The 71,633-nt window shown below is 49.3% G+C and overlaps 1 protein-coding gene across 1 annotated transcript; it reads right to left on the bottom strand.

Moving 5' to 3' along the window:
- Nucleotides 1-34,467: 34,467 nt before the first annotated feature.
- Nucleotides 34,468-71,367, bottom strand: LRRC38 (leucine rich repeat containing 38). Its single transcript, XM_036094268.2, has 2 exons — nt 70,719-71,367; nt 34,468-40,540 (listed from the first exon to the last, which is right to left on the bottom strand). Exons 1-2 carry the CDS (start codon nt 71,365-71,367, stop codon nt 40,287-40,289), a joined length of 903 nt encoding a protein of 300 aa, XP_035950161.2. The 3' UTR covers nt 34,468-40,286.
- Nucleotides 71,368-71,633: the final 266 nt, after the last annotated feature.

The raw sequence follows: 71,633 nt of genomic DNA, 5'->3' as shown, positions 1-71,633 counted from the left end.
CGTGGAGGGCTTGGCATACAGTAAGAGCTCAATAAATGAGTCTTTCCCTTCACTCCTCAATCTTCCTTTCTATTCCTGACAGCAGGAAGAGAGCAGGACACAGGGCATGCCATAGGACTCAGCTTTCATATGTGGTCACCAATGAATCATGATTCACTCAGGCAGCTTCCGCGGCCGGCACAGGGAGAGGGAAGGCGTATGAAAGACTGGATTTCTCGCTAGAGACTTTCCAAGCCTCGGGACTTGTATGCCACCTGCTGGTAGATCCAGGTGATAACAAGCTGGACTATATTGTTCACTACTTTAAGAAATCTGTCATGAAATGCTATTTGAGTATAGATATTTGTGTTGTGATATATATAAATATCAAAGATATAAATTGCTTTTAAAGATTGTAAAAAGAAATTTGGTGTTTTTAAAGAATGCATGCAGATATATCAAAAAAGTATTTAACTTCTTTTGGTGCCTGTAAACAAATGAGACTTTATTTTTTTTAAATTTAATTTAATTTTATTATGTTATGTTAGTCACCATACAATATACATCATTAGTGTTTGATGTAGTGTTCCATGATTCATTGTTTTTGTATAACACCCAGTGCTCCGTGCAGTACATGCCCTACAAATGAGACTTTAAAACTGAGTTTAAAAAAATCAATGAACAGGGCGCCTGGGTGGCTCAGTTGGTTGAGTGACTGCCTTCAGCTCAGGTCTTGATCCTGGAGTCCGGGGATCGAGTCCCACATCGGGCTCCCTGCTGAGCGGGGAGCCTGCTTCTCTCTCTGACCCTCTCCCCTCTCATGCTCTCTCTCTCTCTCAAATAAATAAATAAAATCTTAAAAAAAAATAAAAATCAATGAACAAGAATTGTTTCCACTGTAAAAATTAATTAATTAATTAATTTAGAGTCATAAAATTTTAGAGCTGGAAGGTTACAGTTAAATTTTTAAAAGGAGGGGCACCTGGGTGACTTAGTCGTTAAACGTCTGCCTTTGGCTCAGGTCATCCCAGGGTCCTGGGATTGAGCCCCGCATCGGGCTCCCTGCTCAGCGGGAAGCCTGCTTCTCCCTCTCCCACTCCCCCTGCTTGTGTTCCCTCTCTCGCTGTCTTGCTTTCTCTGTCAAATAAATAAAATCTTTAAAAAAAAATTTTTTTTTAAAGGAGACTTTATCTTTTTAGAGCAGTGTTAGGTTCACAGTAAAATTGAGTAGAGAGTAGTTTCCATCTAACTCCTTCCCTCCCCCACCCCCCACAAGGTGCGGCCTCCCCACCAGAGTGGTACACATATCTTGGTTGCTTACAGATTTTGGCAATTATGACTAAAGCTGCTCTAAGCATCTGAGTGTGGGTTTGGGTGTGGACATAAGTTTTCACCTCATTTGGATAGATGGCAAGGAGCAAGATTGCTGGATCATATGATAAGGATATGTATTAAATTATTTTTTTCCCTTGACAACCTTACCTGTTAGAGATTGCCCTATAAAAGTCAGGGGCTGTGTCTCTGTCACCCTGTGGTCCCAAGCAGAGCACAGAGCCTGGCACGTGGTTGTAAATGCTTATAACGGCATGGTGCCTGGAAATCTTTATCATCAGTTTATAGCTAAATGTTATTTTCCACTAAAACGCAAATTTAGGGAAAGCCAACATTAGCAGACGACCAATAATATAACTAAGTTGGATACGGAAGGAATAGCAGGAGGGATTCTGTGGTCACTATATTTGTACAGGTAAATGGTACATGAGGGCAAACTTCCTTTGTTTCCCATACTTTTTATGGTTTTGCCCAAGTAATACAGACAACATTCTCAATGTCAACCATTCTGTGAATGCAGATAGAACAGACATCTCCCTGAACTCTCCCTTCATCCCAGGCCCCTTTCCAGAGGGTTCAGTTTTGCGTACCTTCTTCCAGACTTTTCTGTCTTTCTATATATTTATATGTGCATATAGAAATGTCTGGTCTCACCTTTCCTTATAGAAATAGTGTCTTGGTGTGATTTTGATCATCTTCCTTTTTCTCACTTAAGTATATAGGTCTTAAAGGTTTGCTCTTCTTGTTATCTGGCATATGGGATTCCATAAAATGATTGGTCCATAGTTTAACCCTTTGCCTGTTTATGTAAATTTAGGTTGTCCATCCCCCCCCCTTTTTTTGCTATTACCAACCACATAGCAATAAAAATCCTTGCACACAGCACAAAGCTCCTCTTTGGCTTCTCAGTGTTTTCTCCCTGCGTTTAGCCCCATCTTTCCTGAATCACTCATTTCAACATCTCGGCTGGATTATTCTCATCAACTGATGAACAGGCTTTCCACTATTTTTCACTTTATTTTTTTATTTTTTTTTTTTAAGATTTTATTTATTTATTTGAGAGAGAGAGAGAGAGAGAGAGCACATGAGAGGGGGAGGGTCAGAGGGAGAAGCAGACTCCCTGCTGAGCAGGGAGCCCGATGCGGGACTCGATCCCAGGACTCTAGGATCATGACCTGAGCCGAAGGCAGTTGCTTAACCAACTGAGCCACCCAGGCGCCCCTATTTTTCACTTTAAAAAAAGAAGAAAAGAAGGGCCTCCCTTGCCTTCCCATCCTCCTCCAGCTTTTGTTTCATTTCTTTTCCTTTGTAACAAAACTTCTCTAAAGAGTCCTTGGCACTCCCTATCTCTGCCTTCATATTTCATAGATGCACACTGTAATTTTTATTATGAAACATTCCAAATACATGGGAAAGTATAATGAGTAATATACAAAAGACATGGGTACCCACACCCAGCTTTACACTTACAATATTCAAATTTTGCCATGTTTGCTGTAGATTTTTGAGCCTATTACAACTCGATATGTCACAGATGACTTTCCCTGGGGAGCTCTCCCCCATCATCCCTAAATCCTCGTCTCTCCTTCCCTCCCAGAGCTAATCACTAGCTTAACTTTGTTGTATATTATTACCATGCATGTTTTATAACATTTTTATACATATGTATCCATGAATAAGGGATATTATTTCAGATGTTGGTAAAATTTACATAATTGTCATAGTTTATCTTTCTTTAACGTGTTTTTGGGGGGCTAAGATTTTGGTTTTGAGATTTATCAATATGTATTCATGTAGATTTTAAAACCAATTATATTGTGCTATGACTTAATGACAGGAAACTATATACATTTAAAGTCTACAGTTTGTTAAGTTTTGAGAAATATGTACATCTGTGGAAGCAGCACCACAATAAAAGTATATTTCCCTCACCCCCAAAATTCCGGCCGCTCTTTGCTGTCACTGACCCCCACCCTCGACCCGCTAACAACTGATCTGTGAGATTTTTCATGTAGTTGTTGTGGTTTTTTTTTTTGTGTCACTATTGGGATGCATTTTCCAGAATGTATTATAAGTTGAATCATAATGCTGCCTTGTCTTCTGTGTCTAGCTTCTTTGAGCATCATCCTTTGAGGACCATTATCCTGTGTGTATTAGTGATTGTTTCCTCTTTATTACTGTGTAGTGTCCATTGTATGGACATACCACACGTTTATCTACTCACATCTTGGTGGACATCTGTGCTGTTTCCAGTTTGTGGCTGTTATGGAAAAAGCTGCTGCATAAATAATATACAATTCTTTGTGTGAACATATTTCATTTCTCTTGGGTAAATACCTAGGAGAAGGGAGGGCAGGTTTGAACAATGAGCTTATGCTTATCTTTATAAGAAATTACATTTCCCTGGTAACTAAAGATGTTGAGCACCTTTTCGTGTGCTTACTTGGCATTCGTGTGTCTTCTTTTGTGAAGTGTCTGTTCAAATGTTTTGCCCAATTCTTTTGGTTTTATTATTATTGAGTTATAAGAATTTTTTAATATATTCCCAACACAAGTCCTTGTTAGATATATGTATTGTGAATATTTCTTCCAGTCTGTACCTTGTCTTTATTTTTTCAGTGGTATCTTCAGAAGATCAAGAATTTTTAATTTTAATAAAGTCAGATTTATTGATTTTCTCTTTTATCATTTGTGCTTTTGTGCCCTATTTGTTTTTTTTTTTTTTTTTTTTTTTTTTAAAGATTTTATTTATTTGACAGAGAGAGAGATAGCGAGAGCAGGAACACAAGCAGGGGGAGTGGGAGAGGGAGAAGCAGGCTTCCCGCCGAGCAGGGAGCCCGATGTGGGACTCGATCCCGGGACCCCGGGATCATGACCTGAGCCGAAGGCAGACGCTTAACGACTGAGCCACCCAGGCGCCCTTTTGTGCCCTATTTGAAAAATCTTTGTTCACTCCAAGGTTGCAAAGATTTTATGCTAAGTTTTCTTCTAGAAGTTTTATAATTTTAGCTTTTACATGTAGATCTATGATCTATTTCAGGTTAATTTTTATGTAGGGTGTGGGATAAACTTTGATATTTTTTTGTCCCCATGTGGATATCCAGTTGTTCTCAGACCACTTGTTTTTTTTTTTTTTTTAAGATTTTTTTAATTTATTTGTCAGAGAGAGAGAGCGAGAGCACAAGCAGGGGGAAGGGCAGGCAGAGGGAGAAGCAGACTCCCCACTGAGCAGGGAGCCCGATGCGGGACTCGATCCCAGGACCCTGGGATCATGACCTGGGCCGAAGGCAGACGCTTAATTGACTGAGCCACCCAGGCGCCCTCAGACCACTTGTTAAAAAGACTTTTCTGTTCCCATTGAGTCACCTTGGCTTATCAAACTGACCATATATATGTGGTCTACTTACGGATTCTCTGTGGTGTTCCATTAATCTGCGGGCTGGCATGATTACTGTATCTTTATAGTAAGTCTTGAAATCAGGTAGACTGAGTCTTCCAAAATGCTCTTTTATAAAATTGCTTTGGCTATACAACGTCGTTTGCATGTCTATATACATTTTAGAATAAGCCTCTCAACTTCTACCAAAAAGCCTAATGGAATTTTTATTAGGATCCCATTGAATTTATAGATTTGGGGAGAATTGATATCTTAACAGTATTGAGTCTTTTAATGCATGATTATTGTGTGTCTCTCCATTTATTTAGGTATTCTTTCATTTTTTTTAAAGATTTTATTTATTTGACAGAGAGACAGAGAGAGAGAGAGCACAAGTAGGCAGAGCGGCAGGCAGAGGGAGAGGGAGAAGCAGGCTCCCCCTGAGCAGAGAGCCCGATGCGGGGCTCGATCCCAGGACCCTGGGATCATGACCTGAGCCGAAGGCAGACGCTTAACTGACAGAGCCACCCAGGCGCCCCAAGTATTCTTTCATTTCTTTCAGCACTGTATTATAGTTTTCAGTGCACAGGTCTCCAATATATTTTATTAAATTTACCTTTAAGTATTTCTTGCTTTTGGATGCTTTTGCAAATGGAATTTCTATTTCAATTTCCAATTGTTTGTTGCTAGTAGGTGGCATAGAGATACAATCAATTTTTATATGTTGACCTTGTACCCTATGACTTTGCTAAATTTGCTTAGTTCCAGAAGTTTTGCTGTGGATTCCGTACGCTTTTCTATATAAATGTTCATGTTGTTTGCAAATAAAGACCATTACTTCTTCCTTTTTACTTTGTATGGCTTTTCTTTCATTTCATTTCATTGCCTTGTTGCAGGGGCTAGGACCACCAGAACAATGTTGAATAAAAAATGTGAGTGTACGCATCCTTGCTTTGTGCCTGATCTAAGGAGAAAGCATTCAGTCCTTCATGATTAAGAATGAATTTGGCTTAAAAAAAAAAAAAGAATGAATTTGGCTATACATTTTTTCTGAGCATGGCCTTTATCCTACTGAAGAATTATCTTTTATTGCTATTTTAATAAGAGTTTTAAAAAATCATGAATGGATAATTGAATTTTGCAAATGATTTTCTTGCACTTAATGAGATGATCATATGGGATTTTTTTTGCTTTTGTTCCACTGATATGGTTAATTATACTGAATGATTATCAGATGCGAAGCCAGTCTTGTGTTCCTGGGATACAACTCTCTTGGTCATTAAGTCATTGGAAGAGATTTAGGGGGATGGAATTGGCAGATGCAGGGGATGGGTAGGTGGGCATGTGTCTTCACTTTACCATTATTTTTTAATAATTTTTATTATTACTGTATACATACTATACGTGTGTATATATATGTATTACATATAGTCTTGTTTGTATGTATATTTCATAATAAAAATGTATTATAATAAAAATACCAATACCTATATGCTAATAAATTTGGAAACCAAAACCAAAAGGGTAAATTTCTGGAAAACTATGAAATGGTAAAACTGGTGAAAAAAGAAACAGAAACTAGAATAGACAAAGAATTTGAAATGGTAACCAGAGAGACCTCCAGCCCTCCCCCAAAGCTCTGGGCTCAGACACTCTCCACGTGATTTTCTCCACACTTTCAGGTAGTTCTGTCTTAAACAAGATGTTCCAGAAAATAGACTAACAGAGAAAGCTGAGAAATTCATTTTATGAGGAAAGCTGTAACCCATATTTCAAAACCGAATAAAGACATTAAAAGGAAAGTAAATTATAGGTCCATTTGGCAAAAATTCTTAATTCAGCTAACTGATCCAACAGAGTATTAAAAAGTAATACATCATGATCAAGTGAGGTTTACTCCAGGATTGTGAAACAACCTCTGAAAAATCTACCAGTGTAATTCACCACATTGAGAGACGAAGGAAGGAAAATTACGGTTCCCTCAAAAATTCAGAAAAGAATTTTATAGAAATCAACTCTTATTTATGATTTTTAAATTATTGGAAAATAAGGGTGTCTGGCTGGCTCAGTCAGAAGAGCATGTGACTCTTGATCTCATGAGTTCAAGTCCCACGTTGGGAGTAGAGCTTATTTTAAAAAAATAAAATAAAAAATAAATTAAACAATAAAATAAAATTCTTAGAAAATAAAATGGCATATTAAACATCCGATGCCATGCAGAAACTTTAACTACCTTCCCACTAAGATATGAAATAAGATAGAACCCTCAAAGCCTTCGGAAGGCAGCTGTGCTCACCACTCTACCACCAACACCATGGAAGACCCTCAGAACCTTTGGATTCAGAGGCAGTTATGGTGTTCTGGGTAGTAACACAGACCCCAGAGCCAGACTGACTAATTCAGGTTCAAAACTGGCTCAGTCCTCATGGGCTGTGTGACCTTGTACGATGTGCTTAATTTCTCTGTGTCTCAGTTCATTCACCCACAAAATGGGAATAGTAACGAGATCCCCCTTACAGAGTTGCAACAGTGTTTGCCATATAGCAAGTAATGTTATTGCTATTGTTATTATTATATCTTAAAAAGATGTTGCCAAGTGAAAAAATTAAATAAGAGAACAGGGTCTGTAGTTAGGGTGATTATAATTCCAACAGGGTATCCCAGTTCTGGAAGTATTAATAACGGCACTTCCATTCACCCTCCAAGTGTCCTGGATTGGGCAATTAGTTGTAGGATCACTCTATAACACTATACCCTATACCATTTACATGAGTTAAAAAAAATATACACACAAAATGACACTACATGTTTATAAGGACACATGCAAATTCAAGGTTAGGTCAAATAGTAGAGTGCTTATCTACGGTGGGGAAGAGAGTGGAAATGGGCAATGGGAATAAAAGGGAATAGATGTAGATGTATAATTATACCCTTTCCAGAGAGGGGGCTCTCATGGACCAGTTACAACAATGAGCTATGAACGAAGAATCCAGAATTTAGTTCAGTTCTGTTCTTGAGTTAGGAAGAAAGATGGAGGAGGGAAAATGCGAATAAAAGAGAAAGAAGACAGAAGAAAAGAAGTAAAATACAAAGTTAGTGCCGCTATCCTGTCAAACAATAGAGAAATTTTAATGCCAACTAGCCCTCTCCCATTTTGCATTATATTACATTACTGAGTTGGATTTTAATTACCCCTTGTTTTGTACCCCAAATTTGTCATTATTTCTGTTTCACATAGATGAAGCTGTTTAGATTAACAGCGTGTTTTCTGATGTCTTTATTTACCATCTCTTTTTGAATCTCAGAACTTTTTATAGACGTGATTTACTTTTTCATTCAACAGAGCTGGGAAACTCTCTCAATCCTTATCTTAAAAGGCTTTTGTTGCATCTCCTTGAAAAGTTTTCCTGAATTTAGAATTCTAAGATGACAATTATATTCTTAGTGATTTTAAGATCCTATTCCTATTTGAGGGACTTTTGGTTTCCATTGGTGGGGCTGAGAAGCCAGCTGTAAAGGCAATTATCATTCCCACGTAGTCATTTGTTTTTTCTCTTGGGCACTCTTGAGATAAGCTTTTTGTCTTTGGTGTTCTGGATTTCATATAGTTTATCTAGGTATGGATTTCTTTTCCTTTATTTTGCTTGGAATTTACTGGGGGCACCTGGGTAGCTCAGTCGGTTAAGCATCTGACTCTTGATTTTGGCTCAGGTCATGATCTCAGGGTCTTGAGATCAAGCCCTACATCAGGCTCCACACTGAGCATGGAGCCTGCTTGGGATTCTCTCTCTCCTTCCCTCTCTGCTCCTCTCTGCTCATGCTCTCTCTCTCTTTCAAAAAAAAAAAAAAACTAAAACAAAAATAAATATTCTGTTTGTGATTTATTTACCTTCCTGAATCTGAGGATTGGTCTCTTTCACCAATTCTGGGAAAACTGTAGTCTTTATCTCTTGGATAAAAAGTTTCAAAGAGTTCTGTTTGCTTCTATTTTTTTAACATTTATCTTTTTCTTTTTTTACTAGCATCTTTTCTTAAGTGTTTGATTCCTTTATGTTTTTGTTCATTTCTAACATCTTATTGTAGAGTCATTTCTGGACTGTTCTATTACTGGAAGTTTCCAGGATTCTAATCCTCCTGATTATTATGGTTTGCTGACCCTAGCTCTGGGTGAGATATTTTATTTTTTTTAATTTTTTATTTTTTTTAAAGATTTTATTTATTTATTGGAGAGAGAGAGAATGAGAGAGAGCACATGAGGGGGGGGAGGGTCAGAGGGAGAAGCAGACTCCCTGCTGAGCAGGGAGCCCGATGCGGGACTCGATCCAGGGACTCCAGGATCATGACCTGAGCCGAAGGCAGTCGCTTAACCAACTGAGCCACCCAGGCACCCTGGGTGAGATATTTTAGAATGAGTGTTATAATTTTGGTTTGTGGACTCATCTTCACCAGGGCTTCATTTGTGGGAATGTCTTCTAGCTTGTGTTATTGGATCATCCCCCAAGGTCAGTTTGCAGCTTTGCTTTTTCCAAGTGTCCCAGTGACATCAGCAGCATGGGACAGATTGTAATTTTGTTATTTCTCATCTTGGAGCTTCCTAGACCACACAGTGAACATAAAATAGGCCCCAAACCTACCCCAGGAACTGGCTGTAGGATTGAATTTATGAAGGGAGGACCTTTTTTTTTTCCTACCCAGAACCATCCCTGCACTGGCAGGTGAACTTTTAGAATCCATCCTTTCACTGAAGGTAAATCTTAATGGCCCAGCTTTATGTAGTGATATTAATTCTAGTTGCCTGTGCTTTGCAGGCTAGTTTCCTACTCATCCCCCATGTGGATCTTAAAACCCAGGCTGCTGGGTTACCCGGCTGTTAATGACCCCTGCACTACATCTTCCTTTGCCTCTGGAAGCCCTTATGTTGGCTCACATTCTTACCACCCTAGTTTCAAGCTCTGTTTTGTTCTGACATGTAAATGCTTCCTTTCCCACCCCACCCCATGGGCTCAGCTGGGCTTTAAAAGCAGTGTATATTATAGTTTTCCAGGATTCCTAAATTTATTGTTAGGTATCTGTGGAAGAATTGGAAGTCTGAGAGGTCCTGATTTTTGTGCATTAATCTTGGACCTGCTCATTTTGCAGAACTGCATATTAGTTCAAATGAGTTCATTGGTGGATTCTCTTGGGTTTTCTGTATAGACAATCATACCATCTACATTATTAATTTCAAACATTTATGTCTATGATTCCTTTTCCTTTTCTTATAAAATTGGCTTAGAACCCCTACGGCAATATTGAATCATAGCAAAGTTAGCAGACATATTATAGCACACAGCCTATAATGCTGCTGTTGATTCTCTAGTAATTATGATATTTGCTGTAGGTTTCTGGAACATGCCCTTTATTAACAAAACTTTGAAGTTGTTATATTTAACATTTACTAAATACCTCTAGTGATGTTAAATGGTCTCCCTAAAGCTATTGTAAACCAGAATTTTTACTTTAGGTCTAAAGTATGTAACATAGAAATGTAAGTAATGACACTATGGAGATTCCCACAGAGATATCAGGGACTGGGTATATTCTGAGTTAGACCACTGTTGAATCTACTTCCCTAAAGGGTGCAAGCACTGTCAGGGCTGGTCTTTTTCACCTCTCTGGGCTCTTGGTTGCCCTTACCACTGTCCTCCAGAGATGTCCAATCCTGACCCACTCAGTTTCATATTAACATATGGCCTTTGCTGGTAGAAGAGCTTCCTTGTGAGAAAGTTCGTTCATTCTCCATGTGAACAGCATTGGAACTCAGTTTTTGCAACCCTCTCACCCCATGTGATGAGAAAATGCCCTAAATGTTCATTGTCAGGTCCTGTGCTTTCAAACGAAAAAGGATTTCTGCAAAGATAATGGAGATGAATTTTATCTGTGTTGGTCAGGGTGACTTTTTCTTGGGTACCTGTAAATCTGTAGGGGTTCAGAACAGATGTGCCACTTGGGCAAATAGATTATTTTGAGCTGAAATCAATCAAACTTCTAGGGAAGCTCAAAAGATTTAGGAAGAAACTTTGATCTTCCCCCTAACAGCTTAAAAGAATTTAGATAGAGGACCTGCTCCAGGAAGAGAGGATAGTAAACACGGAGGCATTTAGCAATCAAAGTCTGATTGCTAAAATTCCTCTGTGTCCCATTGTTTCTGTGCAGACTAGCAAATATTTGCTTACCAAGCATATATTTTTTTATCTTCCTGTGAATCATTTCCTTCCCTTCAAAGTACCAGACTCTTACTCCCTTCTCCTTAATTTAAGATGGCATATATTCTCCATTTTACCTTTCTTTCTTTGAACCTCTTGTGTATGTTCATTCCATATATACAAAATTAAATTTGATTTTCTCCAGTTAACTTCTCTCATGTCAACTTAATTCTTAAGTCAGCCAGAAGAATCTTGAAGGCTAAAGGAAAATTTTTCCACCCCAACACAGCCAAATGTTTTAGGTTGGGTTCCCTAGAAGTAGAGCCTGCTACAGAGGTGCAAGTGCACAGGAGAGCTGACTGAGGGGGGCTCTCAGGAGAAGAGTGTGAAGGACATGGGATGGGACAGAGGAAGGAGCCAAGTAAGGACATGGTCCCAGCTGGAACCAGCTTCCACCTGACCACACGAGGGCTCTGGAATGTAGACTGTGACACAGCATGAGTTCCACCTGGAGGCCAGGGGGGCTGCCTTTTGTTCTCCTTTGTCATTGAGTTATGGCTGTGTGGTGCCCGGGTCAGGACTGAAAAGGGAACTCCACTTCTGGTGGAGGTGGTTCTCTAGAAGAAGCAGGACCTGGGAGCTCTTAGCAGTCAACACTCACAGCAGTGGCAGATGAGTGTGCCCAGTACAAGGGTCTGGCTGGGACACTGACAGTTCACTACACCTAGTCAAACCTAGCTAAGGAGACAGTTGTATGGGCACTGTTGAGTGACCAAGAGGTAGACACCAGGTTTGCTGGACAAAAAGATGATGGCAGTGGTGCCAAAAGTCAACATTGCTCCTGGAATTTAGAACCTGGGCACTCAGCCCATTGGAGAGAGGAGCAAAGTGCAAAAGGGAGACAGAATTTCGAGAAGACTCTTTAAGAAAAATGAACAGTGTGCTGGAGTTAATCGCTGCTCACTCAAATCACTCTTTAAACATATACATATTCATGAGTGGGCATTGGAAGAGGTTGTCTGAAAGTTAACTTGCTGTCAAAATGTAGCATTTTTCTTCCACTTAACACTGTGGCCTGCCTTCGTGACTCCACATCTCTACACAATCCAAAGGCTCCAGGATGAGAAATATTCTATTAACTTTCCATCATGGGCTGGGCTTGGCGCCAGCTTCTTATTTGACAGTGAAATCTGTTAGAGCAGATCCGTGACCCACTTTAATGTGGTTACAGACGGAGCGCTCAACCTCCTTGAAAATTCAAATCCTTCTTTGGTCCCTGGAGGGAGAAAGTTAGCTCAATGACTCCAGCTCACTTTAATGATGGCTCCTACCCGCCGTATTTCTCTGAAAAGTCTTCAGCCTCATAAGACCCCTTATTCCTCGGGAAAAAAGAAATGACAACAAGAGGATAGGATGTTTTGAAGATTCACTACCTTTCTCCCTTTGTTCTTTCCTTAAGTGAGGCAGACGTGCATTATTTTTAATTATTTGGTTAGCACAGAGCATAGCCTACATATTCACCTTGTCTGGTTTGAATCCTTAGGGTGTGTGTGTGTGTGTGTGTGTGTGTGTGTGTGTGTGTGTGTGATTGTCTCTTTTTAGCACTAAGAATCAAGTCTAAGATGCTGCATGAGACAAAGAAGGAATGGAGAAGGTGTTAGGGGGTTTTATCTGCCAGGTACGTGTAGGGAAGTAAAGGGGAAAATTTAGCTTTGAGGAATCAAATGCCACATCCAAGGTCAGAGAGAAAAATCAAAATTGTAAACACATTTTAGTTTGATGCTCTTATAACCAGTCCTTTTTTTTTTTTTTTAACTTCCTTTAGCTTAATTCAGATACTGCTGGAGGTTCATGACTATATTCTCGCATAATCAAGAAATGTTACAGAAGAGTAGTTAATAGTAGTGCTTTTTTTCCCAGAGGAGCTCAAAATTGATTTTCCACGTTGTTATTCACTGCGGCTGTCTTAAACAGGATCTGGTCAGTGTGATAAACAAGGTAATTAAGTCAGCAGCTTGTCTCCTACCCCCAAATCCTCTGTACATGGATTTGGCCAAATCCTTCCAGTTTCTCAACAATTCTTTTTGCTATCAAGTCGTTTCTTCCTTGTCCGGAGCAGTTTCTGCCTCCTGAATAACTACGTATCCAGCAGGCTGGCTTGTCTGAACGCAGCTCGAGTGCACTTAGGTGCTGCCTTCTCACCGACTGGGAGGCATGTCAGCAAGAGATAAATCATAGAGCTGTCACCTTCCATAGCAGCACATTGCAGGGGATGTTAACTCGCCTCCAAACAAGACAGAGGTGACCCTTCCCTCTCAAGGTAAAGCCTCCCACGGCCAGAGGCTGGGATGGGAGTTAGTACAAGGAGCCTTAACTAGCTGCATGATCTTGGCTCTGGGGGGTGGAAGGAGACAGGCAGAGGTCTCTCCTCTCCTACCCCACCACCCCCTTTACTAGAACAGCTCCTTCTCATCCTCCAGGTCTCAGCTGCACTGCCCCCTCCTCAGAGAAGCCTTCCCTGACCACCTCTGCTCTTCCCCATCACTCTTGATGCGGGTTTCCCTCTCCGACAGAAGAAGCATAGCACGATCTGTAATGATGTTCTGCATTCTTGTTCTTTCTAGATGACCAGCTCCAGGAGGGCATAAGACCTCACTGTCTCATTTATCAACGTTGACCCCACAGCGACCCCATGTCCACTCCACTACCATTTGCTCAATACATATTGTTGATACTGAGTCTAAAGGGGTAACGGCCAGTCACCCCACTTCCCCCTGTGTCCGTGCTCACGCCCAAGTGGGAAGACGCAGGAGGTTGGTGTGTGCAGGTCCACATGTCAGTGTGGTGCCAATACCAGAGACAGTGGCTTGCACCATCTTGGTGCTCAGCCCGGCTTGAAATGGCCATGGGGCTGGGCTGCAGGCTTTGAGGATGGGGTGGAGGTGAAGGAGGAAGAAGGGAAGGAGGCAAGAAGGGTGGAGGGGCGGGAGAAAGGGGAGGGCCAGTGTCCTCCAGGAAACCTGAGGAGTGGGCTCTCCGGGGAGGTGGGGGCTGGACACACGATGGTTCATGGTTCAGGTCAGCAATTCTCTGAGATCTCCTTGGGGCTGGAGTTTTTGGTCAGCCTTACTCTCGTCACGCCATGGGTTCCAGGAGTGGCCTAGGCTGATCACATCATTCATTCATTCATTCATTCGTTTCCTCTGGTTTCATGGGGTGCAGGCAGTATGACTTTCAGTTTTTAGCTCCCTGAGGGGGGCCCTACTGGAGAGGGTCAGGGGCCCTCTCAGGTTACCCTCAGGGGCGGAAAAATGAGGCCGCTCTTGAACTCGGCCCCCAAACCCCACCTGCCCCCACCGTAGGGACACACATAGAATCTACACAGGGTATTGCCACATTTGTCCAGCGAATATCTGCTGGCTGTTGGGTCCCTGGTTAAGTGCTGTGGAAGTTCAGAGAGGTATGAGGTCTAAGCCCAGCCCTAGGCGCTCTATTCATTCATTCATTCATTCATTCCACAAACTAAGCATCTACCATTTGCCCAGCACTGGGCTAGAGCCGGGGTACGAGGTGGTCAAGACAAACGTGCCTGTACTCAGCTTATAGTCTAATGAGGGAGACAGCCTGACAGGTAGATAACATTCAAAGCAGTTCAAGCCATCAGAAAGAGCTCAGGGGAGGGGAGATGGGGAAAGAAGGCAGAGGACATTCAGGGCGGGGGATCTGGAGGCCAGGGAAGACCTCTCTGAGGAGGTGCTGTTCAAGCTGATTGATGAGAAGCCAGCCCTCTCAACACCCCGGGAAAGAGCAGTCGAGGCTGGGGAAGATCATGTACAGATCAAGTTCCTGGGGCGGGAAAGACCTGGCACATTCCAGAACCTGATGGAAGGTGTTCCTGGCATGAGGGAGGTAGGTCGGAGAGGCAGCGGGCCCACTAGCCCATGGGCAAGGGATCAGGTTTGTTTTAAGAGTAATGGAAGAGCCTTGATAGGTTTTGAGGTCTCTATGCAGGAAGCCATGAGATCGATTATTTAGACGGCTCTGACACCTGGGTGGAACTGGACTGGAGGGGCATCCAGGTAATCGGTTCATTAGAAGGCCAAGGGGTGATGCTGGTATGGGTTGGGATGTAGGATGCTCTGGCTGTCTGTGGTTCTGGAATAAACTAAAACTCAGTGGTGTAAATCAACAGCCATTTGGGGTGTTCATGGTTCAGGATTCGGTGGGTGCAGCAGCATCCACTGTCTGCTCCCCAGTGATCACATGGGGAGCCTTGACCACCTCGACTGGTGCCATGTGTCTACGGCTTGTTCTCCCCATGAGGTGTCCACGGTGCAGGAATGTCCAGGTGGCTTCTGGTTTCCCCAGTCTGGCTCCGTGGTGCTCCTGGACTCTTCCTCACCCTCTCTCACGTGGCCTGTCACCCACCAGGGCCACCCCTCATGGCTGAGCTTCCCACAACATGGTGGTCTCAGGGGAGTTGACTTTCCAATATAACACTTGTCTGAAGGGGCATGAAGCAGAGCCTGCCAGGCCCCCGGAATTGGCCCAGCGTCACTCCGCCATATTCTATTCCTCAGAGCAGTCTCAGGGTCCCCAGCACTCACCACTGACCTCATCTTTTGATGGGGATATGGCAAAGTCACATTGCTGAGGGGTATATGCAGTGGAAGATACCACTGAAGCCATTTTTGGAAACTCTAATCCACCACACATAATGGAGAAGAGAGAAGTGGACAAATCCAAGGTGCTTTTATGTTTTTTTTAGGAGGTAGAAGAATTGGAGATTTGAACATGTATGTGTGGAAAACTGAATCTAGGTAGTAATGCTTCATAAAATAATTTTTTTTTTTCAAGTTCAGAGGAGAGAGAGATTACTTGTGTCTAGAGGCAGGACAGGCTACCACGTTTGGTTGTGCAGGTTGTGCACTGCATAACTCTGGGGGATGACATGCACTATGGTAAGCAACATACCCTGTGGAGGATAATCCAGAAAGTTCCATTGAGGAAGTGGCATTTGAGATGCAGGATCTCGGCAGGTGGAAGAGGTAGGTAGATGGCATTCCAGGCAGAAGGAATCGTGTGAGGGCATCTACGAGGGGAGAGTATTGGGTGCTTATGGGTGTGGGAGGGCTCTGATTTGGCAGGAGCGTAGTAAGGGGAATGGCAATAATACAGGACACGGCTCACAAAAGGGCTTGTGGGAAGATCACAGGAGGCCTTGAACGCCAGGCTGCAACTGTGTTTTATTCTCTACACCATGGGCCAGATCTAGTCCACGGCCTGTTTGCATACGGCCTGTGGACTAAGGGTGGTTTTCACATTTCTAAAGAGCTGTAAAAACAAAATGAAAAAATGAAAAAGAAAACAATACAGCAGAAACAGTGAGTGGCCAGCTAAGCCGAAAATATTCATTGTCCGACCCTGTACAGAAAGAGTCTTGGGAAATTCTTGCGTGCCCTTGACCAATAGTGACCTGGGACAGGAGATGTGTAGCTTGGACGTGGGAGGAGAGAGAGGCCAGGAGGCCAGGTGAGAGGCTACTCTGGTCAGCCAGGTGCCCAGAGCTCTGGTCAGCCAGCTCATGCAGGGGAGCTGGCTGGGTTCCAAGGCCTCCCTCCCCCAGCACCTGGTGATGTCACCTCCTCCCCGGCTGATACTGTTGACTTCTTCAGTATCAGGGGTTGAAGGATGACGCAACCTCCCTGGAGATGGGGGACATCCCATGCTCCACCTGCATGAGGAGTTCTGCATCAGGTTCTATTTGAAGATTTTTTTAATGATTTTTTTTTCTAAAAATAGATAGAGTTGCAAATCATTGGTAGAGAGGACAGGGTCTTCTTTTCATCCCAGGAAACCCGAGGAACTGTTTCTGACAATGGGCTCACTGGTATGGAGGAATTATGTCTTCCTGCCCAACCCCTCCAGAGCTATTGGCTTCTGGATGGTTCTGGGTGTGGATGGTGGGGTAGGTATAAGGGGAAAGATACGGCCACTGACTGGTGTCTCACTGGGCACGTGGCTTCCCAGTCAACATCTCCAAGGGAAAAACAGGGATAATGGAACCTGTGTGCCATGGCAGTTTGGAAACTTTATAGAAAGTACCTCGCTCAAAAGCTAATTATTTATCCTCGCCATATCACCCCAGGACATATCTCTGTAGGCGTTTGACTTGCAGAATCCCAGGGTTGGAAGGGACCTGAGCGATGTGAATTCCGTCTGTGACACCCTCTGGATCACCCACGGCCAAGCCCCACAAGAAATCCAGTGGGCAAGGCAGCCCATTCCACAGGAGGCAAAATCCCAATGATTAGAGATACTGAGGATCATTTAGAGACACCATTTTCTGCTTGCTGGCTCTGCGCTGTCCATGGCGATTCTAATTTTGCTTCTGTTTCAATATTTCCTCTGAGTCTTCTTTGCCGCACAAAACAGCAGAAGCTCCTTCTCCATTTGCTGTCTGCTCTTTTCCGTTTTTCCAAAGGCAAATGTCTTTCTGTTCTTTTCACTGGGGCCTGCTTGTGAAGGGACCCATGGGCCGGCTCCTGGGGCAGGGAGTGGGGAAGGGCCAGCTGCCTGCTTTGTGTAAAGATGAAGGAGTGCGGTCTTCCACGGGGCAGATGGAGGGAGGCAGATGGCAGCAATCAATCCTCGGATATATATAACTGTCCTCCTGCCAAGGAGCCCGCCCCACCCGGACTGTCCACTCTGCGGCTCACGCCTGGGGGCCCAGGCCTCCCTGCTCACTTCTCCCTGCTCCAGGCCTGTCAGCAGGGGCTGGGCCCAAAGAGGGGAGAGGAGCTCTGGGCTCCTCTGCTCAGCAGAGTTTGACACTTGACCTCTCTGAGCATCACTCTCTACCTTGCAACCTTCATCCTGGTTCTCGAGTTTACCGCAACTCTCTCTTATTCAGCCTGATGGGAGCAAAAGGGAAAACTCAGGTTGGACAGAAGTGAGTTCAAGTCTACCTTCTGGCTGTGCAACTTAGGGGGAACCACTTAACTTCTCTGAGCTGGTTTTCTTGTCTGTCAAATGAGCATAATTGTCCTTGAGGATTAAATAAGATTGTGTGTGTAGTCAATTCTTGTTATTTCTGGTACTGACATTCCATGAAGTCCATGAAATGCTGAACAGGTCAATACTGAATCATTGCCTCTAGCGGAAATGTACGGTTAGGTTCCTTGGGACTTCCGGTCACAACATTTTTGTCAACTTACCAATACATAACCTTGTTTTATGTGTGTTTCTGTCTCCAGACAACTTATTTGATAAATACTGTAGATTGATAACGTCGGCCTCATGGCCTACCACTCTATAACTCAGACCAGAACAAAGTTTATCCAACACACATATCTTCTCTGAGGTTCATCCCAAACCTTTGCATCTAGGAACACCACACCGCACTTCAACACCATGCTTGGGGGCCATTTTAAACAGCAAAATCACACACAAAAAAAACCCGCAAATGCAAAAATGCAAAAAAAAAAAAAAAGTGGCACTAAATAGACCTTGCGAAGGTTGAGATGTGAGAGCATGAGACAGGAGGGCAGAGTGTCACTCTGGCTCATGCCAGCTGGGAGCCCCCACATCGGGTGACTCGAATATTCGGTCACTCTGAGCGCAGGCATGCCTCAGAATGACTACAAAAGTGCTGTAAGTACTGATTTGGGGCTTACAAATAAATTTTAGCAAGCAAAAAACTTGAAAATATGGATCCACTGAGCCTATGTATTCCCTGCTCAGAGCCCCAGTCCCAGGTGACACCTGAGGCAGAAGTCGGGGGGTTGGGGGGCAGGGAACTTCCCACTTGACTCCCATACTATTCTCCCTTTCTTCTCTAGTGAATAAAACATTTTAGCTGGTCACGTGACCCCCTCCCCTTTCATTTCCCAGCCTCCCTTCAAAGTCATGGCCTGCCTGGTGACCAAGTTCCAAGCAATAAGAGATAGGCAGAAATGTTGGTGGAACTTCTGGTAGATCCCCTTAGGAGGCAGTGGCACGTCCTTCCCCTCTGTTCCTCCTTCTTGTTGGCTGGGATGCTGAAGTGATGGCAGGAGCTCAGGCAGACATCTTGGACCATGAGGTGGAAGCCAGGTGCTGCGGATGACAGAGCCACATTGAGGAAAAACTTGGATTCCTGGAACTGTGAAATGGTCAGACAATCTTCAACTGACTGGCTACCTGATCAGAGAGAGACATGAGCCACTCTCTTGTTCAAGCTATGTTATCTGTTTTTGTTGTTGTTGTCATTTGCTTGTTTGTTGTCATGTATAGCCAAATTTCGTCCCAAACCTAATCCTAAGTGACACAGGAAGGTTCCCATCCTGCCTCACCATTGACCAGCTCTGTAACTTCACTGTGATCACTTCACCTCTTTGTGCCTCTGCATATCCACAAAGCAGCAGAGGGAGAAATTAGGAGAAATTAAGTAACTTTCTTGTTCTAAAATTCTCTGATTCTAATCAGTCTGAAATACATGCATTCACAGGGTAATTTTCTTAAGGGAGGTGGAAGCGGAGATGTGGTTGTCACAGAGACACCCCAGCGATGCTGCCCAGTGTGAATCAGCAGTGGAGAAGATGCCTGACTCATGTGTGATGAACAAATGACCAGAGGGACCTGTGCCAGGAGCGAGGACCAGCTTGGGGTTGGAAAGTCCCTGGTGGGCTTTCCACTCAATCCGAAGGGTGGCAGCCACAGCAAAGGAAACAGTCAACAAAACCCAAAGACAACCAACAGAATGGGAGAAGATATTTGCAAATGACATATCAGATAAAGGGCTAGTATCCAAAATCTATAAAGAACTTATCCAACTCAACACCCACAGAACAAATAATCTAATCAAAAATGGGCAGAAGACATGAACAGACATTTCTCCAAAGAAGACATCCAAATGGCCAACAGACACATGAAAAAGTGCTCCACATCACTCGGCATCAGGGAAATACAGATCAAAACCTCAGTGAGATACCACCTCACACCAGTCAGAATGGCTAAAATTAACAAGTCAGGAAACAACAGATGTTGGCGAGGATGCGGAGAAAAGGGAACCCTCCTACACTGTTGGTGGGAATGCAAGCTGGTGCGGCCACTCTGGAAAACAGTATGGAGGTTCCTCAAAAAGTTGAAAATGGAGCTACCGTATGACCCAGCAATTGCACTACTGGGTATTTACCCCAAAGATACAAATATAGTGATCTGAAGGGGCACATGCACCCCAATGTTTATAGCAGCAATGTCCACAATAGCCAAACTATGGAAAGAGCCTAGATGTCCATCAACAGATGAATGGATAAAGAAGATGTATATATATTCAATGGAATATTATGCAGCCATCAAAAAATGAAATCTTGTCATTTGCAACGACGTGGATGGAACTAGAGGGTATTATGCTGAGCGAAATAAGTCAATCAGAGAAAGAAAAGTATCATATGATCTCACGGATATGTGGAATTTGAGAAAGAAGGCAGAGGATCATAGGGGAAGGGAGGGAAAAATGAAACAAGACGAAACCAGAGAGGGAGATAAACCATAAGAGACTCTTAATCTCAGGAAACAAACAGGGTTGCTGGAGTGGAGTGGGGGTGAGAGGGATGGGGTGGCTGGGTGATGGACATTGGGGAGGGTATGTGCTATGGTGAGCGCTGTGAGTTGTGTAAGACTGATGAATCACAGACCTGTACCCCTGAAACAAATAATATATTATATGTTAATTTAAAAAAATCTAAAAAATAAAAAAAAAAGAAGGGTGGCAGCCTTGTCATGGCCCAAGGAAGCCACTGTTCTTGCCCAGCCTCAGGAACCACGGGACCAAACACAGTAGATGGTGGAAGCAGGGGTTTAAGTGAATAAACCAGAGGTGGCCCCAACTGGACCAGGCAAAGATGTCCAGGAGACTGCAGTCTGGGGCACCTGGAGAAATAGACCCTAAGTATAGCCCAGCCAATGCCCTTGCTCCTAGCAGCAAGGGGGTCTTCCCCAGCAGGGGGAGCTATGTGACTCCCCCTAAAGATGGAATTTCAGACCAAGGTAAGGGCGTCTTTGTTCAGGTGGGCCTAGACCCAGGAGCTGCCTTACCCATAGAGACATGTCCTCTCTGTTTTAAAAGTTTCAGCTCTGGGGCACCTGGGTGGCTCAGTCAGTTGAACGTCCGACTCTTGATTTTGGCTCAGGTCATGATCTCAGGGTCATGGGATCGGGCTCTGCGCTCAACTCCCCGCCACCCCCTCCATCCTCCGCCTGCTTGCTCACACACACACACACACACACACACTCTCTTGCTCTCTCTGAAAAAAAAAAAATTCAGCTCTAACTTCTAATTTTGAATTTTTTTTAATTTTTATTTATTTGAGAGAGAGAGAGTGAGCACAAGTCGGGGGGAGCACAGAGGGAGAAGCAGACACCCCGCTGAGCAGGGAGCCCAATGCAGGGCTGGATCCCAGGACCCCAGGATCATGACCTGAGCTGAAAGCAGACGCCTAACCAACTGAGCCACCCAGGTCTCCCTCAGCTCTAACTTTTTAAAGACAATGTTTATCCAAGACTTGGCAAACACTTTCGGAGAGGTAAGCTGCCTGCTATTTCTACAGAGGACCGTGGAACCATCAGAAACAGCATTTGAGGTTAGCTCTGCCAAGGAGATACAAAAGCTTTCCTGTTTTTGTTTGTTTCTCTCTCTCCTTTACTTTCTTTCCTTCTTTTTTTTTTTTTTCAAATATATTTCACTTCTTTTCTAGGGCAGGGGCTGTACCCTGCTGCCTCTCTGATTACCCACTGCACTATTTATATTCCTCACCCAGAATCCCAGCAGAAAGGAAGGCAGGCTGGCAACAAATCGACCCTAAGATTTCAATTGATCCTTTCTGTGTCTGCAAGACTGGAGTGGAATTCTCTTTCCGGAGCTCTTGGGCGCTCAGGGTCATGAGCATGCGGGCCGGTCCACAAGCAGGGTCTGCTGTCTGTGACGTCACTCACTCAGTGTCGCAGAGGGTCCAGTCTCTGAGACTGGAGTCTCAAAGTTCTCTCTTTCTTTAAGTTAAGAACTAAGAGAGACAGATTTAGATTTTTCAGACTTAGAGACAGCTGCCACCCTTGGAAAAACCCCAGGCATCTAGGACACAGGCAGGAAGGTACTAGAAGAGATGTGCTGTGTCCTCAATCCCAGGAGAGAAGACGTGGAGTTCGCCAGGTAGTAGCTCCCAGGGGATCTGGTGTCTGTTTACCCACAGAAGAAACTGAGGCCCAGAGACACTGAGTGTCCTGCTTAAGATCAAAGGGCATTCAGGACAACCCAGCAACCAAAAGGCATGACCTCTGATACATGCAACAACATGGCTCAGTCTCCAAATGGTCGTGCAGAGTGAAGGGGAAGCCCAACCAAAAAGAATTCCTAGTCTCTGGTTCTGCGGGCGAGCTCTCTTGTTCAACTATAGACCCCAAGAGTTAAAACCAGAAATAGACAAGACCACTTTACTCATGCTGCAAGTAAAACCCGTCATTCTTATTTCTTATCACACCTTGTTGAGACACTGACGATGTTTTGCAATGACCGAAATATCCCAATCGCCAGCCCAGAAAAGCCCTGATAGCAAGGGAATGCCTAGAAGACCGCACCTACACGCCCCCTTCCCTGCCCGTGATCATGTGCTGAACACATACCAACCCCCACCTGTGATCACGCGCTCTCCACCCGCTCTCTCGCTCCTAGCCCGCTGAACCTCTCCCTAGAAAATTCTAAATGTCCATCTTGTGGGCAGAGAGGTCGGTTGATAAGGCTCAAGCCTGCCACTGTCCCCAGCAGCCGGCACCAGAAATAAATTTCTCCCTTCCTCTTTTCCAAACCCTCATCTCTTGAGTTATTAGCTTCTCTTGCGATGAGTTTATCTGAGTTTCTTCAGCAACAGGGTTGGCAAAGCCAGCCGGGAGCTTTGCTCTTGATTTGTCCAGCCCCTTTGGGAATCCCCAGGATAGAGCAGTTGGCTGTAGCATTGAGCCAGGACTTACCTCTTCGTTTCCTGAGTCAGCGGCTATGCTAGATGGATTGGTAACAGTACCATTTATTAAAACTTTAGAAAATGCAAATTAATCTATAGTGACAAAGCTGATCATGGTTGCCTGGGGATGGAGAGGGGAGGTGTGAAGGATGAAGGCCATGTTCATGATCTTGATGGTGGTGATGATTGCATGGGGATGGACAGATAGATAAAAACTTATCAAGTTATATTCTTTAAGCATCCCATTTATTACATGTTAATCATATTTCAAAAAAGTTGCTTACAAAAAACTCTTCCATGACCTACACTCACACCCCCCCCAATCACATTCAGATAGCAGATCTAAGAGTTGACTCCAATCTCTTGATCCTGAGGGCTTTCTGGCCAAGATGTCTTTTTCTTTCTCAGTCACTATATATTCATGCGCTATGAAGAAAAGCAAGTCACCACGAAACTTAACGGTTTAAAACAACATAAAACAACACCCACGTATCATCTTCGGGTTTCTGTGGGTCGGGAGTCCTCGTGTGCTTTAGCCAGGTCCTCCCCTCAGGGTCTCATGAGGCTGCAGTTGAGATGTCAGCCAGGACTGGGGTCTCCTCTGAGGTTTAGGGTCCTACTCCGAGCTCCTGGGGCAGAATTTATGTCCCTCCTTTCTCCAGCCGGCAGGAGAGTGTCTCTCTTCAAGATCCTCCTTTAAAAGCCCACCAGGGACAGTCTCCCTTGTGATGAACCCAAAGTCAACAGCTGCAAAATCCCGTCACCTTTAGTCTTCAAATGTAACCTAATCACACCAGCAAAATCCCATCATTTTTTCAGTCTTGGCCAAACTCAAAGAGAGGGGTTGAATGGGGTCTGCACACCAGGGGGGGCGAGAATCTTGGGGGCCGTCTGAGGACCCTGGCTGCCGGCTGTATCTCTGTCCAGCAATGCACAAGTAAACCAGTAAGGAAGACGTACAGACATGCTTCGGAGCGAAGGGCAAAGCAGCTTGGAATCACAATCTGATGACATCCTCAACCCCATCCCCACACCCCACTTGCTTTTTACTTCCCTCCCGGTTCAGCATTCTAATGAGCTATTGTATTAAAGAACACCCCCATGATTTGGGGGCCCCAGTCCCCTCAGTTGGCTTGGAGTAGCTCTTGGAACTCCCACTTGGACAAGAGATAAGGAGACCTGGGAAGCAGGTCAAAGTTGGAATAGCACTGGACAATAAGATCATATTTCTGGGGAACAATGACTATAAATGTCAAAGGAAGCCAGGGGTGTGGCTGGGGTTTTAAAATAAGGAGCCTTGAGTTTGAAGCCAGGGAAATAAGATCGAGGAGCTTGTTTGGGGTCAAAGAGGTAGAGAGTACAAGTGGGCAGGGGGTTCTATGCCCTGCCTTCTTTTCTTTTCTTTTTTTTAAGATTTTATTTATTTATTTGATAGAGAGAGACACAGCAAGAGAGGGAACAAAAGCAGAGGGAGTGGTAGAGGGAGAAGTCGGCTTCCGCTGAGCAGAGAGCCCGACCCGGGGCTCAATCCCAGGACCCTGGGATCATGACCCGAGCCAAAGGCAGATGCTTAACGACTGAGCCACCCAGATGCCCCATGCCCTGCCCTATTTTCAATGTCGTTGAAATTCACATAACGTAAAATTAATCATTGAAAGTGTATAATCCAGTGGTATTTAGGGGCATCCGGGTAGCTCAGTCGGTTAAGCACCCAACTCTTCATTCTGACTCAGGTCGTGGTCTCAGGGTTGTGAGATGGAGCCCCTGGTTGGGCCCCATGCTGGGTGTGGAGCCTGCTGGATATTCTCTCTCTCCCTCTCCCTCTGCCCCTCCCCACCCCCTCTCTCTCCCTCTCTAAAAAAAAAAAAAAAAAAGAGTACAGTCCTATATTCCAGTGCCATTTAGTACATTCACAGTGTGGCACAACCATCACCTCTATCGAGTCCCCAAACATTTTCATCACCCTGTACGCATTCTCGGGGTGATGCTCTGTGCTGGGAGAGGATGGGAAATCAGCCAAATTTAAAGGATGTGAGCCCATTCTTCAGCAATGGGGAAGGCAGGGTCCATTCACACCCTCAAAGTAGATGCTACATCAGGGGTTGAAAATGACAGTTTCCTCTGCCTTTTTACTGATTTTAAAAAAGAAATCCACCAGCCAAGGCCTGTGAACCTGTGTAAACCCCTCCTGGAAGGACCATATTCACATGACTATATTTATTTGGATTTAGAGACTAAGGTTATGAGGAAAGAAAAGGGAAGGACTTATGAGTCACATTCCTTGTTGTCTTTCATCCTAAGACAGTTTGAAGAAACATCCCTGTCACTCATGAGGATTCAGTAAGATTGAGAATATGCCTGTGGAAAGGCCAAGATTTCCTTCCCAAAGCCTCGTCCAGAGCTTTACATATGCCTGTCTCGGTTCGGTTAATCTGAGAAAATCCTCCCCTTATAGGAGAGAAAATCCCTGGGCAGGCCCCATATATAAGAGTGTTTGGAAGGTGCTGGTTGGAATGTCAGAGCCTGGGTTCCAAAGCTGGTGCAGTTCACAATGGGGAGCAGCCAACCGCCATCGTCCAGACAGGCACTGACTACGAGCACCCATCAGCGCTTGCCCCTGTAACAAACCACCTGCTCCCTTAGCCTCCCTATTGCCAAGGGCACACTGCTCCCCTAAACTCTGCCTGCCCTGGACAGGGAAGGACTTCACAATACAAATGTGACATCCAGGGAATTCCCAGAATTGATTTCTGCCTAATTGATGGGCAGCCTGGGATCTCTTCCTCTTCCAATGACCTCCCCCACCCCCCACCCACCGCATTGTTCTCCAATGACTTGCTATAAGCTGAAGAGACATCAGAAAGCCTGGAGGATCAGTGAATGTCAGGATCCTTTCTGCTTTGTGGAATGTTACTAAGATCCTTCAGTGGCTCCCTAGGGCACATGGTGGGCCAAAAACTCCTCTGTTTATCTGTCAAGGACCCTATTGGAATGTAAAGTGACTGCTTATAACAGGGCCATCTTTTGAGGGTTGCTGAATACGCCCACCTCTGGCTTTCCACCCACTCCCCAGTTCGAAGGATGCTCTGGACCCCACCACTCGCTAGGAGCCAGTTATCAAAGTGCTGTGTCCCTGATTTGGTTTGGTTATGATTATGAGCCCCTCTCCCAGTGGCAGTGGCTTGCCTCCCCTCCCCACATTCCTGTTACTTTCTTTTTTTTTTTTTTAAGATTTTACTTATTTATTTGATAGAGAGAGACACCAGCGAGAGAGGGAACACATGCAGGGGGAGTGGGAGAGGGAGAAGCAGGCTTCCCACTGAGCAGGCAGCCTGATGCGGGGCTTGATTCCAGGACCCTGGGATCATGACCTGAGCCAAAGGCAGACGCTTAATGACTGAGCCATCCAGGCGCCCCTTCCTGTTACGTTCTGCTTTGTTTCCCAAGCCCCTCAGTCCATCCTGGGTCTCAGAATCTCCCTAAGATCTTGCAGGAGCTTGTGCTGACAGCGCTGAGGACAGAGGGACTCAGAGGGGACTCCCTCTAGTTAAAGATAGTGGTGGGGAGGGGACACAGTTCTGAGAGGGAGGGTGGCAAAGCAAAATGAATGTGTCTGCACAGATAGAATTGGAAGTAATTTTCCTACCCCTCCCTGAAAATTAGAATAACGATAATGATAACAGTACATTTTAAAAATGAAAGCGAGTCTATTTGTACCTCTATGCAAATATAATTGGAAAATAAAACATCAACAGATTTTTTAAAGTAGAAGGGTTTGTGGGGAGTCCAATCTGTATGGTCTCCTAACCACAGTTTGAGGTGTGGCCATGACAGTTCAAGGTTCATGGGCATAGATCTTGAGCCAGAGAGTGGGGAGGGGGGAGATTTTGCCCACCAGGACACAGTAGAGTCTGGAAATAATTTTGGTTGTCCCAACTGGGGAGGGGGATACCAGCATCCTATGGGCATAGGTCAGGGATGCTGCTCAGGATGGTCCCCCCCGCCGACAAAGAATAACTGGGCCAAATGTCAATGGTGCAGAGGCTGAGAAGTCTGCCCTCAAACCATGATTTCCATCCTCACTTAATCAACAGGTGCATTTTTAAATAAGAAGCATCCCAACCTGGGCATGATGAATCTGAGTTTCCAGAAATGGGGCCTGACCAAGGATTTCAAAGCTTCCAGAGGTGATGGAGTCCATACCCATGCTGGACTTGGGATAGACCAAGCAGACCTCATCCCTGGTCAGTGGTGGAGTCCAGGCCGATTTCGTGCTTCCTGGTACAGGCTATTCTGACCACCTGCAAAAGTCAGGAGGATGGTCATATCCTCCCTCTCGCCACTATCAGAAAACCCACGTGCACCTCAGGACAGACCCTGCTGGGGCACCACTTGGCAGAGAGACCCGTCTCAGGTTGCGTCCCCTAGAAGCCGAGCCTGAGACTCAGATCTGTCTTACCGAGTGAGAGCCCTCGGAAGATTCCAATAAGGGGTGAGGGAAGCAGAAGAACCCACGGGAAGGAACAGCATAAGACTGGTTTCAGAAGTCCGGCTTTAGCCAGTCCTGCAGGGAGCCCCAGAGCGTGACTGGCCCCCCAGGGCTTGTTCCATCTTGAGACAAAGGAGAGGGGCTTTTGTACCCCTGATACCCCACTCCCCATCAATTGCTGGCCGTTGGCCTGGGGGGCTATGGGAAGGGGGCAGTGGAGTGTTGCTGACTGCTTCTATCAGCTGGTGAGACCAACTGTATGCATCTCTTCCCAGCTCCAAGTTCAGTGACCTCACTTTGGTGGCTTGAAATCGGCCAAGGGGGTGATATTTACACCCTGGAAATTGGCAAATGCTACGCTAAGGGACTTTTCTCTGTGAGCCATCGTCCCAGCACTCCAGTGCGGGGAGTGCCGTGTAACTCCAAGGGGGTGGCTTCAAACTACCCAAGGCAAGCACCAGAGAAGGCTCCAGAACGTGCTATTAGGCAAAGTCGCTGGGGGAGTGGTGGGATGGGCAGAGCATCCCAGCGGCTCGGGCCTCCAGTGAAAGCACAGCATAGCACACATCCCTGCCCCGGCCATTTCAATGAAGGCTGATCTCCTTTTGCCAAATGACTCAGCTACCCTTGGGGAAGGCAAGCACACACCTTTCTAAAGCAGGGATTGTGAATTAGATCGAACGTTGGCTCCAACTCCTGCAGTTGGAGCTACATTCTAGCAAGAGGCTATGCCATCTGTTGAGGGCAGAGAGCCCTGCAGGGTCTGGACAGCCTCCCGCTCACAGGACTCCTGCTGGCACCAGCCTGCTCCTTGCCCCAAGCCCTGTCCTCCTGGAAACAATCCACCTTCACCCCAGTTGGGTCGGGGCAGGTATTCTCAGAGATTTTCTTCCTTTCCCCAGGGCGTGGACCTCCCTCCCGGAGTGTGGTTCGGTTCAGAGACAGGTTGTGAAGATGAGGACAGGAAATGATGTAGCTGGAGGCTTCTTTAGCTGAGCCTCATCGAGCAGGTTTTATGGGAAAGAACCCAGGACTGCTCTCAGCTACCTGCACCAGTGAAGGGGATTCTCCGTGGTGATACAGAAAAGAGCACGGTGAAGAGCAGAAAAGGGGATGCCTGGGTGGCTCAGTTGGGTAAGCGCCTGCCTTCAGCTCAGGACATGATCTTGGGGTCCTGGGATCAAGCCCTGCGTCGGGCTCCTGGCTCAGCGGGGAGTCTGCTCAAGGATTCTCTCTCTCTCAAATAAGCAAAAAAAAAAAAAAAAAAAAAAAAACCTTATAAAAACTAAAATTAAATTTTTCAGAGCCCCCAGGTTTGAGGTGTTCTCACCAGCCCCCTGGCGCCACTCTGCACGCAAATCCAGAAGTGAAAAGGGGGTGCAGGGGGTGACAGGAAGAGAAGTCATGTGCCACTTCACACCCATGGTGACGGCTACCCTCAAATAGACGGGCAATAACAAGTGTTGTCGAGGTTGTGGAGAAATTGGAACAGGTGTAAGTTGCTGGTGGGATGGAAAATGGTGCGATTGCTTTGGAAAACATGCAGTTCCTCAAAAAGTTAAACAGAGTCACCATATGACCCCGCCATTGCACCCCCACGTATATGCCCGAAAGAATCGAAAACATTTGTTCATTAAAAAAACCCACGTGCGCACGTGAGTGTTCACGGCAGCATTATTCACCATAGCCAAAGAGCAGAGCCGTGCAAATGTCTACGGACTGATGAGCAGATGAACGAAGTGCAGACTAGCCAAGCGGTGGAATATTATTTGGCCATGAAAAGGGAGCGCTGCCGCTGACCCACGATACCACGGGGATGAACCTTGAGAACATGATGCTGAGCGACAGAAGCCGGACACCAAAAGCCACATTTGTATGATTCCATTACATGAAAAGTCCAGAATGGGCGAATCCGTGGACACAGGAAGTAGATGAATGGTTGCAGGAGTGAGGGAAGGGGCATGGGGAGTGCCTGCTGATAGGTATGGGGCTTCTCTCTGTGTGATGAAATGTTCCAGAGTCAGATAGTCGTGACGATTGTACAATCTTGTGAGTGCATTCACACCCCTGGCTGTCCCCTTCAAAGGGGGACTGGACAGTGTGTCCTACCTCGAGTTTCGTTTTTAATGAGAAAGAAGGAAGCCATGGGGCGGCAGCAAGGAGGACTGGGCAGAGCTGAGTGGGAGAGGGAAGGAGGCCAGGTGGGAAGGAGCAGCCTCCCGCATCGCCCCAGGCTCTCCCTGCGGCAGGACAGGCACCAAAGACCTCACCCCTCCCATCTCCAGCCCCTAAACCTCTTCTGGTTTCTCCCTTATTCTCTGTCTAGAACATTCTCCTCCACCTCCTTGTCCTAGACCCACCCCCTTAGCCTGGTTAACTTTCTCGTTTCAGATGAAACATGCCTTCTGCACTGTCAAAAGTAAATACAGCAGGATGCTAGTTAAAGCGGTGAAAACAGATTTTATTCTGGGAGGGCCGACAGTAGGGGAAGGGCAGACTTGCCAGAGTTGACTGGGCATTTGAAAGGGAGAATGAGGGAGGGGGAGAATGGGCGGGGGCTGGGGGGGGGGCAGAAAAACCACAGAGGGTGGTCAATGTACATGCGATTAGGCCAACTGGGTTTGCTAGCTCGGTATTTGCAGAAGTTAGGAGTCTGTCCTCCCACAGGGACTGGGAGACTGGGGTCCCACATTCCTAATGATTGCATTTCAGAGGAATGGTTCTCAGACCCTGGAGAAAAACTCCCGAGTTATAGGACATAGGGGTATATCTCAAAGGGACAGAGGAAGCTTTCTTAATTGAAAGCCCTGTTTAGTAAATGCTCTAAGAAAGGGAAGTCAGGGCCCATTGTCAGGTGTTGGCTAGAACAAACAGTAAATTCTGGTAGTGATAAGCTTTCTCAGGCAGGCACTTCATAGGGGGCTGGGGAGGTCCTAGGGACACAGCCTCCCGCTGCTAGAAGCCGTGCTGGAGATTGCTCATCTCCTAAAGCAGGGGTTTGGGCACAGTCCTTGGTTCTAACTGGGGACCCTTCTCCTGGCCCCTCACCCTGAGCTGCCCCTGCTCCGGGCTCCCCAGGGAGCGGCACTTCCCGGCAGGGTAACTCCTTACCTTTGTTGTGATCATTGTTTTTCTTGTTTTCTCTGATAGTGAAGTGCTTGACGTCAGGGCTGTGTCTGTCCTGTTTGCTAGTATAGGACGGTGCCTGGCCGGGGTAAATACTCAAACACTGAATGCAGGCACGCATGAATGAATGAATGAATGAATGAGCAAGTCCAAAGTGAGAAGCATCTAGGACAAGGAGGATTTATGAAGGATGGGGAAAAAATGAGAAGAAAGTGCAGACCCACACAACCTCCCTAGAACTGGTTTGAGGGGCGTCTATACCCCACTTGGGCTTCTGTGCTGTGGGCTGGGGGGAGAGCTCCAGGGGAGGGAGTCACAGTGGGGACCAGAAATCATCCAGGGACTTAATCCCACACTGCACCCATGAGGAGAGCTCTCCCCCTCTCTCCTGCGCTCACACTTGTTCCTCCCAACCAGCAATCAGGCACTTTTAGAAGATTCAGGATTAGCAAGAGAATAAGCTCTCAGAGGGAGCTCATCAGAGGGACAGACTGACCTCCACTGAGAGCAAATCTTTGGAAAATCGAATAACCTGACTGGTGCACAGTCTCCTCCCTCTAGAGGCAGGTGGTGGACAAGGACAGGTGAAGAACATCGCCCTCTTGTCATCGCTGGGTTTTAAGCCCTTCTTGCAGGGAAAGCCTGTCCAAGTAATTAACGGAAGTAATTAGGGGTCAGATGGTCACGGATGGAGATCACTCAGTATCCAGCCACTGATGCCAAGGCTGGCAGAGCCAAGGAGAGGAGAGCAAGGGGGAGCGGGACTCCGAGAGGAGGGGAGGGAGGAGGAGGTGGCCGCCACTGCCTAACAGGACATGGCAATCTGACGATCTGATCAACTGATTGGGTTTGTTTTCCTGGGGCTCTCAGACAAAAGGCAAGGTGCAAAGTCTGGGGGTTGCATCCATAATCAGCAGCCCGCCCTGGGGCAGGAGGGAAGGCTCCTGAGCTACAAGATGGGCAACTGCTATGGAAGGAAACACGACAAGTGGTCCCCGACATGGCTGCAGCCCTGGGCTTGGAACTCTGTCCCCTGCAAGGTGAAGAGGCATGTTCCTTTAACACACTCTGTATGGCTTGTGAATCCTTTCTTGGTTAGATCCCTCACACATTATGTGTGGCTTTCAAGTCCTTGGAAAGGGTAGAAAATTTGCTATCCACCCATCCATCCATCCACCCATCCATCTATCCACCCATCTATCCATTCACCCATCCATCCATCCATCCATCCATCCATCCATCCCTCCACCCATCCATCTATCCACCCATCTATCCATTCATCCATCCATCCATCCATCCATCCATCCATCCATCCATCCATCCATCCATCTATCCATTCACCCAGCCATCCATCCATTCACACACTCACCTACTCACCCATCCATCCACCTGCCTATCAATCCATCCACCCATCCATCCACCCATCTATCCCCTCACCTACCCATCCACCCATCCACCCACTCACCTACTCACTCACCCATCCACCTGCCTACCCATCCATCCACCAACCCATCCATCTAACCATCATCCATCTCCCCATCCACCCACCTATCCATCCACTTCACAAATATTTATCAGGCTCCTGCCAAGCCCATGACAGGTCTAGACTCTGGGCATAAACAAGATAAGCATGGACCTTGCTCTCGCAGTTTACAATCAAGAGAGGAAGAAACAGACAGAGCAAACTGACAGGCAAACACAACTCAAGAAGCCCACACAGCGATGAGTGCTCTGAAGAGAATGAAACAGAGTGACGTGCGTTAGAGGTGGACAGGGGATGGTTCTTTAGCTGGGATGGGCAGGGCAGGCCTCACTGAGAAGGTGACCTTTGGGCTGAGACCAGAATGACAAGAAGGAGCAAAGATCTGGAGGAAGAGCATCCCAAGTGGAGAGGACAGCTGGATGCCAAGTGGCCGCCGGCATGAGCAGTGGGGAGAAGGGCAGGAGCAGGCTGGCAAAGGCCAGGATCACCCACAGCAGCATCACACAGACCAAGGGCCTTCCAAATGCTCAGGCGGAATGTGAATACAATTCACATACCAAAATATTTTATTACTCTATTTCAGTGCTCCAGTAATACTACCCCCAAATACTCCGTTAGAACCATCTCAGTGGCCGTGGGTCAAGTGCAATAGGCTGGCTTGGACCCCAGCCTGGGATCTGCTCTGCCTCCTCACTCCCTTGAACTTCCTTCCTTGAGGGAGGCCACCTGGTATGGCCTCTTCAGATGGGAAAGAGTGTGTGTTCCTTGTTTGTGCGACATTTGGGGGCTCCTATCTGCTAGGCCTGTTGAAGGGTCAGTGTTTAGTGATGGAGACCAGCTGGGTCTGACCTCATGGAGCTTACAGTCTCATGGGCATCTCTGGGGGCAGGAGACTCCATGGGCAGGGGAAGATGTCCATGGTGTCAACATGGAGCACTGTGGTGGGCACGGCTTGCCCTGCATTTCCTGCCTTCCCAGGCAGATTGCAAGGGTGTGGAGACCCCATGGCTTTCCCCGCCTCAGCAGATCCCTGCAGCCTCCCCCATCAATCAGGTGCTGAATGTCACTGACGTCCGTATCCCTTCCTGTGCCACCGGAGCCTCATCTGGGTCAGAGGCTGGCTGGTTGCCACGGCTATGGGTGGTGGTGTCCCTGCCTGGAGAATCTGTTTGCTCACGTTGATAAACCTGAGTGGAGGGAGGCCTGACGAAAGGCAGGTTTTGGTGTCCAAGGAAGAAGCCCAATAGATGAGGAAAATGGGAGGATCTTAGGGGATCTGTTTCTAAGCCCCGCCTAGGGACAAGGGGGCATTGTCCCCATTTCCATGAGAAACACACTGTGGCTCTGTGGGCTGAGTGAGTGTGCTCAGGGATGGTGGTGTGGGAATAACCCCCGGGCAGAGCACCCATCGTTGGGGAGGGGTCCCCCGAGGAGCCCCAGCAGAGCAGATGAAGGCCACACTGCCTGGGACAAGGGTGAACCCGCAGCAGACATGAAGGACGCTCCATAGACATCAGTTCAGGGTGGGTTTTAAGCCTGAAAGAGACTCTCCATCCTCAGAAATAGTGTCTGTGGGCTGGGGAGTGGGCAGGGGGACCCTTTCACTGACTTGCATTCAGGCTGGTGGGATCCACCAGGACAACACAATCTGAATGAATCTTCATGGGGCCTCATCTGTATTGCTGGTGAGTGGACCTCGGGGGATGCGCAGGTTACACGTGTAAACATGGCCTCTGATATCTATGCAGACTCGTGAGCAGTGGGGCTGGGGGCTGGTTACAAAAGGGTGAAAAGGACAACTGAGCTCCTGTAATGCGCCAGAGGTCTTCAGACTGCTGGCCCTTGGCTCCTGTTATCTGATGCTGGGATTCGGCCTCTGATTCCATCTTTCTCTTGAGACGGCCTCCTCTTCTGGGCACCTGTGAGCGCTCAAGGAGATACCACTGGGATTCTGAGGGGGGAGGGAAGGGACCATGTTTGTGGGGCCATTATTTCATTGTTTCTCATCAACTCTGCCAAGAAGTATTACTCTGTTCACAGTGGGGGGGGGAGGGCTTGTGGCTCTAGAGGGTCCACAGTGTGGCCAAGGGCACTTGGCTACAAGGGCAGAGTGGACAGACAGCCCGTTGGAGGGCTAACCCTCCACCACCCAGGACTCTCTTGGAGGCTGGTGGACACATGGTTGCTTTGCTCTGATTATTCAGTTAGAGGCTTGGATGGGGATGGTGGTATTGTACTGAGTGACACACCTTGAAAGAATGATTCTTGGTCAACCAACTCCCAGCTCGGATACCAACGAAGCCCCAGGCAGCAAATGAGTTCTTGATGAATGGTCCTGAGCATGAGTATGAGGTTTTAACAAAAAGCACGTTGTATTTTTCCCAAGGCCAAAATATAATAACTCGCACCCTGGAAAGGTGCGTTTTCCAAAAAAGGATCCCATTTGCAAATAGCAGAAGAGTGTTCTTGTTCATTTTTAAAAAATCTTTTCCCAGAAAAAACAATTTAAAGTTTGGATGTGTGTTTATTAGCCTGGAGTCTGAAAGAACAAAGCTACCTTGCTGGTTGCAGGCAAATGAAACCCACAGGGGTCTGCTTTGGGGTGGTTTTACCATACAGGAATCAACAGACCACTTCTGCAAATAATAAATTACTTAACCCTCAAGGCTACTGGGGGCCACTAAAAAGGGGTTAACGGCCAAGGCCCAGGGCTGGTAGCTGACTCAGCTGGTGGGGGTGGGATGTAAAGGAGGCTTAGAGACGTGATGTGCTCCAGGGTCCAGTTAAATTTAATAGCTTAGAAAAAACACACGCGTCCAGCCACTGTCAGAATCTAGAATTCGTGCCTGTGGCTTTGGCCATCTGAGCCCGCAGGGGGACATTGCAGGGGTGGGGGGAGGAGGAGGGGGAGAAGGGGGAGGCTGAAGCATGGATGTTCCATGCAAAGGCTTCTCTGTGGCTGGTGAAAGCAATCGGTATGCGTGCATTTTTCATGCTTTCTGTACAAAGGCCCGTGTGGATCAGCCCCGTGGAGTGGAAGCAGTGTTGGGCCCCAGGGCCGGAGCCAGGGCCCGTGGCTGCCTCTTGGCCCCTGCTGTGGTACCCAGGCCCACCTGTAACGATCCATGAAGCCAGGACAAGGGTTAAAAATACACTTCACATACCCACATTGAAACCATCATAAGTCATCAATGAAGATAAAGTGCTAAAGAAAATATTCCACCCAGCAACCTTCACAGAAATCCCTTCTTAATGAATGGAAGACTGGCTTCAAATGATTCTTACATTCCTAGAAATCTGCACGAGAATGCGGCGCGTGTGGGGAAAGCTGAGCATCTAAGACCTCCCCCTTCTCAGCTCTGGCTCCATTCTGTGCCTCCAGGGGTCTTAGGCACACTTATGCACATCCAGCCTCCATTCACATCCCCCCAACATCTACTGCCTGACCACTCAGTCTGTCCTGGAGGAGGGATGGTGGGTGTACATTATTGGACGTCATTTGTGCAGTGAATTCTGGAGTCATAAATACCCAGAGAATGTTCTAGAAGAGGGCACCAGTTCTGAGTGGGTATGTACCCTGGGCCCCATAGATTCTTCATCCCGGGGGGAAGAGCACAGCTAGAGGAAGCCTGGGATAGGGCCCTCTAAAGTACTGGACCCAAACCAGAGGCCCCTTGCTGAGGTTCTTGGGCAGAACTGGTGGTACCCACAGTCAGCCTAATAAGATGAATTCCTTTGTGATGCTGCCAGAATCCTCTGGTCATCAGACGTTAAGGAGAGCAAGACAAGGAGGCAAAATATTTTGGTAGTTTTGACTCTCCTGAGACATGGGATTGGAGACTCAAAATAAATTCATCCTGGGTGCACCCAGCTGCTTTTCCTGGAGCCCAGGATACAGCTCCAAGAAAAGTGCCACCCCACGCTGTCCCTGCCAAGCCCGCCCCTGCTGGCCTGAGCGGGGAATGCAGTTGAGTAGAGAGAGTATGCAGTGGTCAGAGCACCTGTGGCCAAGTCCCGCTCTCTTACTGGCCCTGTCTGGGCAAGCAAGTTACTCCCAGGACTGAACCAGTTTTCTCTATGGCCACATGGAGGCGATGGATCTATAAAGGGAGGTGATCATGGTGCCTCATCTGGGATGGTTTGCTTCATGGGTCAAGTTGGCTGGGCCACAGTGCCCAGATGTGCGGTCAAACACTATGCTGGATGTTTCTACGAGGGGGTTTTTAGATGAGATTATTTAAATTGGTGGACTCTGGGTAAAGCTGATCGCCCAGTCATAATGCGGCCTCATGGAATCGGCTGAAGGCTCTCGTGGAACAAAAGACCAACCTCTCCCAAGCAAGAGGGAATTGTGCAGGGGACAGCCTCCAGACTTGAACTGCAAGACTGGCTCTTCCCTGGGTCTCCAGCCTGCCAACCTGCCCTGAAGATGTTGGGCTGGCAAGCCTCCACAGTCACATGAACCAGTTCCTTAGACTAAATCTCTTTCTCTACGACATCCTGTTGGTTCTCTTTCTCGGGGCAACCCAGATAAATATACCGCCTAATAGGGTTTGTGAGCCACGTAATGGGCGTGGCCCAGCATCTAGCACAGACAGTGTCCTCAAGGCGTGTGAACTATTATCATAAGCAGGAGCACAGGTTTCTAAGTCCAAATGTGAATGGGGCTCTAGCCCTGCCATGTCCTGTCACCCACCTCAGTTTCCTTATCTATAAAACGGGGATAATAGTGGCTCTCACCTGGACTTACGAGGATGCTTAAAAAGAGCTGGTGTTGGTAGAGTTTCTGGTATGGTGTGTGGAATTCATTTGTTTGCTTTTTCTACCCAATATGCATGTCGGTTGTACCACCACAGTGTGCCAGGCACGGCTCTAAACCTGGGGACACCGATGGCCCACGCCCCGGCGCTTGGGGAGCTCACGTTCCAGGCCAGAGAGGTAGACCGTAAACATGTAAACAAAGGGTTTGGGTACGTGCTGCGCAGAGAACCGTACGGGGTGCTGTGATGAGGAGACTCTGGGGAGGTGACACTGGAGACTCAGTGACACTTGTAGAGATCTGAGAGGGGGTGTTGCATCATCCTTGTTGTTAGTGACAACAGATCATGCCGACACCCCACTTCCCGAAAGGCATTTCCCCAGTTGAGCCAGGCAGGGCTCCTGGCCAGTATATTTTCTTGGGCTTGGATGTCCCTCCTGTCCCCAATCTCCTGAGTGTTTCACAGGCTTTATATCCAGGCAGTGATGGTTTCGACCGGCAATAATTTAAAGCTCTTCTTCCCCAGAGTCACGTTCCTTCCAAATCTCTGGGGTGCAGCCGGCAGACATGGGGATTGGTTGGTACCCATCGAGCACTCATCTCTGGCTCCAGGTTGCCCCTCCTCCACTCACTCGTTCATTCAGTGAATGACCCCCATGCTGTGCAGGGCTTGTGTTTCTAAGGAAACGGCGGGAGTCCACTCACTATAAGGAATAAAATAGACTCATGAGGTGGGAATTCACCTCCTGAGGCCCATTAGAACAAGGCTGTGGTAGGAATATCACGGCTTGGGGCACCATTTCCCTAGGATTCTGGGAGAAACAAATTGTGACTTTGGCGGGGGCCCAGTTGGACGCAGGGCCTTTAGCGATGTCCCTCGTAGGGTGCTCCTGGGGCGTGGGGATCAGACGCTATGACAATGGGCAGCGATTCTGAGCCCACACAAGTCTCAGTGAGTCTATGGCCAGGCTGGGGAGGTGCTGATGTGAGATTGTTTTGTGGCTCAAACTCTCAGCCTCTGAGCCCTTGATGCACACCCCCCGCCATGGTCTTTTCCTCAGTCCCTCTGGTAGCTCACGGGCAGCAGAGCTCCCCTCTCCTGACTGAAAACCTTCTCCATGAGCCTTCATTCACAGTAAGGCGCACACAGTGGCTAGAACCTCAGGCCTGGCGTGCACACAGCACCTCACGCTCATGACGACCACTTTCAGGCAGCTCGTACTATTTTCTCAAGGGAAGTGGTACCTGCACTGAGGGGGAGCTCCCAGAGGTGGCTCCCTCCGGTGCGGAGGGGCCATGGAGTGTGGCAAAGATGCTGCCCACCTCCCCACCTGCCCAGGGACTCTGTGACAAGACAGCTCCCTGAGCTAGGGGTCTCCTCCCCTGGAGCCGACAATGCTGGGGGCCAGCAGGGGTGACTGAGTCTCCTCAGGGGTGAAGGGGGAAGAAGGGTAGAGAAAGAGAATAAATGGAGAGGAAAAGAGCGAGGGAGAGAAGGATGCAGGATTCAGCTTGAAGCCACCCGCTGAGGCCTTCCCTGATATGACGGTTAATTTTATGCATCAACTTGCCTGGGTCCAGGGTCCCCGGATATGTGGTTAAACATTACTTCCGGGTGTGACCGTAAGGGTGTCTCTGGATGGGAACAGATTACAATCTGTAGACTGAGTAAAGCAGAGTGTCATCCCCGGTGTGGGTGGGCAGCATCCAATCTGTTGGGGGTCTGAATAGAATAAAAAGGTGGAGGAAGGGAGAATTACTCCCCCCCACCTTTCTCTGTCTGCATGACTGCTTGAGCTGAGTCTTCTCCTGCCCTCGGTCTGGAACCTAGACTCGTGGCTCTCTTGGTTCTCAGGCCTTCGGACTCAGACTAGAGCTACCCCACTGGTTTTCTTTGGGTCTCCCTCCAGTTGCCCAACTGCAGATAGTGGGACTTCTCAGCTTCCATACTCACGTGAGCCAATCCCTTATAATCTGGATGGATGGATGGACGGACGGACAGACAGTAATAGATATATAGAATACATATCTCTTGGGGTTCTGTTTCTCTGGAGAGCCCTGGCTAATACACCCAACTATCCATTCTTGAGTTTACCCGTTACTCATTCGCAGGATCTCATTTACATCTTTCATGGTGCTTATCTCTACCTGCAATTTCAGTTCTGTCTCCTTGTTTGTTTTGTGTTCCCCCCGCCCCATAAGAATTGAGGCCAAGTGAGCCGGGGGCCCTGTCTTCTTACTCAATGCACCCCCACACTGCCCGGACCCCCAGTGCCTGGCCCTTCGCAAGCGCTCAGTCCATGTTGGTGGAGGCAGAGATAGCAGGAGCAATGGAAGAAGGACACATAAGGAATATATTGTGAGAAACAATGGAGAGGTGTTTCTCAGAAACACCCCAGGGGCTTCTCTCGGGCCCCATCTACGTCTCAGTCCCCAGTGAGGTCTGATGCTGTGGACGCTGTCACCTGGTAACAACCTGCCGGGCACGTGACATGGTTTCGTATTATCTCTGCCCAAAGTGCCTTCTTGCACATCCAGGAAAGCAGTGCGTGTCACAACCTGTGCTCCCAAGAAATGTCTCACACACCCTAAGGCCACTGAGGGAGGGAGGTTTCTCAGAGGCCAAGTCCCAGGTTTTTGGGTTTTTTTTTTTTTACATTTTGTTGGTCCAATGCAACCTGCTTTTTTGGAATCCTGGCCTCTGGGACAGTTCGCTGCAAGTTCTAGAGATGACAAGTTCGGAGCGGGGTCAGCACAGAGACCGGCCAGGCATTAGTTGGCCGAGGAGGGACTCGAACTGGGAGGCCAGGGCCCGGTCGGGGAAGGGGGACAACTGCTTGTATTTCAGGGGGTGGAGAGACGCGGCGCAGAGGCCCTTGAGACTACACATCGATCCACCGTCCTTCCTCTACGAGTTGCTTCCTCTGAGGCTGAGGATGAGGGTGTGAGTCCTGCCTGCAAAAGTCTTCCTCACCTGCTCACCAAAATACAGCAACAAACACCCCTTGGCTGGGCCTGAGCTTTCCTCTCGGTGCCCCTGTAGCCAACCTCCCGAGGTTGCTGAAGCCCATTACAGCAGGAGAAGCCCCGCTCCAGGGACAGGGCCCTGGACACGGTCCCCATCAAGCTGCTGCATCCGGGGAGGAGGAGGCCTCTGCTCGTCCCCCAGTCTAGGCCAGAGAACAGGTGCACAAACCAGCTTAGCAGTGGGAACTGCAAGTGTCCGCACCCCCTGGCTTGGTGGTCAGCCATCAGCTGGGAAGCATGACGGGCCGTCTCCTTCCCCATTCTCGCACCTCAGGCGGGAGGCAGGTCCCCCCTCTCCGCCCAGAATCCCTCCTGGGCTCCTCCGCGCCCCCCGCAGGTTCTAAACTCTGAGATGGGAGGTCCCAGGGGGCGTGGCCAGGGGCGTGGCCAGGGGCAAGCCAGGTGCACGGCCAGGGGCAGGGGCTGCTCTGGGCTGCTGCAGGTTGACTCCTTCCCGCTTCCCGCCTCCCCTCTTCCCTCTCCGCGTGGAGGGGAGCCGGGCCTGGGCTCCGGCAAGCCAGGAAGGGAGGGGGCGGCTCAGTCGTCCTCATCCTCGTCCTCGTCTTCCGGGTCCTTGTTGGGCGCGCACCTCTGGAAGCACTGCACCACGGTGGCCAGGAAGAAGCCAGAGATAATGGCAGCAATGGACACGGCCACGCCGGAGAAGATGATGATGAACAGGTCTGTGAGTGACAGGCTGAACCTGCACTCGCTGAAGCTGGCCTCGGACAGCTCATGCAGGAATATCCGCCTGTTTCCCGGGGGCAGGGAGCACTGGATTTCCTCACCGCCTGTGGAAAAGGCAGGCAGGGTGAGACAGAGGTCTGCAGGATGGCCTAAAAGTTGGCAGGGCGAGAGCTTGCAAAGTGTGGAGTGGGGGCATCCCCCCAGAGCGAAAGGGGGAGAAAGTTGATGATAATGGAATTTAAGCTTTTTTAAAAGTTCCAGAGTAATCCCCATGGGAAAATCAGAATGCCTTGGTCTCCCTTGCCCTGCCCTAAGCTGTGGAACTCTGGGTTTTGAACCACTTCGGTGGTGACGCAAGAGGAGATTCAGGGTCAGGGCCTCTGTAGACCTTGATCCAGACCTGGGTACCACCCAGGATTGGGGGCGGGCGGCAGATGCAAGGGGCCGGGGGCAGTACCCACAGCTGCCATACACTCCAGCGTGCAGTGCCACCTCCCGAGCTGGATGCCATCCTCCTTTTCCTTGTCCTCAGGGCACAAAATGAACAGAGGATTAGCACAGCACTGGAGTAAGTCCACTACTCTAGAAGGGTTTTCCCTCGACGGGAGTGGGTAGGCTATATCTGAAGGTGGCCTTCCAACAGCAGTTACCGAAGCTTCTGTGAAGCTTCCGTGTGACTCAGAATCACCTGAAGAGAGCTTTAAAATGCAGGTTCCCCGGGGAGTTGGCGAGCTTCTGGGACGCTCACTCCGATGATGCCCAGAGGAGTCCTGGTACCCTCTGTTTTATATATTGAGGTTCCCCTTAAGATTTCACTTGAAGAGTGTTTGGCTGATTTAAAAAGACTCCAGTCCAGGAAAACTTGACATCTGGGTCTGTGTGAGAAAGTGCTTTAAGACAATAGTAACAATAAATGCTAACTTGAACTTACCAGGGGCCAGACGCTGTTCTAAGCGCTTCACATACAATAATGCATTTCATCCTCGTGGTGCCATCAAGTGAAGTAGGGGGACAGCTAGGACAACTGTAGCTGGGTGGATTCCATACCCTCCAGTTACCTAGTGAGCCTAAAGGAAAACTTGCCCAAGGCATGAAGATCCGAGCACCATGAGGATGGTTTTCCAGACACTCGTTTATTCATTCAACACGCATTTACTGAGCACTTTATCCTGGGCCAAGGGATTGATGATAAATAAGGCAAAAAAGGCCCCTAATCTCAGAGAGTATAAATTCTAGAAGACAGACACGCATTCATGCCATCAGCACATGTTTACTGAGTATCTACTCCATACTAGGCCCTGGGGATAAAGCAGTGAGCACAACAAAGTTCTTGCCCTAATGCAGCTTAGGTGTAGACAACTAATGAGTAGATCAAGAAATACATAAATGTTGGAGAGCCTGAGTGGCTCAGTTGGTTAAGTGTCTGACTCTTGATTTCAGCTCAGGTCGTGGTCTCAGGGTCATGAGATCAAGCCCCTCGTCGGGCTCCATGCTCAGTGGGGAGTCTGCTTCTCTCCCTCTCTCTCCCCCTCCCCCCATCACATGCATGCTCGATCTTGCTCTCAAATAAATAAATAAATAAATCTTAAAAAAAAAAAGGAAAGACATAAATGTGAAGATGACACACTAGGGTGAAATGAGGAGTGTCTTTAGATGTGGTGTTCAGGAGGTACTGTTTCAGCAAAGATCTAAAGAACGAGATGGAACCAGTCACGGAAGAACAATCGAGTCAGAGGAGACAGGAAGTTGGCAAAGAGCTCAGTGTTCCGGGAACACCACGTAGCCAGGGGCAGCAGAGTGGGCAAAGGGGTGTTTAGTATGAGCTGAAATGGGACACGTGGACATGGGTTGAGATGAAGCCCCTGACTTGCCAGGGTCTCCAAATGAAAATCATGAACAGAGGCCACCAACCCTGTTATGGACTGAATTGTGCCCCTCACCACTTCTATATGTTGAAGACCTAACCCCCAGTGTGACTGTTATTAGAGATAATAATAGGGGGATAATTAGGTTAAATGAGGTCAGAAGGGTGGGGCCCTAATCTCACAGGACTGGTGTCCTCCTAAGAAGAGGAAGAAACTCTCTCTCTCTCTCTCTCTCTGCATGTGCACAGAGGGTGAGACCACATGAGGACTCCAGAAGGTGGCATCTATAAGCCATGAAGAGAGACCCCACCAGAAACCGGTCCTGCTGGCACCTTGATCTGGGACTTCCAGCCTCCGGAACTGTGAGAAAATCGATGTCTGTTATCGAAGCCCCCCAGCCTGTGGTATTTTGTTATGGCAGCCCTAGAAAACGAATACAAACCCTCACTGGACATGAGCAAAAGGTAGACTTGTGTGAGAAGTCAGCAACCTAAGGTTGTTTGTTACCAAGCATAATCTACACACCCTGACTGATACACAGTTCAAACTGTATACAAAGTCAAGTTACTACCATGATTTCACAAACTTCAGATATAAGAGAATGTGTAATATTAAAATGCATAAAGAGACCCAGATCTTCTGTTTCTGATCTGGAAGAGGAGAGAAAAATAAAGCAGTAGAAACTAGCACACATATTGCACTTAGTGTGTGTGCAAACTCTCTTCCAAGTGCTACAAACATACCAACTCTTAATTCTCGCCACAACTTTATGAGGTAGGTAGTATTAACATGCCCATTTTATGGATGAGAAAACTGAAGCATAGAGAGTTTACATAGCTCGCCTTCAGCGACACAGCTTCCCGGAAGTGTGAGGACACCATTTTGATGTGAGGCTCAGCTGCCTACAATCTCTTCTTCCCTTTGGCTTCCTTTCAACTTCCAGGAAAACCTGCAATTTCTCTCTTTTTCAGGGCTTCTGGGTTTCAAAGAGCTGGCCCTCAATCCATCTCCAGAATTATCTGAAAGTCAGAATGATTTCTTCACACCTCACTAAGGAGCTGGCTTCCATCCTGTGAAGAGCAGGCTGCTAAGTGCACAGCAAACCTGCAACCACCCTTTGGGTCTTTATTTGGGTATCTTTCCTTCTCCAGCTCAGACACAGAGGCTTCCTCCTTCCTTCTGTCCTGGCCCATCTTTTACATAGTGTACAGCCAACCCACTGAGGCTCTCCTCCCTGAGGGAGCCGTTGCCGTGGCAACCACACTCCCAGTCCCTCCTCTCCCTGATCCCGTGCCCACCTCACATACCCCGGGAACGAGCTGGGTGAGGGCTCTGCATGTTTCTCCAGTTTATGCTGGACTCGTTTTTGACTTTCTTTTTCTTAAAGAAGCCCAACTTTCGTTGACCATTTATGAGCATTTCCAATGCCCTTGAACAGAATTAGGAGAACTTGAAGACAGAGTTATATTGGGGTTCCCTTGGGCTTCCCTTGTTTTCTTCAGTGGAAAGTGGACAAATCAATTCACCTGCCTGCCTCCTCGGAACACTTCCCCCACGGCCACAGGTGTTATGAACATAAACAAGATGGACTCCAATGAAGCACAGGAAGTTTCTAATTCCAAGATAATATTTGCAATCCCCAAACCTATACCAGGTACTACTGCCTAGAGAAACTTTCTAGCAGTTCTTGCCTTCAATAAGCTGTATTCACTGGAAAACAACCACAATGCAGCAACACAAGCCTACAGAGCCTGCCACTTAAATCCCACCTTTGCTCGCCAAGACTCCTTGAGTCAATTCCGATTTCCACGATGGTCTTTGTGCCTGGAGATTAGGCTTGGCATTTTTACAAAGTGACACTTTTAGAGAATGTCATCTCACATTTCTCTGTAGCTAGAAGAAACAGGCTTGTTTGCAAAACAGCACACACAAGCCCACCAGGAGTGGGAGACTCTGGAACCACGCTTGTGGAGCTAGCACGATAAGATACACTGTCTTAATGGGTTTTCGTAGCTCACAAAAGGCAGAGAAGTAAGAAGAGTCAGACAAAGAGCGTCAGCCGGGCAGACAAGGCTCAGCAGGGGGGGCAGGGCATCGCTGCCAGAGCGCTCTGGAGACACGTCCCAGGCTGGCTGTGGAACTCAGGAGTCAGGGTAATCTGACTTTGGGTATCTCTCCTCTCCTGCACGATCTTACTCTAGACCAGAGTTTCTCACCCTTGGCACTACTGATGTTTTGCGTCATCAGGGCACTACCCCTATGTGGGGCAGGGTGTTTGCCAGCATTCCCGCACCCAATAGGACAATCACAAACGTCTCCTAACAGTGCCACGTGGCCCCTGGGAGAGGGCAATAAAGTCCTTCTGGTTGAGAACTTTAGGGGAAAAGTGCCCGGCAAAGTAAGTTCCCCTCTATGGCAGGGCTACTCTTCGGGACTGAGCTTAGCTATTAAATGGCTTTCTTTGATTCATGCCTTAAACACAACAGGTGAGGTTTTGCGCTAGAGGCTGTGAAGGACACAAAAAAGGAAGGAGAGGAAGGAAGGAAGGAAGAAGAGAAAGACACAGTTCTGGCCTTAGGACCTTCGGTCTAACAGGAGGGGCACCAGCACAGGGCCAGTGGAAAGGTGGGGGGACACGGGCACATGAGGGGAGGGAGGGAGTCCCTGGGATGTCCCTACTTGATTTGGAATGTTCTCCCTCCCTTCCTGACCCCCATCTCTTCGGCTGTCTAAGCTAAGGTCAGCAAACAAAAGCCAATACTGATACAGCATTTTGAGTACGCTGGGCGCTGCTCTTAGGTCTTTACACATGTTAGGTTATTTGATCCTCACGCAAACCCAATGAGGAGTCTACTATAACTACCCCCGTTTAACAGATGATCAAACCGAGGCACAGAGACATCAAGTGACTTGCCCAAGGCCACGCAGCCGGGGAACGACAGAGCTGAGACTAACCCCAGCCAGTCCACGCTCGGACCACCACCCTGGCTCACCTGCTCTCCCAGAGTGGCCCAGCCTCACCCAGCATCTCACAACAAGTTCCTTTCAGGCAGACTGTCTTTTAAAGAGATGCTCTAGAACTCTCCAGCGACCCTCCTGTCTCCAGCCCTGACCTAGACGGACCGGAGAGGTCTCCCTTCCTTGTCAGGAGCAGAGCTCTGAACGCAGATGTGGAGGGACACCCTCCCGTGAGCCTTGGAACAACACCTCCCCCCTCCTCCCCTCCACTGGCCTGGTGATGGTGTTGTGAGCATGACATAGGGGACGTCTGGAAACTCTTAACTGTGGCGCCTGGCCACCATTCATGCTTAAAAAACAGCGTTCATTTTATTCAGATTTTCAAAGTTTCAAATTGTGCCCACACCTGACTCCAGATATCTGAGGAGGCTTCCTGCATTAGTCAGGGTTCTCCAAAGACACAACCAATAGGGTGTGTGTGTGTGTGTGTGTGTGTGTGTGTGTAAAGAGAAATATCATGAGGAATTGGCTCACACAATTATGGAGGGTGACAAGTCCCAAGGTCCGCAACCAGTAAGCTGGCGACCCCAAGAGCTGATGGTGTAGTTTCAGGCTGAATATTGGCAGGCCCAACCCCCAGGAAGAGCCAATGTTTCAGTTCAAGTCAGAAGGCAAGAACCGATGATCCAGCTCCAGGTCATCAGGCAGAAGGAGCTCCCCCTTACTCACAGGAGGATCAGTTTTGTTTTGTTCTAATCAACTGATTAGATGAGGCCCACCCACACTGGGGAGAGCACTCTGCTTCACCCAGTCCACGGATTCAAATGTTCATCTCATCCAAAGACACTCTCATAGGCACCCAGAATAACGTCTGCCTAGATATCCAGGCCGTCAAAACTCCACCATCACAGTGCTCTCCATGCTTTTCCGCAGCAACAAGAGAGACGTTTTTAATTATATGGGTCTGAGGTGAAAATTCAGAAGGAATTGTCTTCTTTCCTCTACTTGCTCAGAATACCTGAAGGGAGGCAGAAAGAGCTCAGAGCAAAAGCGGGATTTAGCGGTGTGGAAAATGGATGATCTGCACGTCGAGAGTCATTCTCTGACTACAGAGGGAGCGGTGGCTTCTCCTCCATCTTCCCTTCAATCTCCTCTTCCTCCTCTCCCTCTCTCCTTCTCTTTCTTCCTCTGTGTCCTTTTTTTTTTTTTTTTTAAAGATTTATTTATTTATTTTGGAGAGAGAAAGCACACCGGGGAAGGGGCTGAGGGAGAGGGAAAGAGAGAATCCTCATGCAGACTCCCCAGTGAGCAAGGAGCCCGACGCAGGGGCTCCATCTTTTGACCCTGAGACCATGACCTGAGCTGAAATCAAGAGTTGGCCACTCAACCGACTGAGCCACCCAGGTGCCCCTCCTCCGTGTACTTTTTATTGCAGCAAAACACACAGGACATAAAAATGTACTGTTTTAACTGTTTTTAAGTGTGCAATTTGGTGGCATGAGGTATAGTTACAATGTTGTACAATCATCACCACTATCATTTCCAGAACGTTCTCATCCCCTAAACTCTGTACCCGTTAAAGAATAACTCCCCTTCCCCCACCCCCAGCCCCTGCTAATCGCTGTCCTACTTTCTGCCTCTATGAACTTGCCTACCCGTAGAGGTGAAACCATACAATATGTGTCCTTCTGTGACTGGCTTATTTCACCAAACATGTTTTTAAGGTCCCTCCATGGCTGTAGCGTCTATCAAAATTTCCCTCTTTTTTTAAGCTGAATTATATTCCGTTGCTTGGATACACCACATTTTATTTATCCAGTTGTCTGTTGATGGAACACTTGGGTGGTTTCCACCTTGTGGCTATTGTAAATACTTCTGCTATAAACATTGGCATGTAAATACCTGTTGAAATCTCCGCTTTCAGTTCTTTGGGATATATGCCCAGAATTGGAAGTGCTCGGTCATATGGTGATTCTATGTTTAACTTTTTGAGGGACCTCCATACTGTGTTCCACAGTGGCTGCACCCCATTTTACGTTCCTGCCAGCAGCGCACAAGGGTTCCAGTCTCTCCACATTTTTGCCCACGCTTGCTATGTCACATTAAAAAGATAAATAATGAGGCCCATCCTAAGGGGTGTGAAGTAGTATCTCATTTTTTGTGGGTGTGATTTTGGTTTGCATTTCTCTAATGACTAGTGACTTGAGCATCTTTTCATGTGCTTATTGGCCTGCTCCTTCTTTTTAAGTAAAGGCTAGGCATGTGGTATTTCATCCGGGATTAGCAGCCACGTTGCAAAGGGCTAGTCCCTAGTGCATCAACACTGTGTGGAGAGCAGGGCTGGAAGAGCCCAGGGGAGACACACTGGGCAGATTTCTGAAAAGGAAGAATATGCATATCTCCAAATTCAGTATAATTCACCTACAATGTCCTGAGCCCTCACCCATGCCCTAAACTGGGAAGGGTGGGCATGCCCATGTGGGGACCATGTACCGAGCACCTGCTGTGTTCGGATACAGTGCACGCCCCTTAGCACACATCCTTTATCACTTACTTCATCTGGGAGGTGAGCAGCACTATGCTCAACTCATAGGTGAGGAAACAGGCCTCAGAAATCTTTGGCAATTTGCATACTATTAAATGGTAAAGCCGGAATTCAAGCTACACTCAACTCGGTCTGTTTTACTCTGAAGCCTGTGTTTCTTTCGTCTGCCCATATTGTCTGTAGCGCCAAAGAAAGTGACATCCCTGGCCCCAGGACATTTATAATTCAGCCGAGGAACCAAAACTAAAATATATGAAGCTACTGGAGAGGAAGATAATAAACAGGTGGGGATCTATAGGGCGTCACAAATTTGGAGAATGAAGAGACAGGGTGTCTAGAAAGTCTAGTACGTTCTCGTCAGTATTTATGGAATGAATGAATAGCTTTGGGTTTGAAGGATTATTCGGGTGGAATGAGAAAGGCCTTGCAGGCAAGAGGCACAGGTGGAATCTGAAAACGTGGGTGGGTGTTAGATGCGCCTCCAGGACTAGGACAGCGCCCCCTAGCTACGGTATCTTCCCGAAGGACAGTCCCTGGCAGATTTCCGGTGGGCTGTGTGTGGAGTCACCAGAGAGTCATGGCCAGGAACTGAGAATGTGGATTAAGACATCAAAAAAAAATTTTTTTTTGGTCAATACGATGGTGGTAGTCTTTAAAGAATCTTAAAAAATCCCATTTAAATCAGGAGACGAAGCAGCATTGTCACATGGACGCAATTGTCAGGCTGCTGTAATGAGACGGGACACATGCCGCGAGCCTCTTCACTCATCGTCCCCCGCCTGGATCCTGTGCAAGCATCTGAGTGTGCAGCCCCTGGGCAATGGCTTCTGCCTGTTCCGTGTCCCAGAGGCAGCCCGGGAACGAAGGGCATGGCCAGAGTTGAGGCTAAGGCCCTCTGCCCATGACAAAGATCTCTTGAGAGCCTACAGTCTAGAGCTTGTGGTCCTCAGGTTTTGGATGTTATGGGCTGGTAAAAAGAAAAAAAAGAGAGAGAGAGAAAGAAAGAAAGAAAGAAAGAAAGAAAGAAAAAGAAAGAAAGAAAGAAAGAAAGAAAGAAAGAAAGAAAGAAAGAAAGAAAGAAAGAAAAAGAAGGAAGGAGGGAGGGAGAAGAGGAAAGGAAAGGAAAGGAAAGGAAAGGAAAAAGGTAAAGAAAGGAAAAAGGAAAGGAAAGGAAAGGAAAGGAAAAAGGAAAGGAAAGGAAACAGAGAGACTGACATAGGACTACTAACTTTGCCCCGTAAGAACATTCAAAACATACCCCATCATCATCACCATCACTATCATCATCAACATTTTATTTTATTTTATTTTATTTTTTTAAAGATTTATTTATTTATTTGACAGAGAGAGAGAGAGAGAGACAGTGAGAGAGGGAACACAAGCAGGGGGAGCGGGAGAGGGAGAAGCAGGCTTCCCACGGAGCCCAGAGCCCGACGTGGGGCTCGATCCCAGGACCCTGGGATCATGACCTGAGCTGAAGGGCTGAAGGCAGACGCTTAAGGACTGAGCCACCCAGATGCCCCATCATCATCATCATTTTATAAGAGAAACTTTCGTACGCCATTAAAGTTAAGAAGGGTGGGATCAGATGAAAGGGATAAATATGTTGAGCCTTAAGGACCACTCAGCACGCTGCCCTCATTGTCCTCCCTTTGCCAAGGGCCTGTGGGTGTCTGGACAGACAACCCCTGATCCCGGGCCGCCTTGGGGGGTGCCGTCTGTATTCTGTACTTCACATTCCACCTGGAACGAGTCCCCGGGGGTCGCATCCTTATTCTTCAAGAGCAGAGGTCCTCGAACGACAGCTCCAGGGCCACACCCCCCTTCCTCCACCCCTCCCATATGTTTTTGGGAGTCAAGTCACCCTGGAACATGGCTGGGGCCCATTGGTTTCCACGTTCTCTCGGGCTGCTTTTGCCCTACGGTGGCAGATTTGAGTAGTTACAAGCCCTAAAAGATTTGCCATCTGACCCTTTCGAGGAGGTTTGCCAACTCCTATTCAAAGCTCAGGAAACACCTCCTATGGGAAGCCTGCCCTGAATGCTACCTATGTTCCCCCTTCCCCTGAGTCAGGCTTCTCCTTCCTGAACCCCCATACATCATAATCCATAACCCCCATACTCCACAGGATGGGGGGTTGTACCTACCATGTCTGCACCCACAGCTCCCAGTTTAGAGCCTGGCACACGGTACACGAATATCACAAAACCCGAGAAAATCCAGAACAAGTCAGAAATGTCTAGGTGGGAAGGGTCCTAGTGTGTGATACCCAGCCAGGGTCCTGAAGGTGGGCTGCGGGTCTGTCAGAAGGCTGATCAGAAACAACTCACTTGTTTGTGACGAGGCCATAGGGGCTGGTAGTCAAACATGCAGTTTGTTTGGTGGACAACATCTTTCAAAGCTGGGGTCTGGAAACATTAACCTAAAAGGTTCTTAGTGGCAAAAATATTGGTAGCTACCAATTTTGATGACTTCTCGTCCTTCTTCAATGAAGTACCTCCAAGATGTGAACTCTTCCTACTTATTACAGATGTGGGGTTTTTCAGATAAAACAATTCCCACCCAGGGGCGCCTGGGTGGCTCAGTCATTAAGCATCTGCCTTCAGCTCAGGTTATGATCCCGGGGTTCTGGGATCGAGCCCCACATCGGGCTCCCTGCTCAGCGGGAAGCCTGCTTCTCCCTCTCCCACTCCCCCTGCTTGTGTTCCTTCTCTCGTTGTGTCTCTCTCTATCAAATAAATAAATAAAATATTAAAAAACAAAACAAAACAATTCCCACCCTGAAGCTAGAACTGAATGAACGAGAGACATGGAATCCTGAGGAAGGAGAACAGAAAATCAGCTTCATTACCGCAGGAGACTCGGAGCTCCCCCAACACCCCAAGCACAGGCCTGCCTCAGGGCCTTTGCATGTGCTCCCTCTACCTGGCTCACTCCTTCACGTTCTTAGGGCCCCTGCTCAGATGTCACTTTGTTGGCGATGCTCTCCCCACCCCCATGATCGTTCCCCATCCCCCCACCTGGCTTTATTTTTCTCTAGAGCATTCAGCACCACCTGACATATTACCTATGTATGTATTTGTTTATTTTCTGCTTCCTTGCCCCTCCCCACTCCAGTGCCGGCTCTGTGAGGTCAGGCTTCTGGTTTTGTTTCCTGCTGTATTCCCAGTACCTAGAACTTTCAAAATATATTTTTGAATGAATGTATCAATAAAGATAGGATGGGAGAATGGTTTAGTGGTGCAGCCACAAGGCGCTTCCTAAACCATCACCCCTGACAGACAGGCCTTCCCTCCTAACAGCCGCTGGTGCTGGACAAAAGTCTTTTTCCCCAAATTCATCAATAGATAACTCTCCACTCCCTGCGAGGAAAGAGAAGCTCTATGTGTTTCTCCCATGCTTTTCCCTCTCAAGGGGTGGAAATTCTTAGCACTCTTCGGGAACAGAGAGCCCCCCCACATCAGTTAGCCCCCCTGGAGTCTTACCACATGTTAGGTGTCCATCTAAGCACCCTGCACTGTCTGCACTGCTTTAATCCACAAAACGAACTCTGGGGCAAGTACTATGGTGACTCTGGTTCGCAGGTAAGGAAACTGAACCGCTGTGTTACTTGTTTAAGGTTATCCAGCTAAGAAAGGGTAGAGCCAGGATTCGGGGTCAGGCAGTCTGACTCCAGAGCCTGTGCGGTTAGCCGTTACCCTCCCTTATTGCCTTAAAAATGCTTGCACAAATTACTGCAGGGGATACTAAGCCCCAGTGGGTCATATCATTATGCCGAGGCTGCACAGTAAGCATGCAGACCCGATTTGGAACCCGTGCTACCTCCAGTGGTGGCCCCCGCCCAGGATACTCGGAGGAGAGAATCATGCTCAAGGGTCTGGGTGTTGTCTTCCTTTCCTAGGGCTGCCCTAACTAATTGCCATACACTGGGTAGCTTCAAACAAGTTTATTCCCTCCCAGTTCTGGAGGCCAGGGCCTGGAATGAAGTACCAGGAGGGTGGGGCTCCCTCCAAAGGCTCAAGGAAGGAATACATCCCGGCCTCGTCCAGCTCTCGTGGCTCCCTTCCTTGGTTTATGGCAGCATCACTCCACCCTCTGCCTCTGTCAAATCTCCCTCTTATAAAAAACACACCTGCCATTGGATTTAGGGCCCATCCAAAATCCAGTCTCAGCTCATCTTGAGATCCTTAGTTACATCGGCAAAGACTCTTTTTCCAAATAAGGCCCCACTCACAGGTTCCAGGCTTTAGGACTTGGCCATATCTCTTGGAAGGGACACAATTCAACCCACTCTGGGTGTCTATGTGTGACAGTCATCTGCTGCCCTTTGGCCTCTCGTCCTCCCTGTCTCCTTATTTGGAGGCTGCTCCCAGATTGCATTTTGGGCCATCGCCTTCCACCCCTTGGGTAACTCTAGAAAATGCATGGCCCTCCCCCGGCCAGGGGGTCAGCACATGACCGACACTGGGCCACAGTCTCTCTGTCCTGGTAAACTGAGCCTTGAGTGGCTTGACCACGAAGGTGGCTAGAGCCCACTCAGTCCGGCAGCCCCGCCCTGTGGGAACCGTCCACTGGAGACACGCCTCCTTCCTCGTGCAGGATGGCTCGGTCCCCCACATGCTGCTGCTCTGTCCCCTTGACTGATGACTTCTCCCCGGCAGCTGACACCTGAGCTGGAGAGGGTGAAGAGCTGCCACTCTCCCGAAATAGATGGTGACACAGCGGATGGTAGACTGAGATTAATCTCTTGCCCCTTGCCAACAAACGGGCCTGCAGCCAGAGGATCTCTGGGCCCCCCCCCCCCCCGCCAATCCACATCAACAACAAACTCTTCTAAGCACTTTTGTCATTAAAAATATATTTTTGTTTTCCCAACTCTGCTTAGGCAAAGCCCATGTATACACTGAAAGAACAGAAATAAACAAAAAGGAGGATAAAAGGACCCATAAATACATATTTGACACGCTGGCTTATACCTTTCTAGATTTCTTCTGTGCATCTCTGTACAGAAATCCCCCAAGTAGAAATATACTCTGCCACTCTGTTGGATAACCATACTGGGAACATCTTTCCATCCAACCAATGTCATTGCCAAACGTCACTTGTTTATTTACTTATTTATTTTTAAGCAGGCTCCACACCCAGCGCAGAGCCCAAGGTGGAGCTCGAACTCATGACCCTGAGATCCAGACCTGAGCTGAGATCAAGAGTCGGATGCTTAACTGACTGAGCCACCCAGGCGCTCCCTCCAAACATCATTTGTAATGGCTGCAGGCCCTGTATTGTGTAGATGAGCCATGATTTACTTCTACAATCCCACGGTGCTTCCAGTTTCTTCCTTACTAGAAGCAAGGCCACTATGGGCATCTGTATACACATTCTGAATCATCTCCCCCGATGCATTCCCACAAGCTGAAGACTGCCCCTGCACTTGTGTTAACAATGGGTTTTGTCACTCTTTCATCTTGCCGATCTCATAAGCTGTAAAAGAGCGTAACTGCTGCTTTAATTTGCATTTCTCTGATTACGAATAGAGCTAAATGTTGTATCATGGGCTCGTGGACCATTTGGAGTGGTACTTCTGTGAACTGCCTGCTCAAGACCTGTACTAAATGCTTCACATGTCTTATCAAGGTGTGAGAAGGAGGGTTGGGGAGAGAATGTGGCCGATCCTCTCCACCCAAACCACTGCTGGAACTACAGCTCCCACCCCGGGGAGGAAAGACCAGCATGAAGGTCCTCCAGGGACCCCTGGGCATTCGTCTCACTGCTCTTGACCAAAGCACCCCCTCCTATCAGTCTCCCCTCCCGCTCTCTGGAGTCGGAAGCTTGGTGTGGGCTGCTGAAACCCTGCCTGGGGCTCCCCAGCAGCCCCCCAGAACTCCAAACCCAAAGGAGCATGAGACAGAAGCAGCATGGTGTTCTTTCAGATGCACGGCCAGACTTCCAGCCATGGCTTCCTGCTTTCGCAGCAGCGTAGAAGGTTAGATCCAAAGGCATCTGTGCGTGCCGCCCCGCCCCACGTCTCCCCTTCATTGGACCTGAAGGTGCGGGTCCCATGGCCCCTTGCTGTAGCCTCTTGGTGTCACAGAGGAAGACTTCTCAGGGAAGCATCCCTGCATGGACTGCAGGAGGGCGGGGTGCTGGGAATGTCAGCTCTAATTTCCTATAGTGCTGGCCTTTGTTCTCCACTATGACTTTCATTAAATATGGGCTGTGGCATCAGGGGAAATTCCCAATTGTCCTCCCTGTCTCAGCTGCAGACACTTTGTCTGATTAAGTAATCAGCTGATTTCCACCAGAGGAAGAGGCACTGGCAGCATCGGGTCAAGGGCTCCTGCTTGGTGCTGGCTCCACGGAGCATGTTCTGTAGGATGGGCAGCAGAGTGCAGTCGGTCCTACACCAGGGTTGGGACTTGCATCCGCTATCCTACACTCCAGCCTGACTTGCAGCCCTGGACCTCAGGACACCCACATCAGTCACTGCAGGAGGATAAAACATCGACAGACTCACAGTGCAGTTTTCCCAGCCTGTCCTCCTCCTGGTAAGAGATGAGCAGAGATGATCACTGAGGGCTGAAGATCTTATTCTCTGGGAAGGCGTGCACACGTTTCTGCTACCACCACCAGCATCATCATCACGGCCATCATCTTGACCATCACCACCATTATTACTTCTACCACCTGTCCCAGGTGCACCATCTTCACCATGATGTCCCCCACCTGTCCTGGTTCCATCATCTCCACCATGATGTCCCCTACCTGTCCTGGTTCCACCATCTCCACCATGATGTCCCCCACCTGTCCCATGTACACCATCTGCACCATGATGTCCCCCACCTGTCCTGGTTCCACCATCTCCACCATGATGTCCCCTACCTGTCCCATGTACACCATCTCCACCATGATGTCCACCACCTGTCCCATGTGCACCATCTCCACCATGATGTCCACCACCTGTCCTGGTTCCACCATCTCCACTGTGATGGCCACCACCTGTCCCATGAACACCATCTCCACCATGATGTCACCTCCACCATTTCTACCACCACCATCACTGCCACCTCAGTTATCAACACCAGTTATTTGCTAGTGCTAGGGATACCTATCTGTGTCTAGTTATTATTGACGATCTGGTTAAAGAGAACATTCTGGCAGGTTCCTCTGTGTGAGGAAGTCTAAGACTGGCCCCATGAGTCTGGTTACCTCCCATACTCATGGTGATCAATGTTCCATGCTGCCGTGGAGTACTCAGAGACAACTACTATGTGGCTCTCTCCCTGGACCTGTCCTTAGGAGTTCTCATTGCCCCAAATAAATCTCTAACAGTGGGCCCACTGGCCAGGTGCAAAACGTGATGTGTCAAGTGTGTTGGGGGTGAGGAAGGGCATGCATGGGAAGTGGGCCCCATCCAATTACACTGTTGAGATGACATTTGATAAAGAAGTAATATTTATTGAAGCTCCTACTATTTACCAGGAACTGAGATGAGGACTTCACCATTATCAACTCACTTGATCCTCTTTCTTAACAGCCCTTTGAAGATTTTATTTATTTATTTATTTGTGTGGGGAGGGACAGAGGAGAGGGGGAAAGAATCTCAAGCAGACTCCCTGCTGAGCAAGGAACCCAATGTGGGGCTTGAACTCATGACCCCGAGATCATGACCTGAGCCGAAATCCAGAGTTGGATGCTTAACCAACTGAGCCACCCAGGCGCCCTAGAATGTCCTTCCTTTTAAAGCTGACTCATGGGACGTCATGGGACACCTAGGTGGCTCAGTCAGTGAAGCATCTGCCTTTGGCTCAGGTCATGATCCCAGGGTCCTGGGATCGAGTCCTGCATCAGGCTCCCTGCTCAGCGGGGAGCCTGCTTCTCCCTCTGCTTCCTGCTCCCCCTGGTTGTGCTTTCTCTCTGACAAATAAATAAATAAAATTTTACAAAATAATAAATAAAATAAAATAAAATAAAGCTGGGGCACCTGGGTGGCTCAGTCGTTAAGCGTCTGCCTTCGGCTCAGGTCATGATCCCAGGGTCCTGGGATCGAGCCCCGCATCGGGCTCCTTGCTCCGCGGGAAGCCTGCTTCTCCCTCTCCCACTCCCCCTGCTTGTGTTCCCTCTCTCACTGTGTCTCTCTCTGTCAAAAAAAATGAATAAAATCTTTAAAAAAATAAAATAAAATAAAATAAAGCTGACTCACATTCCATTGTATGGATAGACCCCATCTTGCTTCTCCAGTCCTCAGTGGACCCTTGGGTTGCTTTGGGCTATCGTGAATAATACTGCTACGGACATGGGTGTGAGGTATTTTTTAGCTGCAGAGACCGGGGCTCAGAGAAGCCGTGTGACTTGCCCAAAGTCAACCAGCTCATCTGCCCGGGTGCGGATGTAAAGACAGGCCTGGCTGTCACCAAAGCCCATCCCCCCTCCATGACACCGAGGCACCGTCAGTACTGTGTGGGCTCACCCTGTGGCCATTTGTGGGACTTCACCGGGCCGCTCTCCAAGGGACAACTTCATCCCAGCTGTGAAAGCGGCCTTCGTGTCCCCCTGGGTCTGCTCAGTGGTGCCAACTTCCCTCTCTCCTCTGGACCCCGTCCATCCTGCCCCCTCAACATGTGAGGCCTGCCTCTCTCTGGAGACCCTGGTGACTACCCGGATCTGTGCTGCTTTTGACAGTCACCCCAGGATAGCCGTCCATGAGTGCCGGCCGTCCCTCTCAGCCCCTAAGTTCTCTCCCGCCTCAGACGTCTCTGAAACCAACACAGCAATTCTGATTTTCCAGGGAGGTCAGGAATCAGGTTGGGTTTTTGTTATGTTTATGATTCTTTCAGCAGCTGGGGGGGCCACGGGTAGAGCTGGGGTCCCAGAAGCAGACGCCTGCCCGTGCAGTTTTCAGAAGATCCCAGCACTGGGGGCAGTTGCTATCTTTGGGGCTAGAGCTGCGGGCTGTTTGGAAGGGACCGCAGGGGCAGCAGCTGGAGGGGGGCAGGGGGCATCCCTAGAAACAACCTGGGTGGGCAGAGAGGCCCTCACCTTTATCTGAGCCTCTACTTTCACAGGTGGGGAAACAGGGGAAGCCGGGAAAGGCCAAAGGAACCCAGACGCCTCGATTTCAGCCAGCAAGACCTGTTTTGGACTTCTGACCCACAGAATTATAAGATTATAGATCTGTGTGAGCTTAAGGCCCTAATTTTGTGGTAATGTGTTACAGAAACTGACACAGGCCCCAAGATCACACAGCAAGTCAGAGGCAGAGCCCCACCTGGGAGCGGACCCTCCGTCCCGAGCACCTGCAGGAGTACCACACTGAGACAGAGCGGAGGCTCAGCGTGAGCCTCTGGAACTGCGTCCTTGGGGAGGCGACACGGGTATTGATTTACAGTTGATAATAATAACAGCTGGTGTTTATTACGGGCTTTCTGTGTCCCAGGCACCGTGCCGAGCTACGAATATTATTGTCCATATTTTACACATGGGACAACTGAAGCACAGAGAGGTTAGGTGATCTGCCCAGATTCACGCAGCTAGTAAATAGAAGAATGGGGTTCAAATTGGTGGGGCCTCTAAATGCAAAGCCTGAGTTCTCAGCCACTGTGCCACATCCCCGTCTGGTGACTGATGAGCAATATGAGGGCACAGCTGCAGCCTGGAACTGGGGGCGCTGGGCTAGACCTTCCTCTGCTTTTCACTAGTTTGCTGTGTGACTTTGGACAAGTCACTCAATCTCTCTGAACTATGGTTTCCTATCTGTAAATGAAGAAGGATAAATTAGATCACCCTATAAGCTAAGCTTGAGTTTTCTGGAATGTTCCCTCCAAGAGAGCAGAGTTTTTGTCCAGATCGCTGCCAGGTCCTTCACACTTGGACCTGAACTTGTTTTCACACATGTTTAGTCTGCTCTGGTTTCTGCGAAGACATTCAGGGCATCTTTGGATTCAGGCCAGGTTCCGAATCTGGAAAGCTCATTGACTAAGTTAGGTTCTGAGCCCAAAGCAGAGGCTCTGGACCCGAGAGGATAGGCTTGCCGCTAAGGGACCCCAGTTTCTGATATGAGATTTGGGAAGCTGCACAATGGCTCATGACAAAGATTCTGCAGCCAGTCTCTCTGCGTCACACCTCCACTCTGGCTGGTGACCTGGGCCAAGTTATAGTAACCTGTCTGTGCCTTGGCTTTCTCACCTGTCAAATGGGGTGACGTTGGCTGGAAACATCCTCCTTGGACGACACTAACAGACCTGGAACTCTGCCGTCCACTGCGGCAGCCCCTGGCCACATGCTGACAAGGTCATATATGTCCAGTCTGGACTGAGATGTGCTGTAGCTGTGTCAAATACGCCCCAGACTTTGAAGACTTGGTATGAAAACACCATGGAAAAGGATCTCATGAATGACTTTTCTCTCAATGACAAGTTGAAAAAAATAACCTTCTGGATCTGCTGGATTCAATAAAATATTAAAATTAATTTCACCTGTTCATTTGTGGCTCACTTGGTCTTTCCACTGGGTGGGGCTGCCCTGGGGTGCTTAGCTCAGGGCCTGGAACGCAGTCAGACACTCAGTTAATGAGCCATGGGAGCAGCCTGCTCGAGGCAGAGAGTAGGGACAACCCCCGATCAAATAAGCAAGAGCCTGATTTGTACCTTTAGTGTTTATTTCCCCTTAATCAAACGCAGCAGAGCAATTTGCTTTGACATCATAAAATCTGATGGCTGGACACCATTTTGGAGGCTACTGAACCCCAGTTCCTGGGGATTTGGGGGCCATCCTTGGTGTTCCTTGGCCTGTGGACGCATCACCTTGACCTCTGCCTTCTCCCTGTCGGCGTGTGTCCCAATTGCCCCTTTTTATAAGGACATCAATCATTCTGGCTTAAGGCCCGCCCAGCGCCCATATCCTAACTAATTACATCTACAGTGACCCTTGGATTAATCATGTTTTTGACTTTCTGTGTTTTATTTAGCTTTGACATCTTGGGGCCTCTCCTAGGGTTCTCCACTTCCTAGAGACAGTAATCAACCAGCTTGAAAGTGCACCTTTGCTAGGCAATCCGACCAGTCCCAGTCCACATGGCCACCCACCTTTTTTTGTCAGACTCTTGCAGTCTGGAACAGTCTCTCCTGCCCTGAATGACACCAGGGCCAGGGACTGGACACTAGGGGACGCCCCCCCTCTAGCCCACAGCCTGCCCAAATTATTCAAACTAGCCAACCCCAAACCTGCCCAGCCTGTCTACCGTGCCCCTTCCTCCTGCAAAAACCACAATAAAGATTCTTGACCACACTTTCCTGTCAGTCCCTCTGCCTCCTGACCATCCCTGGAGCCTCCCTGCATGGCCCTGCATGGCATCCACACTTCTAGAGCTTCTAGAGATCTGTGAGTGTTAAACTTCTTCCTTCATAGGTCATTTCTGTGTCAGCATGTCTTACCATGCCTGCTTAAAACAAATCCCAGCTACATTTAAAACAGCCCTATCTCGGGGCGCCTGGGTGGCTCAGTCGTTAAGCGTCGGCCTTCAGCTCAGGTCATGATCCCAGGGTCCTGGGATCAAGCCCCACATCGGGCTCCCTGCTCAGCGGGAAGCCTGCTTCTCCCTCTCTCACTCCCCCTGCTTGTATTCCCTCTCTCACTGTCTCTCTCTCTCTGTCAAATAAATAAATAAAAATCTTAAAAAAAAAACAAAAACAAAACAGCCCTATCTCCAAATAAGGTCAGAATCTGAAGTACAGGAGGGTTGGGGCTTCCACATATGATTTTGGGGAGACATAATTTATTTATTTTTAAAAAAATTTTTTTATTGTTATGTTAATCCCCATACATTACATCATTAGTTTTAGATATAGTGTTCCATGATTCATTGTTTGTGCATAACACTCAGTGCTCCATGCAGAACATGCCCTCCTCAATACCCATCACCAGGCTAACCCATCCTCCCACCCCCCTCCCCTCTAGAACCCTCAGTTTGTTTTTCAGAGTCCATCGTCTCTCATGGTTCGTCTCCCCCTCCGATTTGCCCCCCTTCATTCTTCCCCTCCTGCTACATTCTTCTTTTTCTTTTTTTCTTTAACATATATTGCATTATTTGTTTCAGAGGTACAGATCTGAGATTCAACAGTCTTGCACAATTCACAGCGCTTACCAGAGCACATACCCTCCCCAGTGTCCATCACCCAGTCACCCCATCCCTCCCATCCCACCCCCCACTCCAGCAACCCTCAGTGTGTTTCCTGAGATTAAGAATTGGGGAGACATAATTTAACTCATAGCAACCCCCTCCCATCATTCCTTGCTCAAGAGTCTGCAAGAGTTCCTCAAGTCAGGGTCCCAGCAGGCGAGCATGGCCCACCCAAGCCCACCCAAACCCGGTTATTTGAAGGGAGTCTAACAAAGGGGCTATTTATAACCGTGTGGACCCGCCTTTAGAAGGCGACAAGGGTCCGTGCAGTCCCCAAAGCTCTACCAGTGGGGAGGGGCGGCCTTCCCTGGAGGTATAAGGGGAGTGGGCAGTTATCCAAACCTGGAGAAGCAGGAAGACAGAGCTGTGACTAACAGGTAGATGTGTGCACCTGTTTGTCTGGCTCAGGTCATATTAAAATAAAGGTAAGGTCAGGGAGGAGTAACATCATACTTATCCATTGTACCAACATGGAAGAGCCCACGGAAGAAAAGAAAGAAGTGAAAAACTCTATGCCGTTCTGGAAGAGGCCAACCATAGAGACAGCAAAAAGCTTAGTGTTTCCCAGAGAGGGGTTCAGGAGGAGGGGAGAGAAATAAGCAGGTGGAACACAGGACATTTTTAGGACAGTGAAATTACCTGTATGATACCAGGATGGTGGATCCACAACATTATCCATCTGTCCAAACTCACAGGATGTACATCACAAAGGGTGAACCCTACCGTAAGCTGTGGACTTTAGTTAATAATAATGTAATAGTATCAACGTTGGTTCCTCAATTGTAACAAATGGACCGCACTAATGCAAGGTGTCCGTAATAGGGGAACAGAGGGGGAGGGGGCATATGGGCACTCTGTATTGTCTGCTTAAATTTCCAGAAACCTAAAACTGCTCTAAAAAATCGTCTATTATTTTTTTTTAAATAAAATAAAACCACTCTTTCAGCCAGAGAAAATCAACCAGTGGCACTTGGCTGCCTACCCTTTCCAGTCATTTTTCTATGGGACTTGGTTCTTTCTCCTGGCCTCCCGGGGGGCTCCCCCTAAGCTTCCCCAGCCCCCCTGCACTGGCTGGGAGCTTCCTCCCTTTCCTCACCACCTCCTCCCTGTGCTCGCCGCTCCCATCCCCACCAATGAACATTAAAGCCGAGGTTTTCCCATCATCTAGCAGTTCCTTCGAACTGGGATGTCCACCCTCTCTCCCGCATCCCATTAAGGGGGTACAGAGAATGTTGGCTGCCCATCATTGTTCTGTGGTTCTTGCCACATGACTGTCCAGGGCGCTGAAGATCTATAAACCACCGTCTTGTAGACTTATGGGTTGACAATGGCCCTTCTCTTGCAAGTGCTCCCCATTTGCTTCTAAAGCTCCTTTATGTGAGTATTTCCCTGATCAGCAGGGGGTGACAGGCGAGGAAACCAAAGCCCAGAAAAGTTAGTGACCTGCCCAAGTCAAGGAGGTGGCAGCAGAGGTAGGATGTCCTGACCCTTGGTTCTAAGCTCCCGGCCCCTCCACGTGACCATCGGCAGCTTTCATTTCTGATGCAGATAATCACTTATGATGGTTATGTTTAAAACAGTTATCACCTCACTGGTGTCTTATAAAAAGAAAAGCTATTCTAATAACTGGGCGGGGGGATCTTTTCTTGATATGAAGAGGAAGAAGGGAACATACTCTTGCATCCACTTGTTTAAAAGACGGCTGCTGGGGGGTAGGACCTGTGCCAAGGGAACCCCCCCAGAGACTCTTGCTAGGAGCTGGGGGCTTCGGACCCGCTCATCCTGTGACCCCATGAGGAGGCTGGCTCAGGAGGGTGCAGAATCAGCCAAAATCAGAGCTAGAAGGAGTCATCACTGCCATCTGGCCCAGGGGCCAAAAACTGGAAGCCACTAGGAGGAACATAGCCATCAACATGTTTTAGGGAGCTCGGCCAGTGCGGTGCTCTAAACTGGTTTTCATGCGCGTGTGCTCTCGGTTCTGCTCCGGCCCCCCTTCTCCAGTGACTCCCACCTGTTGCCCCAAGGGGCATCTGAGGTGATCTAGGGCAACTGAAGGAGGGACGAGACTCACAGGTCCCACTGCTAGCTATGGACGGAGCTGGGACCGGCACCCTGATTCCTGCCTCTTTGATTTGGGTTCGCCTCTGAGAATCTTCCCTTTAATCCCGAGGGGCTTGCAGTTCCCTCGAGGTCCTGACCTGTGCTCTTGGCACTCATCCCATAACCAGCCCAGAGGATGGGGGAGATGGGGCACCAGGAGCTCCTTGATCAGCAGCCTCTGAAGCGGAGGGGCCAGGCTGCGAGCCAGTGAGAGGCTGTGCTGTGAAGACACAGTGCACGTCTCCGTGGATCATCAGACATTTGGGATTTGACCGACAATGCTGAAATACAGTGGGATCTGAGAGGCTGTGTGCATGGATGATCTGTGCATCTGCATTTCTAGGATTTTCATAAAGAGAAAAAAATAGCTTCTGTGTGTGGGCGCCTGGGTGGCTCAGTCGTTAAGCATCTGCCTTCAGCTCAGGTCATGTTCCCAGGGTCCTGGGATCGAGCCCTGCATCGGGCTCCCTGCTTAGCCAGGAGCCTGCTTCTCCCTTTCCCACTCCCCCTGCTTGTGTTCCCTCTCTCACTGTCTCTCTCTGTCAAAAAATAAATAAAATCTTAAAAAAAAAATAGCTTCTGTGTGCAGCGGTGGAGGAAACCGCACTTTGAGCTTCTTCATATGACATCCCTTGAGGTCAAAGGGCCGACGTTATCACCTGTATTGGACTGAGGGGACACTGGGGCCCAGGAACATTAGGGGACATATCTGCCATCAGACAGTTCACTGGAAGCACAGCTATGGTCGAGGACGCCTGGCGATGGCCTGCCCAGCCCCCTCCCTAAACTCCGCCCCACGCCCTGGCAGCCCCTGTGTACCATGTCACCGCAGCTATCCCCTCCCCTGCCTGGACCGAGAGGGACATCTCCCAAACCGAGCCAGACACAGCCTCCTCCTGGGACCCGGAAATTGGGACCAGCAGAGCCCAGTGTCTCCGGGCCTCAGCTGGTCTCCTGAATGGAGGAGTGTGCTTTTGCCATGCGGGTGAGAATGTAAGAGAGTCCATCAGCATGTGAAGAGGAGAATTAAAAAGTATGAGAGGCAGAGATGAGAGCACGAGGGAGGCTCTGTGCCCCCTGTGGCCTCCCAGGTAGTCTCACCCGCAGTACTCCCTGGGACCCGACGGTTCAGGATCTAGGCTTCCTGGTGACACCCCACATCCTTAGCAGAAACCCTTGTTTGCTTATGCCAGATGGAGCTGGTTTCTGGTTCAGCGGGGTGAACTGAGATGTGTGTCCTTGGTGACCCACACCAGCCACTCACGGTGCACCTTGCAGGGCAGAGAATTCGAGCATACCAGCCACCCCAAGACTCCCCGATGGCTGCCCCTTCATCTTGCCAGCAGAGGGCCAGGCACAGGTGGCTCCCTCCCTCCTTCACAGCGGAGAGCCTGAGGCTCAGGGGCCTATGGGGTTTGACCAGGATCGCACAGATCTGGAAAAGGAACCCAGAGAACCTTCCTGCCAGGCCTCTGCCTCTGCTGAAAGATGCTCTGGGTATCCTTTGCTGACCACAGCTGGAGTGGGGTATTTGCTGAGGACAAAAGCCAAGGCCAGTGATCTTGGCCTGTGCCTCAGTGGTGTGACAGAGGCCTTGGGGGTGTGCCTTCGTCTGCTCACACGTGCCCACAGCCCCACCGAGCCCCTTCCGCACTGGGCGTGACCACAGGTGCTGGGGACACAGCAGCGAGCAGGCTGATCTCTGGGAGCCTGTGTTTCTGCAGGGACACAGATATCTTGTGGACAAAGCGATGTGGCCCTCAGCGAGTGCTATGACATAAACTCCACCAAGATGAGTTGGGGGTGGTGCAGGACTGCCCAGGCAGGGTGGTCAGGGAAGGCCTCTCGGAGGTGGGGACATCTGACTGGGGGCCTGAGGAAGACGCAGCCACTCGAGGAGGAAATGTCCTAGGAGGAGAGGGAGCCATAAGTTCAGAGGTCCTGGCTGGACACTGGCAGTTGGCGTGTTCCAGGGACAGATGGGGGTCCGTGTGGCTGGGGAGGGGGGCTGGGCAGGGAGGGACGAGGAGGTGGGGGACAGCTTGTGGGACCTGAGAGGGAGCTGGCTTCTTCTGAGTGCAGTGGAAGCCATCAGAAGGTTTCCAAATATGCCATATACTGTACCAGCCTCTGGGGATTGAAGGATGAAAAAGACACATTCTGTGTCCTCCAAACAGGCCAGACAGACCTGGGAACCACAGCCATGTCAAGCTGTGGTCATAGAGATAATACAGGAGCCAATGAGGTCACGCAGGAAAGGCTCCCCACCCGGCCTCGGGGGCCCAGACTGTTGGAGGCTGGAAGGCTAAATAGGAACCAGAAAGGTAAAGAAGTAAAGGCGGAGATGGGGAGGGAGGGCGGGAGGGAAGAATCTGGGCACCTGTAACAGCCGGAGCAGAGGCCTGAGGGCAGGAGCCCGGGACAGCTTCCCAGGACTTCCCCACAGGTTCCATCATCAACGCTGCCAGCCCGGAGGTGACAAGGCCTGCCCAGCCCTTCCTTCCAAACCACACCGAATGCCACACACCGAATGCCGCACACCGAATGCCGCAAGAGCGGAAACTGGACGGCCGCTGGCTGCAAGGCCTCACGCTCCAGGGCTGTGAGTCACCCGGCAACCCGTCAGCTTCAGCTAACAGGGACACGGGCCTCTCCAAAACAGATCCCCGGCTGCATGCCCCCGGGCTGCCCTGGACGGGCAGGAAGGTAGGTCCACTGGCCCACGTCGCCCAGCAAGGAGGCTGCAATTTGGGTTAACTGACCGAATGGCACAACCAATGTGACATTTCCAGAGAGATCCAGTGTTCGGGACGGAGTCGCAGGGCTTGGCCGGGCTCCCCTGGGAGCCAACAAGACAGGGCGAGGTTTCCTTAGGTCCTGTTTGCGGCTCACTCCCCAGCAGAACTCCAGACCCTGCGGCCTGTCAAAGCTGACGCTCGGCCCGGACACCATAATGATGGGAAAGGTGACACCCCGTGACTCCACTCTGATTAAGAGACGAGTTAAAAACGCATTAGCCTGTGCACACAGGATGGGTACAGACTTGTCAGAGGCACGAGGGAGGCCACTTGCAAGAGGGGGTGAGACCTCAGTCCACCTCTGCCGGGAACATGATTTTCTTAGGTGTATAAACACACCCAAAACATCCATCTAACAACAGGAGACAGGTTCAACGAATAGATCCACAAAATGACGTATTACGTGGCCATGAAAGGTTACGTTTTCAAAGAACTGAAATGGCAGGAAATTCTCACAGCTCAATAAGAGAGAAAAAAAAAATCAGTAATAAGATCTACATTGTACCATAGCAATTTGTTTAAAAATGTATATGCGTATAAGAATAAAACCGGAATAAAATACAGCAAAACTTTAATAGTGGTGGGATTCTGGGTGGTTTCTGTTTCCTTCACGATACTTCTCTACATTTCCCACATATACAAGAAGACTGTTACTTTATAATTGGAGAAATAAAACTGCTTTGATTTCTAAAGGAAAAGAGAGTCACCTTGGAGTCACCTGGGAGAAAGGACCCGTGTTACCTCCAGCAAGCATCAGCTTTTGTCCCTTTGGCTAAAATACGGTTTACATTGTTGTTATGATGAGACGTCCCCACTCATCTGACCGAGCCAGGCCCTCATCGTGTCTGACATGAGAAAAGGAAGTGGGGTTACTGGCAAGCGGGGGGAGCTCCCCCAACGAGCGCTCAGTTGGGCCTGGAAGGAGGGGTTAGTCATGGAACTCATCCAGGACCTTGCTGCCAGGACACCCCTTCTTAGAGAGGGGCTCGGGAACCCACAGGGGCTGAGCCCCCAAATGCTTGGAGGCTCCAGGCATTATAGTGGACTTTCTCTTAAGAGGCTGTCCCCCAAGGGGCCAGAGTTACAGACCCAAAACATAACCTGTGGCTCCCGGTCCCCCCCTCCCTGTCCCCAGCCCTTCCCGCCCCATAGCTACATGTGTCAAGGTCTTGGGGCGCAAGATGAGCCCAGATCTCTCTGCTGGTACTGTGGGCTGTGACCTGCAGGCCACGTGTGTTGTGGTTAGAGAGGGAGGGGATAGAAGATGCCTGGGCAATTGGGCCTCCCACTCTGGGACCTACATATGCCTCTCCTGTGACGCACTCTCAGACACGGTGTGGGCTGTGTCACCTGGGTCATCTGCTCGCTCCGTGCACCTCCGAAGCCGAGGACGGAGGCAGCCCCCTGCCTGCCGCTATGGTTTCTCAAACCCAGTAGCCTTTCCTTCTTGTAGCTCCTGGAGCGCCACTGGATGCAGGTGAGGTGTCCCATGAGCCCAGAGTCCCGAGTGGTCTGGGTGCTCTGCCCCACCCTGCTGCACAGAGACATGGCCCCCCTAGATTCCAGCAGAGGGGTCTCTAGAGGGGCCTGGCCTCCCCGGGCCTCAACTTTCCAATCCTTAATATGAGGACAATATTCCCTTCCCTTGAAACCATAGAATTTTTAGAGTTAGAAGGAGCCTTAAAATGCTCCTACTCACACTCCTTTGCTCGCAAAAGAAAAATCTCAGAGATGTTTCTCTTGGTTCAGCCACTGAACCAAGACAACACCTTGGGTTTCTAGAGATGTACCAAAAGGCCCTCCTACCTCCAGGCAGTTCTCAAGCTTCTGTGTATATTGCAAGTCCCTGGGCTGGGGGTGTGGGGGTAGGGTGTTAAAAATGCAGACCCATTCAGTAGGCCTGGGGGTTCAAGAGTCTGCATTTCAACCAAGCTCCCTGTGTGTCTTCCTTCAGATCCACCTCCCTGGGCTGCTTTAAGGAGACCATGTGCTAGGCCAGCAGGGAAAAGCTTTAAAGCTCAAGGGTGTCACCCTGCTGCTCCCCATCTCCCCAGACACTCCCACCCTCTCCCTCTCTACCCCATGGCTCACCTGAGTGATTTCCAAGGACGCTTGCTTCCAAGTCTGGAGTCCTTTCTACTTAAAGTGGGATGGTCACTGTCCCAAATTGCCTGGGATCCATTATCTCACAGGAGAACCACCAGCCCAGGTTCAGGATCTGGCGCTGGAAGGAGGTCCACCAGCTGTGACCCAGAGCAATCGGAGATTGGGAGGGGGCAGTGTTGGGGATAGCCTCACCCCCCCTCCTGATCTATGCCCATCAAAAAGAATTAGGTGTAGGGTCAGCCACTCCTGAGTGCAAACTCATCTCAGCCACTGACGACCTTGTGCAAACCACTTCACTTCTTTGCACCTTGTTGGATAAACGGTGGGTTAAGGTACCTGCCAGGCACAGTTGTATTAAAGGGGATGGCACCTGTGCACTACAAAGTGACAAACACCACAAGGTCAGGCCACCAGTAAAATACAGGATGGCACGTTTATATGTTGAATTTCAGAAAACAGCAAATAATTTTGTGTGCAAGTATATCCCAAATACTGCATGGGACATACTTATACTAAAATATGATTCATTGTTTATCTGAAATTCAGAGTTAACTAGGCATCCGGGGGGGTTTCCTTGTTTGTTTTCTTATTTTAGGTGTGTCTGCTTTGTTTTGTTGCTAAGTTGGCTGATGGGCATTCCAACAGGCAGCCCCTCACCCTCTTCCTTCAGCCCCAGCACCAGCGGGACAGATCCTCCTGCGTCCCCAGACCCAGCCCTGCCCAACCCCCAAAGGAGCCTGGATGGAGGGGATCCGGCACCTCCAAGGCATTCCTTCCTCCCCACGGGGGTGTGCTCGGTGGCGGAGTGCTCCCATCAGCACGGTGACCGCACAGGAGGCTCGCCCGGCAGACGAAGGCATTTTTGTAACTGAAGGAGCCAGTCAAGGTCACTTGCTCTGCTCTGTTCTGCTTCTCTGGGGAAGGAGGGGATGGGGAGGCAAGGACAAGGCAACGAGGACAGGATCCCCTTGCTCCTGACTTTGAATCCCCTCTCCTGGGAGAGGCAGGCCACTTGCCTACAAACCCCTGGAGCTTGGGCCCCACGGAGCCCGATTTTCCTTGGCAGGAAGTGGGTGGCCATGGCTGGAAGTCTTGAGGTCCCCCATGTCCCCCAGCCATTGTTAACCCTCTGTGCCATCACCCCTCTGGGCCTTCCAGTTAAAACACGACAGCACTAACACTTAGATCGTGCTGCTGGGTATCAGACACTCTTCTAAGAACTTCATAAATAATACCTTTTTAATCCTTCCAATAACCCTAGGGCGTGGGCACTAGCATCATCCCCATTTCACGGGCGAGGTAACGGGGCTGCAGAAGGGTCACATAGCTAGCAAGAGGTCGAGGCAGGCTTTGAACGGAGTCTGGGCCTTCAGCCTCTTTGCCCGGCGCCTCTGTGCAGATACGAGGAGCACAAGGGCAGGAGGAGGAGGGAAGGGACGACGGGCATCTAGCAAGCACCTAGGCTGTGCTAAGCACCCCTGCATCCCCGACGGAGCTGATCTCATTCAAACTTCACCACAAACAAGGTGTGGGATACTGTTACCGCGTGCTGAAGTCAGAGGCAGGGAAACTGAGGCTCAGAGAGAAATGTGAGTGGAAATCAGACCTCAGCTGTCTCGCATCAAGGCCCCGTGCTCGTCCCCTCACCACCCACCCTGCTCTGGTTCACGGTTCTCCGGACACTGCTCTGGCCACACGCATGGCAGCCCACCACTACTCCTGACGCACCCCCTCCCACCCGCCGTGAGGTGACCGAAGCCCTCATGCTCTCTTCTCGCTGCCTCCACCTCTCCCCACTGACCCAGACCAACCCTCAATCAGGGCCTGGACAATGTTCCTTACTCGGAGCCTGTCCATCCTTTCCCCCCGGCCACACATCCCCACCTGGTGTCCCTTTCCTTCCCCACATCACCGGCCGTAGGAGGAATAACATCCTAAGGTCTCACTGTTCTTTACATTCACCCGCATCAGCTGGTTTTGATCCTGACAAGCACGGGGTTAGATGGACCACCCGGCATCACCCGTGTCCTAATTTCACACAGGAGGAAGATGGGGCTCAGAAAAGTTAAGGGTCCTGGCCAGACTCACCCAGGCTTTCCACCAGGACTCAGACCTCTGTCTTCTGACTCTACAACCAGGACTGTGTAGGGACCTCAGAGGTCAACCAAAGCACTTTAGAGATGAGGAGTCTGAAACCCAGACAGGACACGTGGCCTGTTCTGTCACAGCCATCCGTCTGTGGCAGAACTGAGACTGAAATCTACAGCTTCCAACCCTATAACACCTTGCCCTCCTGCGATAACACATGGAACCAATTATAACAACTCAGTTAACCAAAGAGGTTAAAGATGCCAACTCCATCAAAAACCAAAGGCAAGAGCGATCAGAACCAAGGCATACCCCCATTCCACAATGAGGCTTCTATCTGGACATTCCTGTCTCCGGGACAGTCTTCTGGTGGGGCAGGCAGGTGAATGAGGGCAGGTCAGATCTTTTTAGGACTTGCTCCCCTGGTAGAGCCAGCCCAGGCTGAAAATGCCAGTTCAGGGGCCTGCGTCTGCTGGGGAGTGATGGCCCCGACGCCTAGGGTTCATGTTTAGTAAAGTATGGAGTGAAGAAGTGATCACAGGAATTCAGGGCATAGATGAGCAACATCCTTGAAATCCAGGAAGTGGAAAAAAGATATACCAAAGCTAAATCCACATCTATGTCACACATCTATGTCACTTTTTATAACATGTGTCTTACAGCTCTGGATCCTATTCTGCCAAACCCTCGGGAGCCAGGTGGGAGGCAGAGTCTGGCTGTGCAAGGTCACTGCTGGGACTGAGGCTCACATGCCTACCAGTGGAAGGCTGGAATCCACGGAGCGTACGGACATTCTGCCTGCTCCCCATCCTGGGGCTCATCTCTATGGATGCTGGGGTCCCCCTCTTCTCAGCTCTGTCTCTGCTTCCCTCCGCTGGCCTTTGCCCGGCCCCTTAACGTCTGTGCCCTCTGTGTTTCCATCTGCCAAAGGGATCTGTACATCCATCCGTGTCACCACGGGAAAAGTACACCAGGAAAGCAAAGGGTGCACCAGCCTGCTAAGGTTTTTGCGTTCACAGAACTGCAAATCTCTACTGCATCGCTGGCTTTTAGCGGGCTGCCAGTATTCCTCACCAGAAATATTTCTCATCCCTTTTGGACAGGAGAACAAACCTGGGAGCTGAGAAACAGGCCTGCTTAGGCTCTGGAAGCTGCTGGAGAGCCCCTAGAATTGGCTGGATCTTTCGATGTTCAGTGTAGTGAGAATGGCACTCAGCTCTTTCCCACACAGGAGGGTGTCTTCCACTTAGGAGGGCCCATAAATAACCTGCACCCACCAGTCCTATGACCCAAAACCTGATGAGTTGAACTCCGACATGGGTGACAGAAATGGGAGGTCCCTAACTCCGGAAAGTGAGCTGTTGGAGAAACAGGTGGAGAAGCACGTCATCAGGGCCCAGAAACTCCAGAGAATCCAGATGTAACCCTCCCCACCCACTTTTCCCAGCCGACTCCCAGGCCAAGTTCAGGCTGGGAACCTGCCAGGCTTATACCTGAGCGACTCTCCTGGGGCAGCTGCTCCGGTGCCTGGTGCACCCGAGCCCCGGCTTGCAGGCTGGACCCAAGCCCCCCTGCCCGGGGACACTCCCTGCTCCCCTCCTCTCACCCCCAGCCTGGTGCGCAGCCCAGCCTGCCCGGCAGGCTCACCTTTCGGCAGCTTGGACGTGTTCTCCTGGATCCAGGAGAAGAGGTGGGCAAAGTCGCAGTCGCAGAGCCAGGGGTTCCCGTCCAGGCGCAGGGTGCGCAGCGCGGGCAGGGCGGCCAGGGTGGCCACGTTGAGGCTGCGCAGGTTGTTGTCATTGAGCTCCAGCACCTGCAGCGACTCCAGGGTCTCGAAGGCGTCCTCGTGCACGCCCGCCAGGTTGTTGTTGGCCAGGCTCAGCTTGACCAGCCTCCCGGCCGAGCGGAAGGCGCCGGCGCCCAGCTGGGTCAGGTTGTTGTAGCTGAGGTCGAGGAAGGCCAGCTTGGCCGAGCCGCTGAACGTGCCCTCCTCCAGTGAGCGCAGCGAGTTATTCCTGAAGTCCAGGTACACCAGGTCGCCGTAGAAAATGAAGAAGTCCTCGGGGATGTGCTGGATGCGGTTGCCGGCCACCAGCAGCTTGCGCACGTCCAGGGGGAAAGGGTCGGGCACGCTGGGCAGCCCGCGGTCGCGGCAGTCCACGGTGTGCGGGTCGGTGCAGGCGCAGCCCGCGGGGCACGCGTGCCCGGGCCGGAGCAGCGGCAGCAGGAGGAGGCTGCAGAGCCCGAGCGCCGCGGCGCCGCCGGCGGGGCCGCGGGGGGCGGCGCGGGGGCGCATGGCCGGGCCGGGGGGGGGGGGGGGGGGACCCGCGCGAGCCGCGGCGACGCGGACGTGGCTCTCGGGGCGAGCCCTGGCGCGGGGGGCGGCGCGCGGGGTCCCGGCGGCCGGGCGCTGGGAGCTGGAAGGCGGCCGGGGCGGGGAGGGCGTGCGCCCGGGCGCTCGGGGGCGACCGAGCGCGACGCGAACGGACTCGGGGAGTCCGGGGCTGCAGGGACCGAGAGGAGAGAGTCCGGGAGGGAGGGGCGAGGACTCGCGAAGGACTT

Source organism: Halichoerus grypus, chromosome 5, assembly GCF_964656455.1.
Source record: "Halichoerus grypus chromosome 5, mHalGry1.hap1.1, whole genome shotgun sequence".
Classification (NCBI taxonomy): Eukaryota; Metazoa; Chordata; class Mammalia; order Carnivora; family Phocidae; genus Halichoerus; species Halichoerus grypus.
This window is presented reverse-complemented; position numbering and strand designations above follow the sequence as displayed.

Bases quoted from the DNA above. Each gene is read 5' to 3' on its own strand.
- LRRC38 (XM_036094268.2), bottom strand. From the start codon at position 71,367: ATGCGCCCCCGCGCCGCCCCCCGCGGCCCCGCCGGCGGCGCCGCGGCG. The intron at 40,541-70,718 runs GTGAGCCTGCCG...CCTTTTCCACAG, and splicing joins CACGTCCAAGCTGCCGAAAG to GCGGTGAGGAAATCCAGTGC.